The sequence below is a fragment of the Lissotriton vulgaris genome, chromosome 9 (genome assembly GCF_964263255.1).
Source record: "Lissotriton vulgaris chromosome 9, aLisVul1.2, whole genome shotgun sequence".
In the NCBI taxonomy this organism is placed as follows: domain Eukaryota; kingdom Metazoa; phylum Chordata; class Amphibia; order Caudata; family Salamandridae; genus Lissotriton; species Lissotriton vulgaris.
Window position 1 is genome coordinate 177471131 of NC_141697.1, and position 72089 is coordinate 177543219.

Below are 72089 nucleotides of genomic sequence, written 5' to 3' on the forward strand. Positions count from 1 at the left end.
AACGATAATTAAAAAACTGTTTTATTCTCATTCAAGGGATTTGCATACATTATCCAAAAAACCCTAAGCTCTCTACATGATTTAATAACAAACTATATTGCTTTTTGATTCATAATATTTCATTCAATGACACCTTAACCATTTCCATGCTCATGACGAGCTCAGCTCGTCATGATGCACGGTTGAGCTGTGCTGGTGACGAGCTGAGCTTGTCATGAAAGTATGGAAATAATCAAAAGTCAGCACAGGAGGGGAAAACACCTAGCAGCCAAGGTGTTAATACTCAGAAGAAAGGAGATTGTCAACATAATTCAAGACATATCATTATCTTTTGTACAGATTTCATTATTATTTTTTCATTCTTGATGGTATTGTCAGTTAACCAACAACATTGTTCGGTTATACATTGTAACACTCGATTCATCATATAGTGGATATGGTCTGTATAGAAACACAAAACAATCCAATTGCAATTAAGAAATAAAATTCTAATCCATTTAACCTGGTCACAATTAGTAGATTCGGCGGAAACTTTTACCTTTCTTAGAGATAAATGAAGCTCATGGAGTTTTAATGGGCCTCAAATTCAAGTAGATGGTAGCGATGAGTACAATCATCTGTTTTCAGAAAAGCAAAAATAAAAATGGTAGAACAAATATCAGGATAGACTAATGAATGCATTCATATCGATCCTTTAATTGAAGTGTAACTTGAATGCATTATTTGAAGATTAGGGCCAAACTATTGCTGATAAAAAGTTATTTTATTTTTATTAAAGTTGAGTGAAGGAATCAACATAACAAACAGATGTGACAAATATTGAAGATCCTTTGGACCAGAATGTAATTTATGGTCGACTAAACACACATGATAATGTCGAGAGGTAGCCATACCCTTGTTGCAGTAAATAGAAAATAAGGCCAAGAATATGATTTTTTTGAGAATCTAATGTGTTGATTCCTTCACTCAACTTTAATAAAAATAAAATAACTTTTTATCAGCAATAGTTTGGCCCTAATCTTCAAATAATGCATTCAAGTTACACTTCAATTAAAGGATCGATATGAATGCATTAATTAGTCTATCCTGATATTTGTTCTACCATGAACAAGGGTTACATATAATATATGCTCTATAAACAACTTATGGTTTATTTTTGCTTTTCTGAAAACAGATGATTGTACTCATCGCTACCATCTACTTGAATTTGAGGCCCATTAAAACTCCATGAGCTTCATTTATCTATAAGAAAGGTAAAAGTTTCCGGCGAATCTACTAATTGTGACCAGGTTAAATGGATTACAATTTTATTTCTTAATTGCAATTGGATTGTTTTGTGTTTCTATACAGACCATATCCACTATATGATGAATCGAGTGTTACAATGTATAACCGTACAATGTTGTTGGTTAACTGACAATACCATCAAGAATGAAAAAATAATAATGAAATCTGTACAACAGATAATGATGCCGCAATATGTCTTGAATTATGTTGACAATCTCCTTTCTTCTGAGTATTAAGGTGTCATTGAATGAAATATTATGAATCAAAAAGCAATATAGTTTGTTATTAAATCATGTAGAGAGCTTAGGGTTTTTTGGATAATATATGCAAATCCCTTGAATGGGAATAAAACAGTTTTTTAATTATTTTTTACTGTTTTTTAGGGTATTCATGATTTGATTTGTCTGTCCTGAGGATGGTCTCCATAACGCAAGTCTAGAGACCGAAACGTCGACTGCGCTTATTCCACTGCTTTTAATGATATAACTTGTAAATAGGTGGATAAGCTACAACAATTGCTGCAAATAGGCTGTTTTATTGATATTTTTTCCTATTGTAGCTTTTGCAACAAATGGTATACCCATGTATATTTTATTTTTGTTTTGTGAATAATTAAAACAAACAGAACTTTTCCATATACCCTGCTATTGCTCTCTCTTTTTATTACCGTTTGGTATTAGCTCTATTTGTTTAAAAACTTTGTCTGACACAAATTGTGCATCAGTGGTGTCAAATGCTTAGGACCACAAAATAATATATAATTTTGAATACTCTACAGTTCAACAAAACCCTTGACGGCACAATTACCCTTTCATACTAGGGCCCACAGCACTACCTTGGACACGTCCAATAGGGCCCTGAACTACGGTCTAGTTAACCTCACCACTAAGCGGCCAACCCAGTCCGACAGAATCGCTCCCACCCTTTCGGCCCCCTGCCCGCAAGGTCTTCCCTCTCTTAGGGACGATCGACCTAGCCCCCAACACTCTGACCGAACCGCTCACTTAAAACCGGCCCGTGGCCCACCACGTCTCACCCCCAAATCACCAGTACACCCTATCGGAATCGCTCCCTTGCAACTGGCCCCCTGCCTTCCTGAACCCACCTCTCTTAGAGATATTGATAATCTCCACCGCAGAGCCACTGAATAAACCCCAAGAATCCATAAGTCCATACTGGACCGAAAGCACCTCCTTCACATCACCGAACTTTCCTTCTCGAATCTCCAGCTCTCGCAGAACATGACCCTCATCCCCCCCGCCAAGCCACTCCTTCACCCTACTTCCACTATCCCTAAGAACCTCGCGCACCCGCAAGCAACCCTGCCCCCTCTCAGAGGAAGAAATCATTGCGCTCCTCCAGACCTACAAACCCACCCCTGGCATGCTTATCCCGCCATACCTCACGGAAAAAGAAGTGGCTGACCTCCTCATTAGCTACGAGTCTGCCTTGAGGGAAGAACACCCTAACCGCTCGGTGCCAACCAACCCCAACAGATCTGCCACCTTCCGGGTCAGAGGGGTGGTCAATAGCAACCTAGCTAAAGTTCCCATCTCTGCATCTACCCCTGACACTCACTCCTACCCTTCCTTAACCGGCCTCCTAATAAACTGCAGATCCGCAGTAAATCTGATGTCCCCGACTTCATCCTGAGACATAAATCAGACTTAGCGATCCTGACGGAATCTTGGCTCAGGGAATCCACTTCGCCCTACCTTGACCACTTAGTCCCACCAAATTACTGCATCATAAGGATGGACAGGCACTCAAAGAAAAAAGGGGGTGGCATTGCCTGCATCTACCGCTCTAACCTCCTGGTTACGGAACTGCCGGTAGTCCCTACAGACTCCTGCGAATACCTTTCACTCTCCGTCTCCAACAACACCTCTCAACTGTACAAACTTCACATATTTTACCACCCCCAGGCAAGAATGACACCTTCATGGACCTCCTCATGGAAATCATCACAGCCAAGGTCTCGCCAAACTCTAATGACATTTTCCTTGGCGACTTAAACTTACACTGGAACGATCCCAAGGACCCTCAGGTCAATGCCATCAGTGACTTCTTGGCCGACCTAGCCCTTACCCAAGCCTGTTCTCTCCATACGCACTTGAAAGGCGCCACCCTAGACTGGATCATTGCTAAGGAATCAGGGTCAAAATTATCTCTATTGACCCGTGTGATTGGTCAGACCACCAAGCCATCACCTTCCTCCTGCCCAGCTCTCACAAGGAATGAACACCTCAACCCGTGATTCCCAAACATTGGGTTAGAGACACCAAGAACCTCTATCACAGGAAACTAGCAGAACCTTGATCACGGGAAACTAGCAGCGCGTTGTGAGACCAACACCCTCCCCCCCCTCAGTGCACCTCGGTCGACAACCTAGTGGATCACTGTTCCTCAACTATATCAGAAATTCTCGATGACCTGGCACCACTGAAATTAAAAAGAACCCAGATCAAGGACAGGAATCCCTGGTTCAGCGGATCCCTCAACAAGGAGAGGAGATCCCTTTGACAGACTGAACGAAACTGGAAACAACACCCATCAGCAGCCCATCTAAAACTTCTCCGCTAGGCCAGAAATGCTTATAACAAGAAAATACTCAACTCTAATAAAGAATTCTTCAAAACCGAACTCGAGAGTGCCAAAAACCGACCTTGCAAGCTATTCGACTTGGTCAAACACCAATCCAACAAACTAGTGAAAACCTCCAAGGAAACACCCAAACCCCTAATATCAAGCGAGGAATTTTCTTCCTTCTTCTGTGACAAAATCTCTGCCCTAGGAAATGAACTTAAATCCGCAACTCACCGCCAAAATCAAAATCTACCAGATCCACCTTCTCTCCATGCGCTATCTTCCCAAACCTCACCCAAAAAACTAGCGCACTGGTCCAACTTTAAATTCTATGACAAACATTCTACCTCGAAAATTCTCGCCTCCTTAAACCCGAACAACCACTTCAATAATCCTCTCCCCTCTAACTGCCTAGCAGCCGCCTCGCAGGCTATCATTCCCTCCTGGACCTCAATAATCAACGCCTCCCTCCAACAGGGCTCAATTCCTGACTCACTCAAGGCTGGCCAAGTTGTCCTTATACTAAACAAGCATTTGCAATGCAATAGGTCTCGCATTGGGAATGTTTGAGCTATTGGTATTGTAAATTACAATTTTTTTATGTATGTGTTGGTTTTGAAAATAGCGAAATTAATAGATTTGTCATTTACAATGCCAATAGTTTTAACTTTCGCAAATGTGACACCTATAGCAATTGTAATGCAATATGTGTTGTATTTACGTGACTTACATGTATTGATATTACAAATAAAAATGGCTTTTAATTTTTTAATAATACTTAAATAAAAGGTATTGTAATTTATAATGGCAATAGCTTTTTCAAATAACTTTTGTGAAGATTATGTTCATTGTATTGTGACGAAAATCCAAGAACAGAAGTGAAATATTATCATATTTTTGTGACATTTGTAATAAAGCTTGAAACATTGAGAGAACATATTTGAACCAGTTGTGATGTGGCACTGAGTGGTTTTTGAAGTGTATGTTGCATTTAGTGCTGTGTAATGATGTGGCCTGTAATTATGTGGCACTGAGTGGGATTTGGAGTGTATGTGGCATTGAGTGCAGTGTAATTATGTGGCGTGTAATTATTTGGCGTGTAATTATGTGGCACTGAGTGGTATTTAGAGTATGCTGCATTGAGTGCTGTGTAATTATGTGGCATGTAATTATGTGGCACTGAGTGGGATTTGGAGGGTATGTGTGTGAGTGTGCAGAGTCTGTGAGGGTGCAGAGTGTGTGAGGGTGCAGAGTGTGTGAGGGTGAGTCTCCTGGGACTATAAACTATGGGAAAATAAATATTGGGAAACATTACATACGTGCGTGAGTTTGCAAGGCAATATATAAAATAAAGAAACACAGAGGTAAATGCCAGCTATAAAAAAATCCATTAAGTTGCGAGAGACAACTGTGATTTCATGTGAATAAAAAGAACAAGTCACTGCGAACACGATGGCTTCAGCGAAACCTAAAATCTGTGTAATCAAGGCTGACAAACACAGCTGATAAAACCAATTTCTTTAACGATGACTTGTGTTACATATTATGCAGAGAATTAACATTTTGTGTGGCCCTAATGGAAAGATTCAGCCATAGCAAGGTTAATGGCTGGTATAATCATGTCCCTGGTGTAGGCAGCGCATGACAATCAACAGAAACAAAAATTATGACTAAGCAATGGTCTTCCCTCAAGTCTTACGGAGCATGGCAGCCTGCACAGTTTGCACTACCCACCAACAATTTGCTATGCACGATGTGAATTAGTGCACATGGCTCATGGAAATTCTAGATTAAATATGCACTCAGTCAGAACTTATTTAAACCGGCCCATGGTTCCTTGTGTGCAACATAACAGAAATAAAGTTGGGCTCAAATCATCTAGAGGGTTTTGGTGGCCCTCAGTTGTCCATTGCCAATAAGCTCACACAAAATACCCTCACAATTGGCCACTAATTGGTATATTTAAACTTTCAGGTTCTCTCAAGAAGTTGAGAACTAACAAACAGCCATGATGCCATGACACATTTCCGGACCTCAATACAGTTTGATGCATTGTTTGCAAGGCAGCGTCGCGCAAAGTTCAATATTTACCTGCACCCCACTAATCTTGTTAATTGATGAAACAGATACACTTTTCAGAACTATGATTATCTGGAACGGTCCATTGAGCTGATTCCTCCCAGAAAATAGGCCAGTTTGTGACTTGTGGACTACGCTAAGATATGTAAATAGTTAGCAATATAGCATGGCTAAACAGAAAGTGTGCCATATTATAAAGGAAAATGCAGCTCGACCGAATTAAACAACATTATTATTACCTGGACGACTCTGTGTCTCCGACCCGGGGCACGCTATTACTTTGAAAAATGAGCTTGAGTTCCGGTTCTGCTGCAATAACTGCCAAAGTCGACCGCCTCACGGTTTCCTCTAGTACATTAACATACCACCACTACGGAAGCTGTCGGAAGCATTCCACATTTTTAATCGGGATGCGCACGTGCCCAGAAACGTTAAGAGCAGAGGCACGGCCGCCCACTTCACTGAAAGATCAATCCTTGATCACTCCAGCACTACCGCTTGTAATATAAGAAGTCTCTGAAGAATTTAAAAGCCGAAAGCGGCACCCGTCGTTTTCCTTGAAGTCCCCAAATTTCCATGAAATGTGCTGAAATCTGCCACGAGCTCTTCACGGGTGAAGTTGGCAAACCGCAGGTGAATCTTGGAGTTTCTTCAAGTTCCCGCCGGGCCGCCGCGCTGCCTGCGACGACCCGGAAGCGGTTGGGCAGCCGGCCAATCGCAGCGCGGCCCCAACCGGAAGTCCCGCCCCCATCGCGGCGCGAGAGAGAAGCCACTGTCCGAGGAGCCCCGAGGGCTCCTGATCGAGTCCCGGTCCCGAGATGGGGGACCGGGTGAAGAGCGGCCGGGCGCATGAAGAAGGCGGGACTCTCATGTGGTGAGAGTGCCCCGCAAAGCGCAACCGCCGCCCGAGAGGCACGCCGAGCACCGCCAGAACAGGTGAGTGTGTTGCTGAGGAGGAGGGGTGAGTGGGGGTGGGGTGTGCGCGTGTGTCTGTTGTAGTGTGTCTGTGCGTGCGTGTGTCTGTTAAAGGGGGGTGCGTGTGTGTGTATGCAGTGTGTGTATGTGCGCATGCGTGCGGGAGCCTTTGTGTGAATGCGAATATCAGGCAGGGCGACGCGACGTGCGCGCTCACGAGCTGCAATCTACAGGAGGACAGGCTCGTCACAGTCTGCTGTCCACATTCCCTGGAAAGCGACAACATTAGTTGTCTCCCTAGACAGCAAAGCTTCGCTTTGCTTACGTCTAGGCGAGACCTAAAAAAACTACCTTGGACACTGCTTCCGCTAAGAATTACAAACCCATATCCAACATCCCACTCCTTGCCAAAGTTCTAGAAAAATGTGTACAACAGCAGCTGAGCCTACACCTTAATAACTTCCACCTGCTAGATGACTACCAATCCGGTTTCAAGACCTGGACACAGCACGGAAACCACCCTCCTCCACATCGTGGATGACGCCCTTCATGCCCTCGATCAAGGCAAAAACTGTCTAGACCTATCTTCTGCCTTTGATACGATTAACAAAGAAATCCTCCTTGAACGACTCAAAATCAGGATGGGGTTAGATGGCACCGTTCTTGAATGGTTTAGATCCTTCCTAAAAAAACTGTCTACTAACCTTCCTAGACCTATCTTCTGCCTTTGATACGGTTAACAACGAAATCCTCCTTGAACGACTCAAAATCAGGATGGGGTTAGATGGCACCGTTCTTGAATGGTTTAGATCCTTCCTAAAAAAATGCTCTCGGAGAGTCCTTATCAACGGTAATCTTTTCGCCCCCTCTCCAGTCATGGTTGGAGTCACCCAAGGATCAACCCTCTCCCCTACCCTCCTCAATCTTTACCTCGAACCACTCACCGAGGTATTACGTTCCGCCAATATCTCCTACCTTATGTAGGCAGACGATACACAGATCTATATCAAAATCTCCTTCTCTGAGGACTTTCGCTCCCTGAATGAGGCACTAAAGCTGACAGTCCATTGGCTCATCGCCAACCAGCTTAAGCTCAAAGCAAATAACACTGAATTTCTACCAATCTCCCCACGCAAAACCAACCCTGACATCCAGGAATGGATCAAGAGAGTCACAGCACTAAATTGCCCTCCCACCATTGTTGACTCTGCAAAATTCCTAGGAATAACCCTTGACAGTAGCCTGAACATGCGCAGCCATATAAACTCAATGGCCAAGACGGCCAGGTTCCACCTAAGCTAGCTAAGAAACCTAAAACCCTTCCTTGAGGTTTCCGACCTCAAAACGGCAATCCAGGCTCTAGTAATTTCCAGACTAGAATATGGATGCTCCACTCTCGCAGGGCTACCCAAGAACTCCCTGGCCCCACTGAAAGCCTGCCTCAACACCACCGCCAGACTCCTAACTGGCTCAAAGAAATTTGACCACATTTCTCCCCACCTCAAAACTCTGAACTGGCTTCCCCTAGAGGCCAGAATCCAATTCAAACTGGCCTGCATTACTCACAAAGCTCTCTACTTCAATTCCCCTGCTTTTCTCGCCCATAAACTTGTGATATCAGGAGGAGTCAGAAACTCCCGATCTGCCAAAGACCTATTGCTGCAACCAGCCCGCTTCTGCAAGAAAAAAACCTACAATCGGGCCTTCTCTGGGGCCACTCCAAGAATCTGGAACTCCCTCCCACCCGCCATTAGAAGACTTCCGTCCTTGGCACACTTTAAAAAGGAAATCAAAACCTTCTTAATGGGCAAATACCTCGTCTGATGACTACATCGCAATCACCGTAGCAACTTGTTTCCACCATCCACCTTGACAGCATCCACTGCTCTGCGAAGGAAATCTTATACTGCACTCCTGGGCATCCCTCCCAAGAGTTGAGACTGCAGGCCTTCTTTTATAAGTTTCTTCCTATTGTTACATTTGCATCCTTCTTGTAGCCGGGACCTTAAACTGTGTGTTTTTTTCTTGTATAATGTATCCCCCATCTTATCCAATTGTTCCCTCCCTTCCTAACGCTTTGTATACCACCCTCAAACCTGTACAGCACTCTGATACCCTCACGGGTCTGGTTCGCGCTCTATAAAACCTTAAAATAAATGAATGAAACAAATGTGTCACACACAAGTAAACCAAAAAATGGCAGCTATGTAGCTTCAAGTTTATAAAACAGGTTAGTAGTGTGTACGCTAAATTTAGAGTGTGTCCAAGGGCAACACTCTAGCCCCAGGACTTGGTCAGGAGATGATGTCTGCCAATGCCAAAGGTGGGCAGCATAAGAGTAACAACCTCCACCTCACACTGCAGCTCCATGATGCCTCAAGGCGCAAAGCTGAGCTGAAACCGTTCGCTTAACTCCACAGCGCTCCAGTAAGAGGCAGACACGCTCATCAGATAGTCAACCCTAGGCTCTTCCGTCCCAGCGTGCAGTGCGCGGTGGCGCTTCCGGCGGAAGCTGAGGCTGTAGAAGTTTGCATTACAAAAACCACAGAAGAGTAGAATTAGTCATACAGCGGCAAATTTGTTCTGAACGTGTTTTTTCGGCACAAGCAACGGTTACACACCAAAAACTAATTAGACGCAGATTTTACATAGCAATGCATTTTAAAGCGAGAGACTCTATTTTGTGTTATAAATAGAGAAATTTACCGTCAACCAACATCGTAATATGGCGGCTATTTGCAAAAGTTAAGGGAAAGCTGACACGCTTTTCTAATGGTTAAAGCTGTGCGCAAAACTCAGCCTAATACATTGAATCGAATGTAGTTTAAAGCAACAGGAAGTTACTCCTCCTACTGTACGATGGACTGACGTCAAGGGGTTGATAATGTGACGCTTGACTCCGCCTCTTCCTTTTCGCGATCTGTGAAAGAACAAGATGGGTCACCAGCAGCTCTACTGGAGCCACCCGAGGAAGTTCGGACAGGGTTCCCGATCTTGGTTAGTCAGTAGTGGAGTTTTAAAACTGCGGGTTTCTTTTGGTGCACGTAGTCTCCTGTTTTCTTTGCCTTTTCAGGCTCTGTAGCGTCGGGGAATTGCTTCGGAAGGAGCAGTAGTATCCACCCGCGTGGGTCAACTTAATGGCGGCATCCCGCGAGGTTGGAGCGGACGTTCTCCGGTGCCGCTCGTCCGGGCAACAGAGGGAAATAACTGACCCTCCAAGCTCAGACTACATGCAGTACCGCTCTTCCACCCCCACCATTGCCCCCTTTCATTACCACATATACTATTTTCTGATTAAGTGTATTCTTCACATTCGTCAGTGTATCCTCACTATTCCATATCTCTTTATTCTAAGCATAATTAATGGCTACTTACCAATGTTGATCTTCGCTGTTCGATACATCATAGTTTCTACTAACCGGGCTGTCAAATACAAAAAGAGTTATTTATTCAAGGTTGCGACGTAAAATGGGCTTTTGCTTTGTGAGACCTGCAGTTATTTCCAAAAGGACGAGGTAAAAGCCCCTTTTAGATTTAGTTTAAGGTCCAATATTTTTGTACCGAAAAATTTAGTTTTCTGTGCATTTATTGTACAACGTAGTATGAAAGCATATTTGGCTGTTCGTATTTTGAACAATTGTTGCTTGTCATTTCTGGCACTGATTTGACGGCAGCGTGCATCTGAATCACTTCAGATAACCATAACACTACAGTAACTCTTAATACAGTAATAACTGTTTTTTCTTTTATAGCCGCGTGTGCTCGAACAAGCACGGACTGATTCGCAAGTATGGTTTGAACATGTGTCGCCAGTGTTTCAGGCAGTATGCCAAAGATATCGGCTTTGTAAAGGTAAGCTTATCGCACCACACAGTTAACTGTATTTAGTCCCCATTTGCAGTCATTGTTCGAAAATTGAAAGTATTGGACTTGCATTATAGTTGCAGAGATGTAGGTTCATTGTGTGCAATTCGTCGCATTGTGGCATATATATCTATATATATCCGTTTGTATTATGCTAAAAGCCAGTACGCGAGTTAAATATATAGGTATTCACAACTGCGACCTTTTTGCTTTTTTAAATGTACGGTGCTTGACAGAGTAGTACGTCACAGGACATGGTCTAAGCTCCCTTGAAATCATCCCTTCTATGCAATTTATAGCCATAATGGAAGGGTCATGGGAGAAGGTTTCTAAGGCCTATTAATTTTGATTTCTAACAACTTAAGTCACATGACGATTCATACACTTCTGCTGCTTCTGAACTATTTTTATTAGCAAGGTTAATGAAACTTGCCTACTGATCGCAGATTTAAACTTATGACGTGCTGATCAAAGCAAATGTCAGTAGCTATGTAATTCTAACTCTTAAGTTTGCTGGCTTGTAGGTCTGTTGATGATTGGCTGTCCTGGGTTAAGTGAGTGGTAGGGGACGATTGGGGGAGTGTAGTAGGTGGGCACAGGCAAACACGGAAATTCATATTTCTGGCTGCAGTTAATAGGCTAATTTAAAGTCATTGGAAGGTAGTTATAGATTGCAAGTAATTGAAAAGGGAGTGGCTGTGAACCGTATTGTTTGTAAATGAGTTACCAGGCAGGCCTAAAGTAAGAGCATATTGGTATCCCAATGTTTTAATTGAAGAAACCTATCCTTCTGCCACTGTCAAACTGGTTCTTTAGCGGTCCTTGTGACGAGTATTCCTGCTGTTTTTAGGTTGAGCCTAGGCAGTGCACAAGCGCTGCCTTCGAGACATCTTGCATTCGATCTGTGGGGTTACAGCCCTGCCACCAGCTTTTGATTGGCTTTTGTCAGTGTTCTTGAAAAAACAGTGCTTCTAAGTGGGTAATATTACCTGATTGTCCCACCTTTTCCTCATGGGAGTATCGCCGCACGACTTGCCCTGTTACACTTTTGCCATTGTATTTCTTGTCTTTTTAACTTTTTTTTTACGTTAAGACTGAGCACTTACCACATAGCACAGCACCTAATTCACGGCCCCCGCGCTTCAGTGTAATCAAGCCCTTCCCTCAAGTGTGTGTTGTGGCACGCGCTTCATGGGTGCCGTACTTCGTGCAGTGTTCCCTATTGTCTTTTGATTTATGCTTTTTGGGACCAAGCACTTCCTGCACAGCATCAGGCATTTTTAGGTCGATCCTTGGCAGTGCATACGCTGCTCTGTGAGCCATATGATGTGGAATAAAGGCAGGAAACCAGCGATGTCTTAAGTATATATTCTAGTTTATTCAGGAACATAAGTAAGAGTGTATAACTTCCTAGCTGACCAGACTCATAACTGCCAAGTTGGGAATCTCGCTGAGTGATGAAACCACTAAGAACATTGTATAAGTAAAGGACACAAAGGAAGGGTTAGAGAGAACATAAGATTAAGCATTATTACAACACCATACTGTATTGGCGTATCTCCGCCCGTATTGGTCAATGGCTTGTCACTCCATATTACCACCATATCTTCAGTTGTAACGGCACATGAGGATTAGCCCTTTTGTCTGTTACGCTGTACATCGTCTTTAGTCTGTCAGCGTTATTTTCTTTAATGAGTTTCTGTAAAGCAGGAGAGTCTCATGCGCAGTTGGGACCACCTCCTTGTTTAACTAGTAGCAAACATAGCTTTTCGGGGGCCATGGTTGACAGAAGGGGGCAACTCAGCGATGCCCTTAGGGAGGTCAAAGGTGTGTGATGTAAAGTTCGCTAGATCTGCCGTGTTTATTTTCTGCAAACAAAACAGGTGATGGACAGAATGTGGATCAATGTCACACATTCACCCCAGTCCAAAGATCTGGGCCCAAATCCATCGTTTTTTTGCACACCACCCTGGGTTAGACAATGGCGATATGCAAATCAGCTCTGACCCTGTGCCCCATGGGAACAGTCCAGTCCGAACTACAAAAGCCATGTCCTTCCCAGAACGGAATCAAGCATCCGAGGACCGGACCGGTTTCGAGGTAACACCTCTCATCAGCCCGGCTAGCTTGACTCCAGTGGTGTGGAGTGCCTGGGACCCACGTCTGAGCATCCCCAGCGCACTTATGGCGGCAATTGCAAACAAAACAGGTGTTGGACAGAATGTGGATCAATGTCACACATCCACCCCAGCCCAAAGATCTGTTTATTTTCTGAGCGAACATCTGTGTTGAACATTAATATACTTTAGGTTTGCTCCTCCACTCACTTGCTAAAAACCATGACTTCAACGAAGGAATCTTACTCTTTTACTAATTTGTTCCTCTGTGAAATGGATCAAAAAAAGGAAAACTCTTTGGCTGCAAATGTGTCTTTGGAAACACTCTCCCGCAAACGAGAACCTGACCGGAAGGTTTTGGAGCGCTTTACTGAGCAGTTCTCCAGTTCCAAAGTGGCAGCTCGCTGCACTTTGCTACTCAGCTCAGATTACATGTAAAGGGTGTGCTTTCACCCTAGCTCAGTGGTTTCCAAACTTTTTTGACCTGTGGCTCCCTTGACCTATCCGGCAGTTGGCCGTGGCTCCCCACCAGTTTTTTTACTGGTGGGTGGGGGGGGTATGTACTTCCTGTTGTCTTCCTTAAAGTAATAGCGACGCAATGAAGGTATTATAATGGTTGGAATGCTTGAATTATTAATCTCATCTTTCACTCACTCATCAATCCTTACATCCACCCTTTCACTCATCCATCCATCATTTCACTTATCAACTCATCCATCCACCCATTCACTTGCCCCTTATCTACCCTTTGATTCATCCATCCACACACCCATCCACCAATTTACTCTCCCATCAGCTGCCCTTTCACTCATCTATCCTTTCACCCATACATCCATCTATCTATTTACCTTCTCATCCATACTTTCACTCATCCATCCATGCTTTCTTTCACTATCTATCCATTCCACCCTTCCATTCATCCTTTCAGTAATCCATTCAGACATTCCTTCACTTATTTACTCACCCACCTTTTCACATTAGGAGCTGAGCCTTTGTCTGCAGAGTTGCAGGCAAAAGAGGCCTATCAAGAACTAACTGCAGCAAGGCCTTGGTGGAGGGTTCACTACGCCCCTGCACATAGGCAGACTGAAAACGTAGAAGTCATGAGTCACACATGATGTGAGGGGACTGTAACATGGTGTTGTTTCCAGGGCTTTAAGTGGTATGAAAAAACTGGGGGGTCTCTTCAAAGGGGGTGTCGGATGTACTTAAGAGCGTAGTTTAAAACACCTAGGCTAAATATCTGCTCTTAGCATAGTGTTGCGCCCGACTGGTATTATGTTATTTCTGTCATTGCATCCAGATATATAATACAGCAAGTATCATTACACCAACAACAATCCAGGACTATTGGCTTTGTCAATGGTTGCTAGTTCCTTAAAATAAAAAAGCAGCTACCATGGCTTTGTTGAATAAAATACTTCAGTTCTAAAATGACGAGACCGAGAAAGAACGATAACCCGTTCTTTTTAACTTGTTTTAAATGCTTCTTTAAATGAAGTGCTCTAACATTGCAGCTTAGGCGTTTTACCCTTTATCTAACCGAATGCCCTTCTGTACACTGACAAAACATTGGGTGGGACAAAATTTAGCCCCAAACCGATCGCACAGCTAAGTTTTGCCTCAAAGGCTAAAAAAAATAGTCCATATTTAATTCCAAATTTCTTCAGTTTTAACCATGTTCTCCAGTTTGTCTTTAGTCATTTTTAATCCTCAATCCACACGCGGGTGGTTCTGCCATTCTCCAAGTTTCTAATGCTGAAGCTGTGCCCAATCGGAACTCTTGCTAAAGCACGACAAATGCAGGAGTTAGTTGAAAGCAGTGTTTATTTAAAACAGACCCAATGCATTTCGGGCTATAAATCGCCCTTCGTCAGGGGACACGAAGTAAATAAAATGCATAACCATTACCATATTGCCCATCTCTTTATATTCTACATGCTTAACATCAATCATTATTCATTTTTGCAACAATATCTTCTGTATTCCCTACGAGCATCGTTCGTAACCACTGTCTATATTGTCCCTCCGATTTCATGGAAAACAGGTGTTCCTGCTAATCAATTAACTGTATTAAACCCTTCGTGCTTCTGTTCTGCCAAATAGCCAACCCCCCCATGTTTTTTCCAATTCTACCATCTCCCGTAGCCTACATGAAACACTTTCACCCAAACACTGCTTTTTTCAGTCCTCTTCTGGGAGGGGGAGCAGCGATATGATGGCCAAAATTGGAGACAAAAGGCATACGGACGGTACGTGAAATTTACGGACCGTTGGTCACCCTAGGCTGTGCGCGGCGCCCCTGGCACCTCATTATGGCGCACCAGGGTGCAGCGGCGCACAGTTTGGGAACCACTGCCCTAGCTTATCGTTGCTCTCGCTAAATTTTTCTCCCTCTGCATTGCTCTATAGTTTGTTTCCCTATGCCCTCGGTACCCCTTTCCCCACCGCACCATCACTGCTAACTTAGTGGTTGCCATGGCCTGCATACTACATTAGGAGTACATTCATGAGCACTGCATGTTTCTTATTAGAGCAGCTCCAGGAGCGCCGCATGTTTTAGTATAGTGGCTGTAGGAGCGCTGTGTATTTTCTACTTGGAGCAGCTACAGAAGCGCTGTGTTCTGCTTGGATCAGCTGTAGCAGCACTGCAGATTTGCTCTTAATGGCTGCAAGGGCACCATTCTTTAAGGGGTGAGGCAGCTGCAAGGGTGCCATTCCTGTCTAAATTAGCAGCTGCACAAGCGTCTCCTTTTTAGTTAAGTAGGTAGCTGGAATGTCTCAGCATATTATTGAACCGCATCAGTGGCCACAGTATTTATCCCTCACTATCTTAGTCCTAGGGTAATAATTATTCCTGGTGTTTAGGTGGGGGTAAATTATAAACTGGTTTTGAATTTTTCTTATTAGTATTACGTTATGCAAACCGGCCTCTTGAAATACTATCTTTAGAGTTCATCTCAGTTGCTCCTTTAAAAGCATGGAATGGCTGTCCTTTCATTGCTCATGCTTGTAGACCTTTTTTCAAATGGAATTAAGAAGGAATTACAAATAGACTGTTCCCTAGTTTAGGGGACACGTTTTAGTTATGCCTTGTATAAAGCGATTCTATATTACTGCCTAAATTGTCTAGTTTAGACTAGCGTTGTAACCTTGAGGGTGCAGTCCCATAAAATTCACCATGTATCTTCAGAAAGATTCCTTCACAGTATTCATGATGGAGGCCATAGACAGTTATCCTTTTGTGACAGAAACAGATCAGACTACTTTTTAAGAATGTAGTGCTATAATGTCCTATTGGTGTGAAAGCTTCTTTGTTGAAGAAATACGCATTTGAAGAGATTTTCATTAAATAACACAGAAGCCCATCTTTGGATCTGTGTGGCCGTTACCAGTGGCACATGAAGTAATTATAGATGTTAAGAAAAATTAGGCTGAACAGTGAAACCCCATAGGTCTCTGCACCTAACCTGCTATCTCTAATCTATGTGTAAGTGATATGGAATTACCCAAAAAGCAATTGTACACACTGAAAACACCCACTGTCACAGTGTAATCCCCATCAAAGAATGTAGCAATTTTTACTCATTAGCACATGTGCCCCAAATAACAAACTGGACAATAGATCATAGAAAAAACATGTCCACAAAGTAATAATCCAAATTTGTCATCCTTTATTCAATAAAGTCTTAAACAGTTTGAGATACAGCCGACACGTTTCGTCCATATCAGAAGGACTTCTTCAGAGCAAACGGATCTTGACTGTAATGTCTATCAAGGGAAGTAAGCCACCAATCAAGAATGTAAATGATGCTTCTGTATTTCAAGATACTATATTTAGAAATTATTTTTAGTGCCTTGGAATGGAAGCATTGGAAGGGTGGGAATGTATAACTCCCAATCTTATTATTCCTAATCCCAGGTAAGGGAATTAAAAGGTGTGCAAGTATAGTTGCATTGTTCTTTAACCGACCAGTGTCAGTCGGGGGTAGTCCTCACCGCACAGACCCGTGGCATCTAAAAATATTTTCTAAATATAATATCTTGAAATATGGAAGCATCTTTTACATTCTTGATTGATGGCTTACTTCACTAGATAGACATTACAGTGAAGATCTGTTTGCCCTGATGAAGTCCTGAGAAGGACGAAACGCATCAGCTATATCTCAATCATCCTGACTGTTTTAAAGACTACATTGAATAAAGGGAGACCATTTTGAAAGACTACTTTGTGGACATGTATTTTATATAATTTATTGTCCAGTTTGTGGTGCACCTGTGGTAATGAGTAAAAAATAATCCTAGATGTTGTGGCACGCTGGATAATGTGCTGTATTGCTAAATACTTATAAGGTCCGAAAGGCAAGGCCAATGCATGTAATCTTTAGTTCGTAAAACGCGGTCACTGAAATGCAGAGTATTTCCTTTCGGGCATTGGCTTTTGGGGAGGTAATATCGTTATACGAGATTTATAAAGCGCATGGCTGCTTAAGAATGGTTTTCACTGCGCCAAGCTCCTCCCGATAAATGTGTCAAACCTATTTGCTATCAGGAGATTTAGAACAGCCAGGTTTTTAGCAGTTTACGGAATATAGAACGAGCGACAAGCTCTGGGTGTCAGTGGAAGGGAGTTCCAGAGCTTAGGACCCGTATAGGTGAAAGCTCGATCTCCTTAACGGGACTTCCTTTCTCTGGAAATAGCCAACTCGAAATTGCTTGGCTGCAGAAAAATCTTGGGTGACTGAATACACCAGGGATCCCAGTAAATGGGTCCAGAGTTGGAAAGGCATTTGTGCATGTGGACTAGAGCTTTGAATTGCACACAGCGTTCAATTGGCAGCCAATGTAGGTCATGTAGTAGGCTAGCTGTGGAAGTTGCTGGAGATTGGCAGTTTCATTACTGCTGCTAAACATAGATTGGCTTATGAGAAGTTGTAGTGCCTGTTAATTTGTTCCGCTGTGGCACGCCCACCCGACATTTGATTATCATCTTATTGGGTGGTTTTATGCAGTCATTGTTCTTGGTCCGGTTTCCCAGACGCCACACCATTGGGAACTGGTTGCATTTATTATTACAGATGTTCAGCGGTAGTTACTGTGACTAACTTGCTTTTCTGCAGTTTGTGATTTCTGTGGCGATTTCTTCAACGGTTTCAGTGTAGTTCTGGTACTTAATAGTGCACAATTGCTGACATGTCTGTTGTGAAGCTTACTTCAATTTCCTAGTGCATTTAAGGAATATTAACACTGTTCAGAATTGCTCTTATCCAGAGTTTCCACGGTGCATTACCGTTTACAGTGATGCACACAAACAAAATGTAAGACAACTATTTTATTTTTACATCTTATCCTTATTGTGACATTTCTTTTATTTTAAATCTTATCCTCATTGTGTTCATTAAGATCTCTTAACTGTCAAGAATTGTACCACCACCTGCTTTACTCGCAGTATCTGGGGAACCTCTTATGGGAAGTGTTTTAAGCTACATTGAAGTACTAGAACGGGAGTAGTGATGCACTGAAGGTAACCGTACTTTATTAAGACTGTTTAAGAGGTTGTGGAATTTACCAGTGTTAATTGGGACTCACCAAATTGAAGGTGACCAGTATTCCTCTAAACAATTTCCCATTGTGTTTGGGAGAAAAACAAGCGTTATGGCGAAGTTCAAATTTAACTCTTGGAAGCAAGGTGTGGATGAGTCCATAGAAATGTACTCACTGAGATCTTTAGCCTTTACCTGCAACTTTGAGTACGTAACGAATAAGCAAGTTTTAAGAGACAAAATCTTAATGAGGACCACTACAAAAAAAGTCAGGACCGGTTATGAATAAGGCTCCATGTGTCCCGTTTTTACTTATTTTTTTTACAGATAAATACAGACAGAACCATTTATTTTCTTGTTTGTATTTTATTTTAAATGTTGATAAAAATGGAAATTGGGTGATTTTGGAGTGATTCTAAATACACTTTGCCAGGCCAATAACTGTGTGGATTGATAGGAAAGGGAGTTGAAAAAGAGGATTTTTAGTAAAAAGGTTTAAACAGCAGTGACTATGTACAAAGCTGGTACTGAAATGTGCATATTTTCATATAAGTGCATTGATTTATCTTCTGCAGGTGTTCATTGCACTGAAACATGGCAGGCATTCAAGCATGCCTGCATATTTATTGGTTAAATATGGAAATATACCAGTTTCAGCGTTACTTTTCCGCAAAAACCCATAATAAATATGAATAAATACAAATAAACTTAACAAATATGGATAAATACAGACTGTAAAGACAAAAAAATATACCATAAAACCGAGAGTCCTAGTTATGAACAAGCACAGACATGTCGCTCAATGCAGCCATCTTGATCTTTCTAAGTCTATTGAACATTCTGAGAAGTTTGTACTGGAAATATGGGGTAATTCTGACAGCAATGTGTATGTTGAGAATTATAGCGGAGATAAAACTAGCAAAACCACCATGCAAAAGAATGCTAAAGGAAAAGTGTAGCTTTGTTATAGGTGTGGTAGTTCATCCCATCTTGGCGATTCAAGATCTTGTACTGCTGCTGATAGTATATTCCAAGTGCAACAAGAAAGGACACTTTAATAGGGTATGTAGGTTTAATACTAGGCAAGTGAATTTAATGTGAAAGTGCAAATGAAGCCATAGATGGTGACACATATGGTCAGATTTCCAACACTTTTGGGAACTGATGGAAAGACAATTTCCATGGTTTGATATTTCCATTGGGGTGAATATTGTAATGCTTGTTAATTCATGTGCATGATACATCATTATAGGACAACCGATATCCAGTGAAGTGGCCAGACAAAACTTTATTACCTCCAGATTCCGCCTGCTGGGCACACAATGTAATTGTTTGGGCTTAATGGACATTTTACGTATGGTAAAAATATATGGCAAAGAGTGGACAATCCCTTTTGTCTTGGTCTCACCAAGAGGAACTGGGAATTTTTCTAGACATCGGAGCGAATCTGCCTGTTAGTCAATCGACAGACCAGTAAAAGTGGTGGCGGGCCCCCAGATGGATGGTTTTGTAAGAACACGTCAAAACATTCAGCAATGTTTTCAGTGGCCAATTTGGCAATATTGTGGGTTTAAACACTGCATTAAACTGTGAAAAGGCAGTGTCCACTAGACACGGGTTAGAAGTGTTCTATCTTACAGGGAGCGACTGAAAGATTTTAAAGGGTTTATACAACAATGGCATTATTGGGACCATTTAATCTTCTCCTTGGGCGTCCCAGGTTGTGAGCTGTTAAATTTTCTTGCAAGTTGATACTATATGTGGATTTGAGCAGCTTTTACAGTGTGATCTGGGTGGATGGCCCACCCTTTGCCCAACTTGCACAAATGGTCACAACGTCAAGTATCATGCATGTTTCCTCCACTCTGGATTTTGGCAGGTGCTTACCATCAAATTAAGCCGGAGGAGAAGTGAGCAAGGAACAGATGGTAGCATTCCTTGGACTGAGTTCTATGATAAATGTATAACTAACCATGCCCCTGAGGTGGACCAGTTCGGTGTTTACTCAAAAAGAATGCAACATTTGAATGGAGTGATGGGATCACTTCGGCGTTCACTAAGTTGAAGCAGATGATTGCTGATGCTCCTTGTCTCAAACCTTATGTAGGTGGGGGGGGTTGTAGTGGACGCGATTGGTCACGATATGGAAGGTGCCCTCATGCAAAGGTAGTGTGGTAAAGAATGGATTGTATCTTACACCTCAAGGGCTTGACAGGAGGCGGAGAAAAATTACTTTGTCATAGAGCGGGAGTTGTTGGTGTGTTTCAGGGTGGCTGAACACTTCAGAACATTTTTGTGGGGCACTACATTTGTAATTGAAACTAACTACAAACCATTGGTGCATAAGTAACCTGGTGGAGGCCTTACAATGACCATGGTTGGCCAGGTTAGCATCCAGACTGCAAGCATTCCAGTACAGTATAGAGCATGTGCCACGGAAGAACCACATACACGCTCCCTTCATGTCTAGATTACCCATACATAGTGAGTGATTAGTACTGCGAAAGATGAATGTGAAGTGGCATTCACTTTTAGTGATAACCATTTGATTGGTTTGTGGCATCAGTGATTAAAGAAGATGGATGGAAAGAGGAAATGCAAGCAAATGGAGAGTTAAACCGGGTGATGGAGTTAATTAATAAGGGTTGGCCTGAGGAACAAGTGATTCCTAGAGAATTGACAAGTTTTTCGTTATGGAAAGGGAAGAGTTAGCCATTGAAAATGAAATGGTTGTTAGGGGTGACAATGTTTTTTTTTCCCTTTAGGCTGAGGCTCAGTATCATTGTCATTGACAATGCCCTTGAAGGGCAGTTCATGTTCTAGGAGACGGGATAGGGGGAGTTTTTTGCCGGTAAGAAGAGGGCACCATGTTGGAACATCAAGTAAGGGTATTCTCGGAGTGTGCCTCTAGTGATAAAACAGCCAGTATGCATATTCCAGATTCTCATTCTGTTGGGTTTCCAGATGGACCCTGGCGGAAGCTTGCATTGGTTATAATTAGGGCTCCCGGTTTTATGGTATTTATTTTTTTCACATTTCCGTCTGTATTTATCCATATTTATTTTTTCGTTACTTTACCTGTATTTATCCACATTTATTTTTGACACAAGAAAAAAAGAATGCTAAAGCTAGTATTTTCTCACATTTATTTAAGTTGACGTGTACACTTGCACTAGGTTGTTATAGCTGTTTTTTTTTATGGAGTCTATGCTAAGTGCACTTTACTTATTGGGAGCAAATTTCTTCCCTTTCCTCTAAGAAAAGATGCGTGGATTCATGATTCTGATTAGGTCTCATTTACGCAGCTGTCTTGCAAAATGTCAACGCATTACTATCTCTTTTACACACATTTAATCAGCCATCGGAGAGTGTCTGCTCGAAGAATATCAGATCATTCTTAGTGTGCAGTAGAAGACGACCTACCCCACAAGGTATTGTAAATCACCAAAATATCTAAAGAATCCTGCTTCTTCATCTGTACAGAATAGTGCTTTGATATGGACACTATGGATAAAATGTAGAGCACAGGTGGTGCAACAGTCATTTCTGTTCACGTTTATATTTTTATTTAAGTAGCACTTAAATAAACATTAAATAGAAAAATGAAGACATGCTAACTGAGCCTTACTGCCCAACAGTGTACATAGTCACTGAGAGATGCAGCCAGGCTTTATGCTAATAGTTGTTGGAGGCTTTACTGTCCCCCCTGTGCCCTGCCACATCAACCTCCTTCACCCTCCCATACGACAACAAGCATTTGCAATGTAGTAGGTCTTGCATTTATGCAAGTTTAAGCTATTGGCATTGTAAATGACAATGCCTTTTATTTCTGTTTTAAAAACTAAAACAAAAATAAAAGGCTGTGTTATTTGCAATGTCAATAGCTCAAACTCGCGTATATGCGAGACCTATTGCATTGCAAATGCTTGTTTTTCTTTACATTGTAACTGGTGCTGATGTAAATAAACAAAAATAAATAAATAAATAAACCACTTCTGACAGATATCATTACTGATAGGAAGGTACGTATGAAAACTAAAGTTACACTCACTTTAATTGAGATATGCACTCCTTTTGAGAAACACACACTATCATCATTTAAGAAAGCATCAGCATGCAATGAGTGAACACTATATTTTGGCACCGACTGGCACGCTATTGGACCGCCACATTTAGCAACAAATACTAAATAGGGTGCATTAACCCTTTCGATGCTGAGGACGAGCTCAGCTCGTCATCACCCACGGGTGTCGTGTGCTGATGACGAGCTGAGCTCGTCATGAATAAAGGGAATCATCAATAGTCAGCACAGCGCAAAAATCCCCGCAGCAGCCATGTGGTTAATAAGAGTTTCGACCCGAGTCAGGAAGGAGAGTCCCGATTTGTTGCTGTTGTAAAAAAAGCCCTTTATTTTGGTTGTCTCCCGCCTGGCATTGCCTCGATTTCAATTGAGGTCAATGGGGAAAATACATTAACCCACTTTTTTTTTTTATCCCCCACTTTCATCTTGTATCTCTATTGTTGGCATGTACACAGGAATTCGGGGCAATGCTTTAACAGACACAAAACATTCTTTGCACACACTGAAGTTCAGTGCACAGAAGAAGCGCTGTTCAGGCCGCTTGTGGGAAGAGTAGGAAATAGACGGTGTTGGTAATTGCTTTGCTGCCATCAGGTTTAGCTGGAGGTGTGGGGGTTTCTATTGTGTACAGGCGCTTGCATATGAAAGGGGGCAGTGCGGGCCGAGGATGGAATCTATTGCCTTCTGAAAATCTACATTCTCTTGGAATTGGAGCTTCCTGACCGAGGAAATGAACACCCTTGAACAACACTCCGCCCCCCATGTAACAAGACATATTGATAGCAAGCAAACACGCCTCTGGAGCAATGCCAGCTTTCTCGGTGCTATGCGCATGCAGGCCAAGTAGCTGCCAAGCTTTTCATTGAAGTGCGTCATTAGTACACACAAGCTGCAAAGCGCCGACTTAATACTGTGATGACTCGTTTAATATGGAAGACCCTTTGAAATTGGCTGCTTGAATTGCTATTGCAGAAACTCTGATATCCATGAGCCTGTCGGTCTAAATTGTGCTTGAAGGGCATTCTGTAGACCAGTGCGGCCGCGAAAGTGAAAGCATTCACACAATTTTCTTTAAATCCCCCACTTTCATCTTGTTTCCATATTTTTAGCATGTACGCACGCAGGAATTCGGGGCACAGCTGTAACAGACACAAAACATTCCTTGCACACACTGAAGTTTAGTGCACAGAAGAAGCGCTGTTCAGGCCGCTTGTGGGAAGAGTAGGAAATAGACGGTGTTGGTAATGCTTTGCTGCCATTAGGTTTAGCTGGAGGTGTGGGGGTTTATATTGTGTACAGGTTCTTGCATATGAAAGGGGGCAGTGCAGGGCTCAGGATTGACATCGGCTGCTTGCACTGCTCCAACAATTACCTTGTGTGAACTACCGCTGTGAGTGGTGCTGGAGTGTCTCTGCAGCAGTTTCAGGGCAGCAGTTCCCGTTTCTTTTGGCCGCCGCTGTGCACCTCTGACTCTAATTTTACAGAGGAGCACAGAGGCAGTAGGACCATTTGTTTTGTTAGTATTTTCCCGTTTTTATATATAAATACAGGCAAAAAAAACGTTTTCTGTCTGTATTTATATGTAAAAATCCGTTTAAACGGAAAACCGGGAGCCTTAGTTATAATTGGGCCACTTGCAGTGTTGTCAAGACGGTTTTTTTTGTAATTGTCCTAGTTGATTCCTTTTCCAAGTGGCCAGAGATTAAAATGGGCAAGGTCACTTCTGAAAGTGTTGTGGAGTTTCTGGATGAAGTATTTTGCAGGGAAGGTATCCTTTAAGAAATTGTAACTGACAACGGGCCAGGTACATTAGTAACTACTCCCAGAACTAGTTAGAGGTTCAGGATTGTTCTTGAAAATTACCCGTGTTCTGTCCCTAAGCAAACGGTCAAGTCTAAAGGTTCAGCAGGGTGGTAAAATAAGCTATTCAGCTCTGTTGAAGGTGGTTTGGATTGGAGGAAGGCGTTGCAATCCATGTTGCTGGCTAACAGGACAGCCCCATATTCTAAGACTTATGTATCCCCTTTATAAACTGTTTCGCAGTGTAAGCTAGGTACAAGGCTGGTTTCATGGGGGTAGAGAGGAAAGAGTTGGTGAGGTAGCAGATACAGATTTTAGTAAGATCAGGAGGAAAGTAAGATCAGGAGGAAAGTGGAAACGTACAAACTGAAAATGAAGAATGTCTTGGAGATCTGGAGCGCATACTCCTAGAAAGTAGCACGTCACAATTTTTTTTTGTCTGTTTAAAGAAAGGGATAACTGAAATGAAATGAAAACGGAATTTCTATAGCGCATGGCTGCCCGGAAGCGTCCCAGGGCTGGGATTGCATTAACAACTGAGGGGAGAAGCAGAGGAGTATAAGGGAAGAGTTATTGCGGGAAAAGGTGGGTCTTAAGTAGCTTCCGGAATTTCATGTGGTTAGGTTCGGCACGTAGCTGGGTTGGCAGGGCGTTCCATAGGGTTGCAGCTGTTACCGAAAAGCGACGCCCTCCAGTGCGGGCTTTCTTGACTCTGTGGACAGTAGCCAGGTTACCTGTGGGTTAATATGGGAAGAGCATGGCCTTAAGCATCGGGGGCCCTTGATTTTGCATAGCTCTGTGGGTGGTACATAAGGCCTTGAATTTGACCCTTTCAAGGATCGGCAGCCAATGGAGTGCCTTTAGGGCAGGTTTGACTGATGCTCTGCGGGGGGTACCTGTCAGAATCCTTGCAGCGGCATTTTGTGTTCTCTGAAGAACATTGATAGTGGATTCTGGGGCCGCCAAGAAGAGAGCGTTGCTATGGTCTAATCTTGATAAGATTGGACCTTGAATGAGCATTTTTTGTGATTGTGCGGGGAGTAGTGGGAGAATCTTCCTGGTTGAACTAAGTAAGCCCACACAGGTACCGGCTGTTTTTTTTGCCTGCGTTTTCAAAGAAAGGTCTTGTTCCAGCCAGAAGCCTAGACTTTTACGTTCAGTCTTGGGTTGTGGAAGGGGTCCTAAGCATGATGGCCACATGGCGGTGGGGAGGGATGACATTTGATGTCCCAGCAGCATGAGCTCGGTTTTAGAGCCATTTAGTTTAAGCCTTGAGTTCGACATCCAGTCATGGATTCCTTCTAGACAGTCATGGAGGTTTTTGAGTTTGTCACCTTCTAAGGAGAATGATACAACCATTTGGGTGTCATCAGCGTATGTGACTGCTTTTATCCCAAAGGGAGTAACCACATACTCCAAGGGGGCCATGTATGTGTTAAAAAGTGTAGGGCTCAATGAAGAGCCCTGTGGAACCCCACACTGGAGGGGGGAAAAGGTCCGATCGCACATTCCCTTCACATACCTGAAAGGTTCTGTCCTTAAGGAAAGAAGAAAGCCAACAAAGTGCTGTGTCCCTCACTCCTAGGCTAAGTAGTCGCTGGATCAGGATCTTATGGTCCACCGTGTCAAATGCAGCGCTTAGATCCAGGAGGATCAGTAGAACCGATCCTCCTGAATCCAAGATGCATCTGGCTTCCTCGACCACTTTCAGAAGAGCGGTCTCGGTCCCCTGACCTGGGCGAAAACCTGTTTGCGAGGGGCGAAGGAGATTGTTGGATTCAAGGAAAGCAGACAATTGCTGGTTGACCACCTTCTCTGCGATCTTACTTATGCCTGGTAAGAGAGATTGGGCGAAGGTTGGAAAGATCTGAAGGATCATGGCCTGGTTTTTTCTGTAGAGCTTTGACTATTGCATGTTTCCAATTAGGGGGGACCACTCCTTGGCTAAGAGAAGCATTAATAAGGTTGGTGGCCAGGTGTGAGATGGTAGGTCCGACTTGTTTGAGGATGCGAATGGGGGCTGGGTCATTAGGTGAGCCACTTTTCATGTCAGAGAGCTTTCAGAAAGTCTTCATTGGACAGCTGGTTGAAACTATCCAGAGTCGGGCCGGTTGTGGACGGTAACAAGGCGGCAGGGGGCCACTGTGGACGAAGGCTTATTATCCTGTGGGTCATATCTATTCTAGTAACTTGAGTGTTCAGGACTGATGTGCGCGTGGAAGAAGGGAATGTGTGGAATTTTAATTGGGTTTTGGTGTGGAAGGGCGGGTCTCATAGTGGGGCAAATGGGGATGATTTCAGTAATGTTTCTCTATATGAGTAATCAGCAGTACAGTCAGGTAGGCATGGTGGTGTGTGAACCAAGATGACTCACGTCTATTGACACGCTTGCAAACACAACTATGTCCCTCTATGAGGGGTAGTAGGATGCACACCATGCCTACTAAAACCCAGGATTATATTTTGAAACCAAGTATTCTAGTATGTTCATAGTATCCAAGCATTATTTTGTTGCATATTTATTAGAGTACTAAATGGTATGTGTATATATGAAGAAATAATAAACCATATTGTTTATGAAGGGGAGATGTGTTGGGGTGTAACATGCACTGTGAGATTGTGCATGCTGTTAAGCTCCAGCTCTATTATAGTGCTTTAATTGTATATATTTAAGTTGTGTTGGGTAATCGGTCAGCACGAGCGTGGCTCTGTTTGGGGCACGCTCACAGGGTAACTGTGTATATTGGCACCTTTGTTAATTAACATTTTTTTTCTTTTTTTCCTAGTTGGACTAAATTAATAAAAATTCCGGCTGCATGGACGTCGAAGGAAAGAGCGACAAAGAAAGGAAAGCTATGGATATGCACAAATTGGACTATGCTCCCGCTGTTTGCCTAGCATTTTCCATATCCTACTTAAATGGCAGTCCAGATAAGGCTGCACTGTGGAAGAGTGTTTTTGCTCTGTGAACAGCTTGGAAATAAATGGTTGCAGTCTTGCGTTTTGTCTCATTCAATTTATTTACGATAACTTTCCGCACTTTAATTTGGGATGATAAGAGGTAATCACCATCAATCCTTTAAGTACTAGTGCTTATTTTACACTTTGTATTCACAAACCTGAGGTAATCACACAAAATCTGAGCACTCAAAGCGTGAGGGCAGAAGTGATAAATGGGTGACTGGCTCTGGCAGAGGACTGGAATTAAGCTTGGTATAGAAATGGCTGGAGACCATGCAAGCCTTTACAACAAAAATGTGCACGATTTCATTGCTCTTTTGTAACACTCATTGTACTGTCCTTTTTAAACGTTCACTCTGTGAGATCACTCAGAGCTCAATCTAAATTTTAAATGTTTTGTAAGCAGGCGTTTTTATACCCTGGTCACTATTTTTAGGTCTCGCTCCTAGCGGTGCACTGCGCAGCAGTGCTCACGCAACACTTTGCATGTGAAAAACTGGGAATGTGAGCTAACCTAGGAATCTCACAGGCTCGTGCGCGTGAGTTTCCTTTTGAGCTCCGCCATTGGCCTTTGCGTGCGTCTTATTCTAAAAGACTGCATGCAAATGGCCCGAGGTGCGCACATAGCTGTTGGTGTATATTACGCGCACCAAGTGCGTAATAGACACCAAGTGGGAGGAGCTATGATCGCGCGCCACTTGTTTTTTACTTTTGATATAATCGTGGCACCCGCGCTTTACTTATAACACAAAGTCAAACGTAGGTGCCGCGATTATACCAAATTTCTTTACTTTTGGTATAATCGCAGCACCCGCGCTTTACTTCATGTTAAAAGTAAAGCGCGGGTGCCGTGATTACACTCCACTAGAGGACATATGTTTTCAATCTGTCTGCCTAGTGTGCTTCTAACCCCCTGCGCTCCACGTTGCTCTCTTGAGTCTGTGGACTTCTTACCCTCCTGCTGCATGTTGCCCTCTTGCCTTTTGCTTCTCCTCACCCCTTCCATTATTTCCATCCACCCATGACCTCATTCTCTCACTGATTGCTTCTCCCCCCATTGCCAGCAATCTGTTGCTTGCGGTCTCCACCGACGCTTCAAATAAAAGGATGAAAAAAATGCTTTCCTCATTTGTACGTGTGCACATGCGTTGTGTGGCTTCCTACAAAAAGACACGACTGCAGCATTTTATGGTCTTTTAAAAAAAAATTCTTTAGCCACGATCCGCATCAGGATGCTACGCAGCATGGCTAAACAAGCTTTTGCAATGCAATAGTTCTCGCATTACTGAAAGTTTGAGCTATTGGCTTTGCAAATAATTATGCAATACCAATAACTCTAACTTTGTAATGCGAGACCTATAGCATTGTAAATGCTTGTTCTGCTTGTGAGTAATTGCCAAAACCTCTTGACTTTATAAATACAAGCTTTTATCTTCCTTGTTGGAGAAACCACCTCTATATACTTATTTCATGGGATATGCCTTATTCTTGATAGTATAAAATCAGATAATTGCTGGTATTTAGGTTCCTATCAAACTTAAAATTCAATGGATAAACTTTTAGTGAGATTAGTTGATGACTGCGCTCGGAAGCACCTAACAATGAATACTAGGGGGAGGGAATTGTTAATCTGGCCTCTACACTTAAGAGGAAACTCAAGGTGTTTGGAGAGAAAATAGTGTGTAGCACAGTACAATTGTGGATATAACTTTACCAGGCAACTTGGCTGGAAGAAGGATCTAAAAAAGCGAGCACCACTCCACTGTAGATCTCTAGGACCGTGCATAAATTTAAACTGATTCTTGCCAATCTATTAGGACAGGCCTTTAAATTTAGAGTGCTGGTTGCTTCACTGATGCTGAACCATAAGGTACGGTAACCTAATGCGTTGTAAATGGGATGAAACAACTTTATAAAAGCTATGGTAATACTGGGACCAGGTACCCCTACTATTGGCATTATACGTGGACCCTGGTTTTATTGGCATCTCCGAATTGGCTGAAGTAAAACCGGTGTTGAACTGTATGTCTGGTTAGAAATCCGAATGCAGCTGTATACTTAAAATCAGTAATCAAGATTGTAAGCTGTTGTTGAAGTAGTAACTAGCTTGCACATGTTAGAAGACTCTGAACCGCTTTCCAGTTGGGGAACTGACCCCAATAAATGCCTGCCCAATATATTGGAAATGGTGAAAGAACGAACTCTGATACTAAAGTTGGAGTTAATCGCCCAGATTTTAAACCCGTTTCATATTAAGAATGGGGACCCTCCAGACTAGAATACCTAGTGCTGTGTGCCAGGCTCACAAAAGTGCGCTGCATAGGAGAACTTTGGCCGGCGTGCAGCTTTTTTTTTTTAATGCACATACTCGTGCTTGTGTTGGCATATGCCTTGCGGGAGTGTGCAGTGGCATGCCACAAGTAAAAGTATGTGCATTGAAAGAGCAGACTGCTATCCCCAGCGTGAGTGTGCACCCCCACTCCTGCAGCCTGTACGGCTGTTTTTATTTTTAGGTCTCGTAGCGATACAGCGCGTCAGCGCTGTACTCGCCGAGATCTTTTGTCACGGACTGTGCTTCCCAGGAGACAGCTTCGGCCACGCGCTTTCTCTTCAAGGAGGCGATTTCCGCTGGCCACGCGCTCGCGAACGCGCTCAGCTGCTGTCTCCTGGGAAGCAGCAACACCACACTCGCATGCGCAGAAACAGCGACAGACTCACACACGAGCGCTCATGCACGCACACACCCACACATACAGAGAACCCACCCCCGCCGTCGCATACACACACACACGTGCACCGAGCATCCCTCCCCCACCCCTCCGCCGTCGCACACACAAGACACACACGCACACATACAGGCATCCTTCCCCGCAGACACACACGCACACATACAGGCATCCCCCCCTTCCCCGCTCACCGGTCAACGGCCCTCCGGACTTGCGCAGCCTTCGACCGCGGGGCTCTCCCTCGGTGCTCCTCCAGGCACTCCGTGGGCGCGGGCTTCACAAAACGGAAGTCCCGCCCCACGATAGGTTTTGTTTTGTCAGTCCCGCCCCACGATAGGTTTCGTTTTGCAGAGCTGATAAATTTTCTCTTAAAGAGCTCTGCCCCATGATAAACGGCGCCCAATACCTCCACTCTTTGATGTAATTTTCTGCCACAACAAACGGCACACAAGCCGACACATAACAAATATCAGAAATTATACGAATTTGAGCAGACGGGCAGAAAGCGGAGAATTCACCCACATCCCATCAGGACAGACGCAGGCACAGGCAGGTAGTGCCTCCGGGTACACAAGGGTAAAGCTGGTAGGGCATCTGCCTCCGGGACGGCCCAGTTCGAGCAGCTCAGCCTCTGAGAAGCCCTGGGTTCAAGCGTTTGATAACAACCACTGTTTACAACCAGCTATCTAGGCTGTCCGAGAGTGGGCTAATTGGTAGCGGGTGAGGGCAATATGGTGGCGATTACGGGCAATGGGAGGGGCACAAACAGACACAGGCAGAGGCTTTGAAGTTCGAATTAGGAGGGGGAGGGGTGCGACCCAGCAGACCAGGAGAAGGAAGAAACAAGAGGACACTGGAGAGTTTAATGTCATTCATAATATTAGCAGGCGTGGTGGCCTCTTAGGGGCCTTAACCCCCCACCGCCTCCCCCAATGCTGCTAGAGGACATTAGTTTCCACTGGAGGCACTGAATTCCGAGCTACGAGCTTCTTCGAGTCTCGGCTCCACCGTCTGGTTGTTTGATCCTGTGCACGTCGTGTTTACTTCCTGGCTTGCTTCAACGGCTCTCGCCTGCACAAAGTTCTAATACTTATGTGAATGTTTCCATTTAATAAATGCATTGATCTGGCCTGCGTATCTCTTTCACACGAGGACAGACAACACACTGGTCAAAGAACATGTGTTACTGGTTCCCCCAGGCGTGTCTAAGCGACACGAAAATGACAAAATGTGAACTGAACCCTTCACTCCAGCGCGTGCTTTACCGTCACACTTAATTATTGTAGTCCGTAAAATGCCCGTCACCGGCCTGTTTGAGTTCTATTTCCTGAGCTGTGCACGTCCACGTGCACCACAGGATCGCGGAACATGTCTGCACGCATGCCCTCGAGACACACAGGTCGCTCTTTACCGGTGCCCGCTCACTGTCTCCCTGGTGTACAACTTTAAGAAAATGCCCGTCTCTGCGCCTCGACAGCTCTGTTCCAGACTGTCTAATCTGCTTTACTCCTTCTAAAGGCGCTGGATGCAGAGTGCTCCAGATGTGAGCTCAAGGCATGACCGCACAAGTCATATGTGGCTCGAGGAGCGCTCCTGGTATCTAGCCCTGCTCCCTATCAGTGGCACCATACTCCAGATGTGCAATGAAAGCTGGGCCCCGTGCTCCTGAATGTTAGGACAGGGCAGCATACTCTCGATGCGACCTACCATACCGGACACCATGATCCAGGTGTGGCAGCTGCGACTGATGGTCCTATGCCAGATGGGCCTGGATAGCTTACCTCTACATGGGCGAGAGATGACCCCGAGGCCTAAAGGAAGAGCTCAACAGCCAACGTGTGAGCCAACAGGAAGAGCAGTCAGAAGACACGCTTCTCTTGCTTTTTTTTGTTATTGTGCACATTACAAACAGTTACGAACTAGATTTATATACCAATTGCAAATAAAAAAAAATAATGTAAAGCATTGTCATTTACAATGCCAATAACTCAAACTTGAATGCTGCGAGACCTATTGCATTGCAAATGCTTGTTTACTTTTAGCGCGCGGCTCGCCCTCGTCTTAGTGGCAATCTTTCAACCCTGTACGGAAAGCTCTTCTGTACTGAGACACGAGCCAATGTTGCAAGGCCGAATAGTGTTTTGCAGAGAGCAGTTTGTTGTCCTACTTGGCGTGAGGAACTTTTTGGCTGTTGTCCGTTAAAATGCATTCATATTAATTTCTCTGTATTTTCTAGTTGATTTGTGTGAATCCTAATGTTCAGCCCCATTTTTTTTCATCTTTTAGATATTCTTTTAATGCACCACCGTGTGAAGCTGTAAGAATGCAGTCTTCACTGCCAGCCCACATTCACAGCCCTTAGAATGCCACATGCTGAAAGCTCTGTCCTTTGAGCCCCTAGTGTGCGCGCGCCATGTCTTAATAAGGAGGAGGCTCCATTCCTGCTCTGCAGAGGGGGGTGGGTTGAAGGTGGAGTGCCTGCATCATTTCATGTCTTGTGGCAATTATGGCATGCATATGAAGGGAAATGCATTATGTTCGGGGGTAATTTACAATGCCTGCTTTCATTTCATGTGTCACAAATTGCTTATCAATCATGTGAAGGGGAAATGAGGCCTGAGCCAGGGACTTGATGAGAAGCCCCTAGCACACCTGTGACAGCATGTAACCATTTGAAGTTACCGTTTGCTGCTGGTCCGTTTTTAGGTCTCTCCTCTCAATGCGCATGCGCATTGAGCAGAGCGAGACTAAAGACGACTTAAACAGACTTTATCCAACTGGTACCCAACTGGCGATTTGCTGTGCCCGTGTGCTTTTAGGTCCATGCGCAAGCGCATTGACCTAAAATGCGCGTGCACATCTTCAATTCGCCATCTGTTCCCCAGCAGCTCTTCTCGCTCCACCCCACAAGCTTTGAAGTGAAGTGAAGCTTAGCTTCACTTCAAAGGCCCCGGCTGCTTCACACCCTCATCGCAGCTCTCCCCGCTCCGCCCCCTCACCTGCCCGCCGTGTCGCATTTCTCGTTCCCAAATTCAAGAGCATTTTCTAAAATAGATCGGGTCCGGGGTTGATATGCAGCAGCTCAGCAACAACCCTGAAAACGGCATTATTACTAACTGCCTGGTCAGACCACCCTGCACTGAACTCCCAGAGACTTCATGAAATGTGAGGTCGGGGTAAAGATCTCACCGCCACTGTCGCAACGACCAGAGCAGGTTTAGCTAGCACATTTAATATTCATAAATGTTAATTACATTTGACATTATACCAAATATAACACCATGTTCACTCTGCGTGCAGTGTGATTGAGCACTGACCTTTGGTTATGTGTCACACCAGTGCTGCACAGACCGTAAACTGTTGATGTTTCATAAGACCCAACGAATATATTAACAATTGCAGCAGCATCTTGAGCAGTTGAAATTCTCTCATGTTGAAAAGCCACAAATGATCTGCCAGCATGTGAAATGTTGCATCTGCTGGGTCGTTCTTCAGTGTTCATTCCTGGCTGTGGAAGGATTTCTGTCCTGTTCGCTGTACTTGGCAGTATTTGGTGTTGAGCGCTGTATTTATTTGCCTTTAGTCACAGCTGATATCGTGCGGGGAAAAAACGCGGATCCTGATGATAGCTGATGTGTGCTGCACTGCGAAAGAATCTTCTACGTTTGTGGGGAAACTTGCCTGTAGTCGCAACGATTGTGAGACCTAGGACCCACGTTTTTTTAGGTCTCGTGACCTACAATGCGTGCAAGCGCATTGAGGGAGCGAGAATTCAAGTAGCCAAAATCCTCGTCAAACCAAGGGCTTTCTGCTGCGGTTTTCTTGAAGTTCACGTGAATCACGTGAGCAAACAAGCACGCGCATTCACGGCCAGCACAGCACATTAAAGGCCTTCTCCTCCCCTAATTATTCATGGCCGGCCGTACTTTCAGTTCACACAGCACATCAAAGGGCTTCTCCTCCCCTAATTATTCATGGCCGGCCGCACTTTCAGTTTCCCTGCCTGTAATCCGCCTCAATTTCGTCCTTTCTCGCTTTCCCTGTTAGACCCTTCTGCTCTCCCTTCTAACCTCTCCTTGGTGTTTCAGTGTTTTTAATCCCCACTTCACGCAGGCTAATACAAACGTGCACACGAGGTGCAGGCCTGGGGATGAGCCGACCCAGCTGGTTTCAAGTCGTAGCCTTCAGCGAAACATCAGATTCCGAGACGCAGGGCAGCGCGGGCTCTGTCGATAGAATGCGCCACAGATATTAAATGCTTTACTGTTACATGGCACATTTTCTGCGCAATGGAAAGTGATGGTTTGTGGTAGCCTAAGGGGGCGAGCTTATTTATTTTTACCAGGCGCTGGAAGACCAATAGTGCCGTAACCCACATTTCTTTTTTTTTTTTTTTTTTTTTTTTTTTTTACACAGGACTTTAAGCCCGAAGGCCTTTCTAAATAAGTAATGATCAACAGATTGGCTGTGGGTTTTTTGTAAAGCATGTCTGTGTCAGCTTGCATGAGCGGGGGGATCTTCAAAGTGGAAGACGCTGCTTTTGCTGCCTGTCACAGAAGGGGCTGACTGGAAACGAGGTGTCTCAGAGTCAGGAAGGCAGCAGCACCGGTGAAGGCAAGGCAGACATCGAGAACGATAATATTTCAGCCTCCGTTTAGAAGATGTCTTCTGAAAACAGGGGCGATGCCAACCAGCGGTAATAACATTAGGGTGATGCTCTGGAAGGTTATTTAGAGATTTTTCGAGAGTCACTTGTGGTAACTCCACCACGATCTCTCATTTCCTCAGGTTTTCAAATCCGACCTTTAGCCCATGTTAAACAGTAATTACATTAGTGTCTTTTTTGCAGTAAGTGCACAAGAGGGATGAACAAGCACTGGCGTTGCCAATAGGTCTCGCAGTAGGAAAGTTGGAGCTATTGGTTTTGTAAATGACATTTTATATTTATATATTGTTATTGACAATGCCAATAACTATATATAAATATAAAATGTCATTTACAAAACCAATAGCTCCAACTTTCCTACTGCGAGACCTATTGGCAACGCCAGTGCTGATTACCTCTGTTCCGTTGAGAAAGAATCTGGGATGTCCTGTGGCCCAGCTAGCTGCACTTTAGTCCTAACATGTCTTAGTTATGATGGTTTTAACAAGCAAATTAATTCTGATGTGGATTTAATCTATTTATTTTGGTCTTTATTATGTTAAATCGTACGTATTTGATTATTGTACAGCTTTTTATTCTCTTTCTCTAAATGTATTTGTTGCAGAATATTTGTATAGTGTTATATATATATATATATATATTTTTTTACGTCCTAAATTTGGCAAAATAAAGAATAATTGACTGACCCCTATGCCTTAGAGGCACCGTTATTTGTCCTACGAATACAATCCACTAATTTCAAATTGGCAAGATATTGTCGCTGTACTAATTTTACTAGCAGTTGTTTCGGACAGGACCTACAGCACTGTCTGATTGCTAAATATTGCATTTGCTGGTGTCATACCACCAGCCTGGCTGGCGCGTCTGCTGTGGAATATGACCGAGCCAACATTCCTCTACCAGGCTTGGAACTCGTCCTCACTCGTACTCACACTACTTTGTGACACACACACTGAGCCCACACACTACTTTAGGCCACACACACTGCGCCCTCACACTACTTTAGCCCACACACACTGCACCTTCACACTACTTTAAGCCACACACACTGCGCCCTCTCACTACTTTAGCCCAAACACACTCCACCCTCACACTACTTTACTACCTCTCGGGCGACCTGTCGAAGGATCTGGAGTCCTTGCAGGTGTGGCTCTCAGACAGGCTTAACGATCTTGCCCCGGAACTGGCCCCCCGCCTTACTCCAAAACGGGTTTCCGCCCCCTGGTTCACCGCTGCACTGTCTGCTATGCGGCAGCAGTGCAAGGTGGCCGAAAGAGCTTGGCGGGTAAAATATGACCCGGAGGCTAAGTTGACTTATAAGAGTGCGGTTAAAGACTATCATCTGGATATTCGCCTGGGCAAGAAGGCCTACCTAGCAGGGAGGATAGAAGCTGCCTCCAACTCCTGCAAGGAGATTTTCTCTATAGTTAGAGAATTTATATCTCCACGGTCCAACATCTCTGAGGAGAGGCCCTCTGATTCCTGGGCCTCTGATCTGGCTAGTTTTTTTACTAGCAAGATCCAACTCATACAGGACTCTTTTCCATCGGCTGTACCCGCGGGGCTGATTAATTCTGAGGCCAACCGATCGCCCCCGGCCTCGCCAGGTGTGACGCTGGGCGAGTTCCCACCTATATCTGCGCCCGCTTCTTTAGCACTTATGGGCAACTTGAAATCGGGCTCGCCCTTGGACCCGTGCCCTGCTAAAATTCTGGCGAAATTGGCCGAGGTGATTAATCCGCTGGCTAACCCGCTACTGAATCTCTCGCTGAGCCAGGGAGTGGTTCCGCAGGCTTGGAAGCAGGCAATGGTCATCCCGCTGCTCAAGAAGCCTGGTCTGGATCCAAAGGCCCCAGTCAACTACCGGCCTATCTCCCTGCTGCCTGCTCTCACGAAAATTGTAGAAAAGCACGTGCAGACGGTGCTGTCCAATTTTCTAGAGACGAATGAGATTCTGCATGCCACCCAGTCGGGCTTTCGCCCAAATCTCAGCACGGAGACTGCGCTCCTCGAGGTCCCAGAAACCATCAAAGGGGTTCTGGACACTGGGGGTAAAGCCATGCTGGTGATGCTGGATTTGTCGGCGGCCTTCGACACCGTCCCCCATGATGGCCTGCTCACAAGACTCAGTGAGATTGGACTACGGGGGACGGTGTTCAGCTGGTTTTCGTCCTTTCTAGCTGGCCGCCGGCAAACGGTCTGGGCCTCGCCAGATTCCGCCGTGATGCTGCCTCTGGGAGTGGGGGTCCCTCAGGGCTCTATTTTGAGTCCGACCCTCTTTAATATCTTCATGACCCCTTTGGCGGCGTTGGCGGAGTCGTTTGGGGCCCGGATCGTATCCTATGCAGACGACACCCAGCTCCTCTTCTCGTGCAAGAGAGGAGGAGACTTTGATGGGGAGAGTATCCGGGATTGCCTTGGGGCTGTGTTCCAATGGTTCCAACTGAACAGCCTCAAGTGCAATTCCGATAAGTCCGAGGTACTCTTCTTTGGGTGTGACACGGAGCCAGACTGGCAGGCATGGTGGCCTACTGGTATGTTCCCCCCCACTTGTTCATCCCAAATGGCTAAGAACTTGGGGGTCAAGATGGACAAGGGGTTGTCGGGCACTTGCTTCGGCCTCCTTAGGATGCTGCGGAGGTTTCTTCCCCTCTTGTCGGAGGAGCACAGGAAGCTGACTGTGCAGGCCCTGATAGGCTCTAGGTTAGATTATTCAAACGTTCTGTACCTGGGTCTGCCAGAGTACCTGCTACAGCGGCTCCAAATTGTGCAGAATGCGGCGGCGAGAACGATTTTTGGCCAGAATAGACGTGCTAGTGCAGCGGGCTTACTGCAGACCCTGCATTGGCTCCCAATCCGCAAGCGGATTGCCTTCAAGGCTTTGACCTTGACATACAAGGCCCTTCATGCGACGGGAGCGAAGTACCTCCAAAAGAGACTTGCCTTCTACCAGCCGGCTTGTTCTCTGAGGTCAGAATCCCTGTTTTTAGCGACTGTCCCACGAGTGAAGAGAGCGCGCCGGGGAGGTCGCTCCTTTGGACTGCTGGTGCCACAGCTTTGGAATTCTCTGCCTCTTATACTTCGGGGAGCTACCAGCTTACTAGCTTTTAGAAAAGGCCTCAAAACCTGGCTGTTCACCCAGTAGGCCTTTTTGCTTCTGTTTTTTTTATCTGTGATATTTTCTCTTTTAATGTGTTATATTAGTAGACCGCAGCCCTCCTTTTTAAAAAGCGCCGGGACACTCTTTTTGAGTAGCCGTGCGCTCTACAAAAGCCATTATAACATAACATAACATAACTTTAGGCCACACACACTGTGCTCTCATGCACTGCGCCCACACCCTGCACCCTCACACATACTACACCCTCACACACTCAGTGCCACAATTATATGCTACATAATTACACTGCACTTAATGCAACATACACTCCAAACAATACCACTCAGAGCCACATAATTACATGCCACACAATTACACTCTACTGAATACAACATACACTCCACACAATACCACTCAGTGCCACATAATTAAATGCTAAATAATTACACTGCGCTCAACGCAACATACACTCAGAATACCACTCAGTGCCACACAATTACACTCTACTAAATGCAACACACACTCCACACAATACCGCATAATTATATGCTACATAATTACAATGCAACATACACTCCAAACAATAACACTCAGTGCCACATAATTAAATGCTACATAATTACACTGCGCTCAACGCAAAATACCCTCCAAATAGCACTCAGTGCCACATAATTACACTGCACTCAATGCAACATACACTACAACACCCACTCACTACAACATTTTATGCTACGTATTTAGACTGCGCTCAACACAACATACACTCAAAATACCACTCACTACCACAGTTACACACCACATAATTACACTGCACTCAATGCAACATACACTCCAAATACCAGTCAGTCATATAATTACATGGCACATAATTACCCTACACTCAATGCAACATACATTCCAAATACCACTCTGTGCCACATATTTATATGCTACATATTTACACTGCGCTCAACGCAGCATACACTCCTAATACCACTCAGTGCCACATAACTACACACCACATAATTACACTATCACCCTCACTCTATCTATTGCCCTCACTATACCACTCTACCACCCTCACTCTACCACCCTCACACCCTCACTCTGCCCAGTTCTCAGCAAAAATGCAATGTATCAATGGTTAAAGCTTTATTACAAAAGTACAAAAAATTAATATTACACTTTTAATCTTGATTTTAAAAAAATATAACATGCGCAACACAATCTTCTCTCAATTATGTTTTTTAAATGTAGTGCAATTATACATTACAAAAATTATGTAATAATTACATATAAAATGTATAAGCCATTAAGATTTGTCATATCAATACATGTAAGACAGGGGAATACTAAACATCTAGCTTTAATAATGCTATAGGTGTCACATTAGCAAATTCTATTAATATTGGCATTTACAATAACACAATTAATACATTTGCTATTATAAAAACATAAACATAACTTAAAAATTATTACATTTACAAGACCAATAGCTCCAACTTTTCTAATGCGAGACCTATTGCATTTCCAATGCTTGTTAAATCCTATTGTCATCTCTGGTGCAATGCAGACAGACATTACCTCCCTCGCAACACTCTTGGAAGCGTTTCCTATCCTTTAAACTGATATCAGGTATGTTAGTTGTCTAAGAAACTGATCATGTGAGCTATTGCAAGTGATTCCTCCCCCCCCCCCCCATATTAGTTTCATGTGAGCTATTGCAAGTGATTCCTCCCCCCCCCCATATTAGTTTCATGTGAGCTATTGCAAGTGATTCCTCCCCCCCCATATTAGTTTCATGTGAGCTATTGCAAGTGATCCCCCCCCACCCCTATTAGCTTCAGGGTATAACTTGTTGCAGACCAGATCCTTGTGTGAAGCCTGGATTAAAAATAGAAATGCTAAACTTCTCAATGTAACTTGTTCCTGATGGGCATCTTTATCCGGCACTAGCTTTGCATCCTACCTGCTATTGACTGCTTTTAAATCAATTTTCATTTTTGTCTCCAATACGAATTATCACACATAAGCATGCTACACCTGTGCCCTTTTACTTTTGCTCTACACATGAGTGTTATGTTAGATATTGTATTCCTCCTAATTAAAAAACATAATAATCTTATGACATCGATTCGAAATACTGCCCGTGCTCAGTTATTTCTCTTTTAAGTCTTATTATTCCAGATTTAAAATATAATTCTTCCGAAGACTATAAGAGGAGTACCCTTAATCATGCTTTATCATCCTCGTTGTGTGCTATACTGGTTGTTTACCGGCCTGACGAAGGACCCATGATTTGGAAAGTTGCTGGAATCATTTAAGACCAGCATTGGCTTCGCCAATGTCTCGCCTTTCGGACCTTATAAGCTTTTATCCATTGAGGTCACTTGATGTTGTTGCACCAAGGATATTGTGTAGTTCCTATTTTCCCAATAGGCCCTGCGCATTGGAATAACATAAACAGTAGTATAGATGTAGAAGTGCGGATCTTCCAGGTCTCCACTGACTATGCTAAACTTAATTGGGTTTGTTACCAACTAGCTCATAGGTCACTGGAAACTTTCTTGACTGAATGGGAAGTGATCAGCTTCCCTGGTACAGACAAGAAGGGATTCAGTTTTCCAACAACCGCATAAACATGACAACTTTGCTCCTTAGAATAAGAGTCAATCTCTAGAGTCATGTGAAACAATAGACAGTTATTTTACTCAGTCAGTTTTGTACAGATTACTTTCACCAATATGCAGAGAATAGAGAGACTGGCGTTTTCAATAAAAAGGTATTATTTATTGAACAGTCTTTCTTCTCATACAAGAGAAATGAATTGCCACAACTGCAAGACTAGTTATTATAAAAAGTGCGTACAGTAAAATGAGGATTGCGAAATACTGTAAAAGCATTGATATGGTTTCTTAGCCATACAATGGTTTAAAATGAATAAAACATATATACATTCATATATACATTAGGCTAACTTACTCAACTGGTGCTTCTAACTATGCCTACCCCAGTGTACCTGACCTAAGCCTAATACGTGGAAGGGAGTAAGTAGCAGTTTAAGTTAAGTTTGTTTTGCCAAGGTTTGCTTCAAGAATTCTCTCTAAGGGTTTAGTCAACACCATACCTCTGGAATAGAATGTTGGAGGTCTTGTATCTCCTTCCAGGACTCGATATCCCAGTCACTCGCAAGAGTAGGCTGGAAACGCCGGAGCTGGATTTTCTCGGCAGGAGAAAAGACAGCGTCTCTCTCAGCGCGTCGAGGAGGAGGGGCAGCGTCCGTGGGCAGCTTGTATCTGCTGGACTCTGTAAGGGACAGCTGTTCTGCTCCTACGTTCACCACACCATCGCTATCATCGATGTCGTTGAGGCAGCGTTTGCTTAAGGCAACGTTGGTAATATTTATACCTGAAAGGTGCCTTGTTTGACGTAAGTTTTTGGACATAAGACGTCAATAAAGATGTCACTAGGAAGTGATCGTCTCTCAGTGCTCATTAGAGTTCTATTACTAATCAAAACATAGCAAGCGGGGATTTCCCACGTTGCTGAGTTTTATCTTGTTGAAGAACTCGGAGTGTAATCTAGGAATCTTAGATAGTGGCTTCTGCTGTGTAATTTGCTCAAATGAGCTGCAGAGGAAGAGATTCTGAAATGTGGCTCTGATCGTGTGAGGCCAGAGACGAGTTTCTGAAATATCACTCTTGATCGTTTATGCCATTATAGGGGAATAAATGGATTATAGCCGTATAGGGGCATAAGGTCACAGTATTGATTGGGGTCCTAGATTAGAACGAGACACCCACTCCACGAATTTATGTCAATCAAATTACTAAAAACTATAGCAAAAGATGCATGTGTAACATTACCCACCCAAAATACATATATGCATTTGAAATGGCGTATCTGAAATACGTGGTAATTTTGGTACTGTACGTTTTTAAGCATAGAAATCATTCAAAATTATAGCATGCAATCCATGAACGATTTTGCGAAAAAATTACACATGAAATATCTCTTAATACAGGAAAGAAGGGCGAGATAATTTCATCACATATAAATGCATTTGTTATAAAATGTGCTAGAGGCTGATGTACAGTTATTATGTCTCTAGATTTACCTAAAAATAGAAGCTTCTGTTCTTTATGAATAGGTCTACTTTAAGCAAAGAATTTTTGTGCCAGAAAAAGGTAAATATTTTTAAAAAGTGTTCAATTCAAAAAAAATTCTTGTTGAACGGGGGAATAGAGTTCCAACGCTTTTCAGCCGTTTTTGTTGATCAAAACTGAAGGCCGAATTCAGAGTTCATGGGAACGCTGTGTGTCGGAATGCTTTTCAAAAGTTATTGTTTCTGTTGAGGGGAGAACATCATATCAGACAGGCTCTCAAAAAATTGGTCTACAAAATCAGGTGACAGTTCGACCAAGTTTGATAACGCTGTAACTTGGCAGGTGTGAGAGTGATTGCGATCATCAAAGTCTGGATCAGCAATGCTCACAGATGGTCGTACCTGGGTGGTGATGCTTTTATTTCTTGCTCCACCGTTACCACCTACTCGTAGCACAGGAGTCTCAACGAATGCCATCATCAGGATTGGTAGCCGCTGGGGACAACACAATGCGTGAGCCGTTATCGGACTTAGCAAAGTATCGATATCCATTGGTACTGCTGATGGAAGTGCAAGACAGATGTCCAACACGCACTCATCTCCGCATAGCATACATCGAAGCACAGGTAAGATGCAGGTCTGCCATATCGGTCTGAATGAAAGAAACCAGGTCATGTTCAGATCTCTCAGCCTGACCAATCCAAAGACTCTGTTTATTCCGTCCCGGTAGCGTATTGCTAGGATCATTTCTTCCATCCTTGTGGGAGTCATGTCTGAGTTTTGGCTTGCCATATCGGAGCAGGAGGGTCAAAAATAAAATCCCTGCTACAAGTCCCAAAATAAGGGGGATGCCGCCAAAGACTGAATGGACAAAATTGGGAATGATTCCCAGAATTGCTTTGAATGGTGTTAGCAGTCCTGTAAAAACCGTCTTAAATATACCTGGGATGCCTATGGCACTAGACATGTTAAGAATTTGGCTAAGCATTTCTGTGAAATGCACGGGGCAATTTGTTGATAAAAGGTCATGTTTCTCTGTAGCCGTCCTTGCAACTAGGAGATCATACGTCTCTTTTGATGACGTGATGGGCACTGTTGTCTGTAAAAGCACAGACTTCATTCTGCTTAAAGTATCAATTCGTATAGAAGAGAAATTCAGACGATGCCATAAGGGAGTCTCCAGGGCCGTTTGGAAACAATGCTTGCATACAACAAGTGACCTTGAAAGTTACGTGTAAGAGATATGCTTTCCCTGGCAAAAGGCCACAACAGCTGCGATCCGTTCTTAGAATGTAACTCCCGTTCGAGAGCTGCTTAAAGAAAGGCTCTATCTGCGTTGCAGGTGTGACATGTTGGTGGCATGAAAGGTTACTAGAATTTCCTTCACAGGCTCCGTGTAAATTAATACCCTGGCACAAAAGTATACCGCTTAGTGAATGTTTACAGTTTTCACCACTAAGAAATACATTTTTGTTGCTGTCACTATAGCATGTGTGTGTATGGTAATTTCCATGTTGACTTAATGTATCCTTTACCCAATCGTTCATACTGGCCAGTAGGTATGTATTCAAGGCAATTTTTAAATCGGAAAGTTATCGGAATTGTGATAATCCTGTGTATTATCCATTCAATGACAGGACTTTCTGACATTGTCAAAGGTAATCTCTCAAGTTTTTCGATGCTCAGGATTGCATAGTCTGCTCCTTTCTGTGCCAAGCTGATTTGTTTATCAGTAAGGTTAAAGATGGAAAACAATGACGTTGTGTTGATTAAACGCCAAGGCACATAGCCTGAACGAAGATTTTGCAGTGTCCAGCCTAACTGTACAATAGAACGCAATTGTGACTGGCCATGCTGTAACATTAGCAAGTCTTTGTCTATTATATCTATGGCAGATGATACAATACTGTCCAGTGAATATATTCTGGAGGACAGAGTCATTAACCCATTGTCCCCTACAGAAAGTGATTTTTCCAAATTAACACGATCAATTTCTCGTATTTTTTCAGCTGTTTGAATTTGTTATTTTCCAAGCCTCGTTGTAAGCCGCATATATACTGGTCGCTATGAAACGTTTTTGACGCTGTTTGCGTGGTCCCAGAATGAAATTGTGCAAATCAGCACCATCTTTAAGTAAAGATAAGTGTTGCTTAATTTCAGCCAGTGCCGATGATTCTAGCCATTCAAGGCACAGCTTCCCTACACTGTATGTTACTATCCCTGGATGTTGTCTCTGGGAGGATCTAGGGTCTTGTCTGGTCATTGTTAACCCCTGTGTTTTGTTCAGGAATCTATCTTGACAGTTGTTTGTGTCAGTAGGCCAGATTAACCACTTTTTCCAATCAGGATGTGTTCTGTTTAGATGTAAAATTTTTGATACGTCTATTTCAATATCTGTGGTTGCATTATCCGGTATTGGCTTTGGAATAGACGGTTTGGTAAGGTCTTTAATCTTAGCTAGGCCAAGACAGGTTGTTTGATGAACTGTTTCATTTAAAAACATTATTTGCTCTGGGATCATGCAGGCTCGAAATAATGCTTCTAGGCCTTGTACCTGCCAATCTTTTGTACCCCAGATTGTTTTTGTTTCAATGTTATTTTTCCAATAATCAAAACCAAATGTCATCATTTTTTCATAAAATGCTTCTGAATATATCAATTTAGTATTTGTCAGCATTGTTTTCAATCCTGTTTTATCTAACAGTTTATAATAAAACGTTTCTGTATCACTGGTGTTAAACCCTGAGAAGTATTGAAATTTCTCATAGAATGTTTTAGAACTGCTTTTAGGTGGAGTAGCACAATGTTCCCATTGGTTATACTTAAAAACGTTTCTAGGCTGTGCAGATTTATGCAAGTAATGATCACCATAGTGTGTGTAGCAGAACATCTGTTCATAACTAGACGAACCTTGTAAATAATCATGTTCTGTGAATCCTGCTGACATTACTAAATCAGACATCATATTATTAATACTTTCAAAGTCCCAATCATCAGAGAATGTACTAGGTTTTACAAAGTCGCTTAAGGAAACCTTGAATTGATGAGGATATTTCAGGATTTCGACCAGACCATATATTTCATAGTCATTTTTGTCCCATACTACCCCACCGGGTATTGGAATGGCTGTGACATTTACTGTTGACAGTTCTCTTTTCTTCACGTGGGATGATCTGTGTGGTTTGAGGACTAAGTTGATGTTCTGACTTGCTGTGTCCATTGAACTGTATTTTCCCTCAATGAATTTTCCCAAACAAAGTACCATGATGAGCCAAAGCAGGAGGAAAAATATACCTAGACCAAACCAGAACTCTAACCATGGAGAAACAAGGTAAATTTCCTTGAGTTGATGAAAGAGTTCCGTTGCTTTTTCTTTAAAAGTCTTTTTTATTTCTGGCATCACTTCGGGGTTGTTTTGATCTTCAGAAAAGTTGTCGACGTTGATGAAGTAGCCAGAGGCAGTTCTGTCAATTGCTGGGATTGTTCTTTCAATTTGTCTTTCGGTAGCACATTCTGATGCCACATCATTGTAGACTGGTGTTTCTTGACTAACTGTTTCAATCTGTGTTTCAAGAGGCACGAGTTCCATGGCATTATTGCGTAGTCCCTCTCTGTGCACTGCAGGCTTATCAAATGTGATTGGTCTTTCAGTTTGAACCTCTTGAATTGTTGCAAGTTTGGGTATTCTGTTGTTTCTCGGGAGTCCACTGGGCCTACTGTTGATTATAGGCCACATGCTTGTGGTTTTACCAGGTCGATTGATACAACTCTGTTCTTCTTTTTACCAGCAAGGGGCGGTAGTACTACTGATCTTGTTCCGTTGACTGCTAAGACAGGTACTGCTTTTCTGTAAGAAGGCCCAAATTCCTTCTTCACCGCTATTTTTATTCTGACTAGAACCCCAATCTTTGGAATCCAGACAGGCCTTGCTGGGGCTGGTGGTGCCTCGTCAGTGGTAGCTGGCTGTTGCTTTAGCTTTATGTTGCTTAAGGATTTTCTTGTTTCATTCAAGTCCTGTAAAACAGCCAAACGATCTTTGATGTCAAAGTCTGTTTTCTTATCTTCTACCACTGATACCTGACTATCTAAGTCCTGAATTCGCATTCTAGTTCCGAACAATAATTCGTATTGGCTGAAACCTTTTCAGAGAATTTCTTGGCAAATTGTTAAGACTTAACTGGACACTTATTAAATGTTTGACCCACCCAGCACCTGAACCTAATACCTTCGCTGTTATAGATTGCTTTATGTCCCGGTTTTTTCTTTCTACCACACTGTTCCCTTCGGGGTGTGACAGACAAGAATACCGCAACCCAACTCCCATGCTGGCCATGGCCTCCTTATAAGCTCAAGAGCTGAAAGCAGGACCCTGGTCAGAATGGAACATGGCAATTGCGTATGTGCCGATAAAGACTCGCAGATCTTTTATAACCGTTCTGGCGTCAGCCGAGCGCTGGGGCCACATTTTTTAAGTGGATTTTGTCTTAATGATTAATAGGACGCTGGATGGCATGTAGACAGCATTACGCTGTTTCTAATTGGTAGCCGGGCAACAGACTGGACCAGGTCACTACTGCGATCCCTGTCACAATTTGGACAGTTCTTTACATATATTTGATGTTGCACGCTCAACCCCGGCCACCAGTATACTAATTGTAATTCAGTCAGAGATTCCTTGATCTTTTTGTGCCTAGGACCCAATCCCATGTGTGCGTCTGCTATTAAAAATATTCTCCTGTTCATGTTTGGAATTACCCTATCCCCCACTCCAGGGATTCAAGCAAAAGGAACGGAGTTTGCATCAATTACGTATGCATAATTGAGTGGATAGTTCACGGGGAGTGCTGCACAGTCGCCTTTTACGGACGTTTTGACTGCCAGCATGGTTTCCCCGTCTATGTATTTTTCTGAACGCTTTTTTGTGGCTACGGAAGCCAGTTTAGTTGCTTCCGCTGTGGCTGTATTAGCCAATGAATTCCCTGCAACGTGAACGCCATCACGTTGATGACTCAGAGTGTGTATCACGTGAGTCTTTTGTGGTTCTTTCTGTAAAAGAGCTACCTGTTTCCAAAGCATTTTATGCTTTATTGTGGCACCTGTGTCATCTTTGTAATTATTTTCAATCCAGCTCTGTAACTTGTTATTGTAAGAGTTGACGCAAAAATGCGAATCGCACACGATTAGTGTCGGGAATTCACGTTCTGCATTTTCAAGCTCCATCTTTAAAGATCTGATTTCAGCTCTCTGAGCCGAACAGTTTCTTACTGATTCAGTTTTTGTTATTTTCGGTCTGAATTTACCGCACAGCCAACGACCTTTAACAATCGCGCAGGCTGCATCGTAGGATTTGCTCTCTACGTTCAAATGCTGTACAAATCTATCTGTATAGATTATACAGGCGTACTGTGGGAGAGGCAGAAGTTCGATTGGCAGAGGATATTCTTCTTCATAAGTCAATTCATTCAGTTTTTCGAATTGCGGGGCGAAATAGTATTTCACATCTTCCGCTCCAAGAGAATCTACACACTGTATCCATTTCGGATCCAGTGACACTGTAGGCAGGTTTACTGGGCTGAATAGCACCTCTAAAGTGGATTCCGCTGTGAGGATATTGATCCTTTTGCCATGTGCTAGTTCTCGTTCATTCGCTAATGCAGTTTCTACTGCTTTCGCAGTATTTTCTGTTGGACTGAATGTTTTTTCCGCTTGTGTGTACAAGTGAGATTTAATTGAAATTGGTACTTTTTCTCACTCATTAGAAGTCAGGTAAGTGAATCCGCATCTTCCTGGGATGACTCGGATTACAAGATTGCGTGTGTTGTCACGTGTCTAATTTTGTTTTTGCTAACATGTCTGTTTGCAGTGATCTCAAAATTTCTGTGTGTTTTTGAGTCCAGTTGATTTGTTTAAAATCAGGTTTAATTAATTCGTAGAGAGGTTTAACCCTCTCCGCATAATTTAGAATGTAAGTTCTACCGAAATTCAGGAAGCCTAGAATCGATTGTAAGTTCTTCAGCGTTTTTGGTGCTTGGAGTACAGCGCACTTCTCTAAGAAGTTGCCCGCTAGGCTTTTTCCTTCACTTGATCATTCGTATCCTAAAAATAATACTGTCAGATGGGCAATTCGAGACGATTTAAAGTTGTATTTGTAACCCTCTGCTGCGAACCCAAGTATAATGGTGTTCACTCTTTTCAAGTGAGTATCCAAGTCGTCGTCTTTGAGATAGATAATGCCTCATCATCATATATTTGTAGTAACTCTGTTACTCTGGCTGAGAATAGTCCTGGGCTGTTCTTGAATCCCTGTGGGAGCCTACAGAAATGTTTCTGAGACCCCATTACTGAGAAAGCGGTCAAGTATCTGCTTTCTGGTGCAATATTTTGACAAAAGAAACCATTATATATGTCTAATGTTTTATATTTTTTACGAACTATGTTATTCATTTGTGCAGTATAATGCGAATTCTGTACTGCAAATGTTTTGCAACATGAGTTAAGGTGTCTGTAGTCCAAAACTAGACGATATGAATTGTCTGGTTTGGAGACAGGAAACAAAGGATTGTTCATTTGAGAGGTGCATGTTTCAATCACCCCCTGATATTCAAGTTGATCTAAAATCTCCCTGACTTGTTTTTTAGCTTCTTGCTTAATGGGATACTGCCTTTGTGCAGTCGGTTGACTTTTTAACTGGATTTTGTGAGGAGGAGAGTCCTCATCCCATCCTACATGATTTTTATATAATGCTGGTGCCTGGGCCATGGCCCATTTCCTTGCATATGTATATATTCTGTGAATCGGAATATGATTCGAGAAGGCAGGCATAATCATTTCTTCGCCACGAGGGCACTCCCTGACAAACTCTGGGGTCCAATCTTTTTCAGCTAACAGAATGTCATGGCCTTTTGAGAGTTTATCCCAAAATAGACCCCTTATTTTCCTAGTCTTATCACCCTCTATACGCAGTGTTATTTCGTATATCTTATGGGGCTCGCTAACTCTGGTGTCTGCAGTTTCTACTTGAATGTATTAAAAAAAAAAAAAAAAAAAAAAATGTATTCATTTGTGTCCACTGTCTCCAGATGACTCATCAGGATCTTGCGGGCTATACTGATTTCTGCTGCACTGTCTAACATTGTCTGTGCCCACTCCCCGTTCTTCAACTGTGTCCTCAGTATTCTCGGCATGTTCGATTACTCTAATACTGGCTACCTTCTTTTTTGGAAATTGTAACTTTTTACTTTGAGCAGGTTCCTTGTCTTTGGACTTGGTGTTCTCTCCTGGGTCTGACCGTCCTCTTCTTTCCGATTTCTGCGAAAAAGATCAAGAGGGACGTGTATCAATACTTTGATAGCTATCAGGCTTTTTCAAATTATCCCTATTTCTAAGGTTATATCTTTTCTCAGAGGGCTCCCTCTGGGGAGACTGGTGTTCTCGAGTCGGGGTTCTTTACCTCCGTCGAGGAGACCTTCCTCTGGACTAGAAAACTTTTTCCTTGGGAGTGGATTGTTTATTTCCATCCCAGCTCATTTTAGGAGTGTTTGAATTATTTTTAATGAATAATTTTTCAGGATTTTCGAGCAGTTGGGGTTTAACTGGTTTCCCACCCAAGCTGTCTCTACCTAATTCTTCATAACACTTTTCTATAATTCTGGCAAGCTCAATTGACTGTTCTGTTATATCTGTTTCCTTCGTTCTAGAAGGGTGGTTCCTACAATGGTCATGAATTTAACTTAGCACTCTACATAGAATTATTTAAATAAGGTGACAGAATTATATGACAGTGTTTACTTCATCATAGTTTTTATTTTCATTTAATATAGTTCTTCATTTCTCTTTTTTGTAGAAAAAAGTATAATTCATCATAAATACATTTCTCCAGTGGATATTTTTTGTTTTTAAGAACCAATACAATTTATAACACACCAATTATTCAATATATATACAAAATTATAATGTACAATTAATTTTTAAGAAAGCCACCTTGTCACTAATAGGGTCTCAAGATGGATTCGAGACCCCTGCACATGACCGACCATGTGCAGGGGTCTCGAATCCATCTTGAGACCCTATTAGTGACATTGTTTGATCTTGTCAATTAATACTCAGTTTTTTCCCCCCCTTTTTTCCTTTTGGTAGTGTGGGTTGATTGTGGTATGTATGTATGTATGCTAGTGAATTGAGTTGAGTGTTTGATATCAGGTGGCTTTCTTAAAAAATAATTGTACATTATAATTTTGTATATATATTGAATAATTGGTGTGTTATAAATTGTATTGGTTCTTAAAAACAAAAAATATCCACTTGAGAAATGTATTTATGATGAATTATACTTTTTTCTACAAAAAAGAGAAATGAAGAACTATATTAAATGAAAATAAAAACTATGATGAAGTAAACACTGTCATATAATTCTGTCACCTTATTTAAATAATTCTATGTAGAGTGCTAAGTTAAATTCATGACCATTGTAGGAACCACCCTTCTAGAACGAATTTTCTCTTTCCCCTCGGTTCCGTGGTCAAAACTTATTCTTTGAGGGGGTCCCATCTTTCATGCTATATCTGTTTCCTTCAACTTCTGGCGGATCGCCACAGATGCTGCTTCTCCTTTTATGTTGGCTAGTAATATAGCCGAGACCTGTTTGAAGTCTTTCAGTAATTTCATACCAAGAGTTAAGGCAGGTTCTGGACCGTATTCATTTTGAATCTGTTTTAGCACATCTGGTATTACCGCCATAGACGGAACACCATGTGTTTTTGTGTAAATGGAAGCAAAGACTGTACCCCAAGTGTCACAGTCCTCCACGTGTGGTGCGACCCCCATTGGAAGGAAGATGGTCAGAATTCTGTGTTTCTCTATAGGGGTAGTATTCGGAAATACTGCCTCTATTTGAGTAATTTTCTGCGTTAACCAGAAAGGAATTTGTTCCCGTTTTATGGGTGTTTTACCAAGACATGATTATATGTTCTGTGGTGTAATTTTATTTGTGTTCCTCTGATGAGGGGTCAGCTGTGGAACGTTAACAGCTGTTTGGACCGTTGCAGTCCTCATTACATATTGGACTAATTGCCTATGTATTTTGATTAATGTTTTTAGCTGTATTAACAGCTCTTCTCTAGACGTTTTTGCAATGTCCGGATGTGGTGTGTAGCTGGCTAGAACCGGCCACGTTGCTCCTGGTCTACCTAGTGGACCGAGCCTGGTAATATGATCATTGTGTTTTAGGGCGCCTTTAAACCAGAGCAAATGCTCTTGGAATTTTAATGGAATTTCAATCTCCTCGAAAGGAGCGTACTCTTCCAGTGGATCCCCTACTATGTAGTAGTGGAACTCGTGTGTTGCGGCGTTTGCCGCTGGAAATTTTATCCAAGAATAGAATACCTCTGTCTGCCGATATTCGTGTGCCTCTATCACGAAGACGACTGTGCCACCTTGTGTGGTCAGTCCATTGTCTATAAGTTTTGACGTTATAGATTTTCTTAAATGTGCCGGAATGATTATTGCACCCGGTTCAGTAGTCCCTGTACCATCGGGACCCTGCTGAGTCGCATTTACTGCGGCATCAGTTCCGTTGTTTTCTACTGACATTTTATAAATGCAGGTTTTGCAGAGCAGGTCTCCAAGGAGACAAAGATTAGGTGCACAATATTTTGGAACACTGTATCCTTCAACGTTGAATAAACCAGAGCTTTACATAGGAATCTCTTCCTACTAAGGTCGGGCGGATTTTAACCTTTCACCCACTCCGGACGTCTATTGGAGTATTTACGGGAGAAAGGGGCCTGTGTGAAAAATGCACGACTGTGTTACTCTAACGTCTTGCGTTAGTTTTATCGCCTTACCAAACGTTGGGCGCCATGTAGTGTAGTTCCTATTTTCCCAATAGGCCCTGCGCATTGGAATAACATAAACAGTAGTATAGACGTAGAAGTGCGGATCTTCCAGGTCTCCACTGACTATGCTAAACTTAATTGGGTTTGTTACCAACTAGCTCAGAGGTCACTGGAAACTTTCTTGACTGAATAGGAAGTGATCAGCTTCCCTGGTACAGACAAGAAGGGATTCAGTTTTCCAACAACCGCATAAACATGACAACTTTGCTCCTTAGAATAAGAGTCAATCTCTAGAGTCGTGTGAAACAATACAGTTATTTTACTCAGTCAGTTTTGTACAGATTACTTTCACCAATATGCAGAGAATAGAGAGACTGGCGTTTTCAATAAAAAGGTATTATTTATTGAACAGTCTTTCTTCTCATACAAGAGAAATGAATTGCCACAATGGCAAGACTAGTTATTATAATATGTGCGTACAGTACAATGAGGATTGCGAAATACTGTAAAAGCATTGATATGGTTTCTTAGCCATACAATGGTTTAAAATGAATAAAACATATATACATTCATATATACATTAGGCTAACATACTCAACTGGTGCTTCTAACTATGCCTACCCCAGTGTACCTGACCTAAGCCTAATACGTGGAAGGGAGTAAGTAGCAGTTTAAGTTAAGTTTGTTTTGCCAAGGTTTGCTTCAAGAATTCTCTCTAAGGGTTTAGTCAACACCATACCTCTGGAATAGAATGTTGGAGGTCCTGTATCTCCTTCCAGGACTCGATATCCCAGTCACTCGCAAGAGTAGGCTGGAAACGCCGGAGCTGGATTTTCTCGGCAGGAGAAAAGACAGCGTCTCTCTCAGCGCGTCGAGGAGGAGGAGGGGCAGCGTCCGTGGGCAGCTTGTATCTGCTGGGCTCTGTAAGGGACAGCTGTTCTGCTCCTACGTTCACCACACCATCGCTATCATCGATGTCGTTGAGGCAGCGTTTGCTTAAGGCAACGTTGGTAATATTTATACCTGAAAGGTGCCTTGTTTGACGTACGTTTTTGGACATAAGACGTCAATAAAGATGTCACTAGGAAGTGATCGTCTCTCAGTGCTCATTAGAGTTCTATTACTAATCACAACATAGCAAGCAGGGATTTCCCAGGTTGCTGAGTTTTATCTTGTTGAAGAACTCTGAGTGTAATCTAGGAATCTTAGATAGTGGCTTTTGCTGTGTCATTTGCTCTAATGAGCTGCAGAGGAAGCTGCAGAGGAAGAGATTCTGAAATATGGCTCTGATCGTGTGAGGCCAGAGACGAGTTTCTGAAATATCACTCTTGATCGTTTATGCCATTATAGGGGAATAAATGGATTATAGCCGTATAGGGGCATAAGGTCACAGTATTGATCGGGGTCCTAGATTAGAACGCTGGATAACTAAAAACGTATAAGGTCCCAAAGGCGAGACCTATTGGCTATGCCAATGCTTGTTTTGTAAGAGCTAGTAAATGTTGGCCTCTACCACTATTGATGTCCCATGGGTTCCTTATCATAGGACCGATTTATAAAGATGTTCTGTCCTCTACTGTATTAGAAATATGGCCACTAGTCTCAAATGTATTGTGACAATGAAAGTCACAATAGCATAGTGTTTTTTTCTATCTAATTCTTTTTATTTGATTTTATGTAATAATGTAAACCGGTTTCATCACAGCTCTGGCATACTAAACATGCTACTGATCAATCTATGGCAACATCTAAAAAACCAAGTATCCCCAATATCCAACTAACTCCCCACCCCCAAAAATGCAAGAATAAACCTCAACCGTCTCCCCTGGTGTCTGCCAAACGTGAGAAACAAAACAGGCTCTGGTTTAACTCCCATCACTAACAAGACTGGTTTCTATATACCAACATACAGGGATGGAGGGCACCTAAAGTTAAAGGAGGATAATATTCCCCAAAAATTAATAGGAAGTGCTTCACAGACAGGCTGGTACTAGATGTCCCTGTGGAGTTGTAAAAGGGCCTCTATGCTACATAAGGTACTGCACCCTTAATGCAATTGTAAAGAGATTGCAGTTCAGCAAACATTTCCTCACGTTCTTTGCACTATGACCAGTATCTGTTAAATTAATTCATATGAAGGGACAAACTGTCAGATTGATCACATTCGAACTGCCCATAGATATGGATTAAATATGGCAGCAGTCCTTGGTCACTCTAGTATTTTATTGTGCGATTTTATATTGAATGTTGTAAATGTATGGTTTTGTTTCTATGAGACATACAGCAGAGGCCTGGAGGCAGTTTTTTTTTTCTTTTTCTCTTAGGCATAGTTGCCTAAGAAGGATCGCCTTTTGTTTGCTACGGCGGGGAAACAGCACAGGAGGTGTAGATGAGACTCGTTTATATCACACAGACTACATGCCCCTCCAGTATTTTGGTTTGCCCAATCTTGGCTGAAATCTGTAATTGGCAGTGCCAGCATTTGCATGTACATAATCTCTTTTCTTACTTCAGGGTTCAGTGGGGCGGCAAGGTGAGTCTGCTGTTTATTTAGGTTTTATTAGTCATTCAATAGACTAAGGCAAGCTAATGTTTTTTTGTGTTTCCCGGTCTTGCTGGAAGGAAGGTAGTTGGAATTGTTAGATTTTGCCATGCGTTGTATGAGATATGAGGCAAGGAGAGTGCTGGTTTGTTGAATTCAGTGGAAGCCAGAGCTCTCATAAGTTGCGTGTTTCATGGAGAGCCAGATTTTTCGGATATATCTCTGAGGCAGCTCGTAAAGGATTCCCCCGGCGTTTTTAAGATTTGTATGTAGTATTTTAAGTAGTCTGCCTCGAAGTTTAATGAAGGTTTGACCAGTCCAAGCTCCAACCGGAGTCCCTGGAAACTTGTTTTGGGAGTTGAAAGATTTTTTCTTAGTATGTTTGATTTTATATTGTAAGGCTATTGTAAGGCATATATCCACTGGATATACGCCTTTGCACCAGCTATCTAAGCTTTCGGAAAAAATTAAACTTCACTCTTCTAAACTCCCACTGCTTCACCGGTTTGCGTCCTAAGTGTGGAGATACCCCATGTGGGGTGATTCAGGCGCTTTACAAATGACATAAATAAATAAATGTTTGCTGGCTCCAATAAAGGTTATAGGTCATGTGGGAAGCGGACCACAGGTTAACTACGTGTTTGGGCCTTATGGTTGTCTCTTGCTCCAAATGCGTTGGCCTCAAGAAGTTGTATAATTAGTAACGTGGCCTACTAATGCACCCAGGGCTAGTGGCATTTAAGTGTTTAAGACTTGTACATGTCAATGGATTGACTTACATTTTGACTCCTGATTTTGCAATAGAAAAATTATTTTGTTCTTTGCTCATCTAAGCCGAAAACTTCTGATCACATGGCTTTTTAGTTGGGACTGTGTAAACTGGCCATGTCTGTTCCTCTATGGCTGTGTTTACCAATCTGTGACTGGGATGTCTCACTGACCTGGCACTGTATTAATTTTATCTGATATCTTTCACTCTTGCATTATCTTGATATGTCCGTGTTTCTGCCAGAAATCAAATATCTTGATAGACCATGGTCCCTTCCCCCATGCAGACTCTGGAGCTCTGGTTCTTGAGGGGAGCTTTTATGAAGTGAATAAAATCTTACTATGGACTGAAGGCACATATGGGCTCCTGTACTTAAACCTAAATCGCGACTTGGTTGCCAGGGGTAGTTGTACTGATCTTATATGCACACCTGGTGTCATGAGTGTGATTTAGTAGCTGTCACTAGATGAGCTAGCCAATTTCCTTCTTTTGTTACACGCTTAGCTTTCCCTTGCAGTATACTATGACAACGTAGAGGTGGGCAAACCACAGAAGCCACGAACCAGGTGCTTGGCTCATCTTGAAGTCCGATTCGATCTTCCGGCCCAAAACTAGCAGGGTTCATGCATTATTACATAGGATAGTGCCTTAAATAGTGAGGTCAGGGTGTTTGCTTTAATAAACTAATGTTTCTCCATGTATAAGGGGAATCTAGGCCACCCATAGAACTGATGTCTTGGTTCACCGATGGCAGTGTCAGGACGTGGGAGGGGTATGAATGGTCTCCCTTTTAATATGACTCAATGCTGACCTATTCCGATGTACTAAGCTGTAACGCTTCTGTAGGAAGCTGGCTCTGTATATACTATACCAAAATTAGGTATAGTGTGCAGAGTCCAGTGGAATCCCAAAGGTAGGCAGAGGTAAACATAGATAGCACTGTACTCTATTTGTGTTAGTGTGGGCGAGCAGTAAGGCTTTATCAGAGGGGGTAGTGTTAGGCATTTGTTGTACACACTCGGGCAGCAGATGTCACGCACTCTGACTGAACTCAGACCAGAATATTCTTTCGTTAATTATTTTCTAGAACTAAGCAAGCCTGGTACAAGTGTGTGTAAATGGTGGTTTTCAAGGCAGGTTGAACAATTTTTTTTAAAATAGATTTTTATGAATTTTCAAAAACAAGCGGAAATAAAGCAGCATTACGGACTCAAATATTTGACAGCATATTAATTCGCCAGCTGCATGTCCCCTTCCCTCCCCCCCCTGGGCCCCCGCCACCAGTGTGCCCTAGTTTCCTGCATCATACACATTAAAGGAACATCTAAGTCTCCTGAGGCAGGAAATTCAACATCAGTAGTGCAATACAGGTAATATATTTTAATTGGATGGACCACAGAGCATGTTCAGGTCTATTCTCCATTGCCTTCTCTTGATCTTCCAAAATCAAACCCTCGGAGTCAGTCTCCGGTGCCTCTAACAGTGCAACTAGTGCCTCCCACGCTCTCGCTACCGCCAACGCTTTTTCATTAGTAGTTCGTAGAGCCTGTTGTAGTCTAAGCGTACCATCGCTCAGTGCCCATTTGAGAAATACCGTCCTCCATCTCCCCCCATTAGGCCCTTTCACTGCTTTCCAGTGCATTGTGATCTTCCTCTTAGCCAGTACTCGGCCCAAGTCTATAAATTTGCTCGTCACTTTAGTTTCTGAGGTATGCGGGAACCAATGCAATAAGCAAACGCCCTGATCCGGTTCTATATTGCGATCAGTTATTCCATTCAGCAAATCTAGCACTTCCTCCCAGTAAGTTCCCAACCCGGTACATCCCCACATATGCTGAAAATCAGCACCCTCAAACTACACCTCGAGCACTGAGCAGTAGCCGCAGTAAAGTATTGATTAATCTTAGCTGGTGTTAAGAACGCTCTTACAGTATATAAAATTGTACCATTTGAAATCTAGCATGCCTTGTGCTTTTCCAGGCCTGCATAACCAGCTGGGTCCATGTTTTCTCAGGGATTTCCCTGCCTAGATCCACTTCCCATTTCCCCTGTAACACGCGCAGCGGGTCTAGTGCTTCAGTCGACATGCGCTTATAGAGGCAAGTGATAGCTTTAAAGGTTCCTGCAGCCATGGCCACATATTTGCATGCCATGGAGGTCTGTGGTTCCGACAATCCCATCCGCCAGTTTTGTTGCATTGCGGTGACTAGCGCTGAATGCAGCAGGCATTCCCTCCCCCCCCCCCCCCCTACCTCCCCCCACCTGCCTTTGAGGGATGTCATATTCATTCTGTAGAGCCTGAAAGGACAAAAGGGTTCTGTTTTCATAGGTCTCCCAACACCTGAATTCCCTGTACCTCCCATTCCGTTAAAGCCGTCCAGGCCCCCGACATGCGGGAGGTCCGTACACATACCCATCGGAATGTCCGGAGCATATGGGTGAGCAAACCCAGCTCGGCCATGGCTCTGGTTCTAGCACAATCTCTGTCTGCTCTTCATTATTAAGTGGTTCGAGGCACATCTTCTGTTTAAGCACTATAAAGGACAAGATATAGCGTGGAACCCACTGTCCTACAGGACCGTCGGGGCCCTGGAACTCCCAAGCCACAGCATGAGTAAGCGACTGGAGCTGCGCTGCTAAATAATACCACTCAAAATACGGCACTGCCATTCTCTCATGGGCTCTCGGACGCATCATAGTAGCCATCGTGACTCGCTGTCTGCCAGCCCCCCAGATAAGCCCCCCGGCATGGATCGAAGCTGTCTGAACACGGAGCTTGCCACCCAGACTGGTAGTCGGAAATACAATAAGAGAGGAAGCACCACAATCTTCAGGAGCACCACCTGTCCTGCTACTGACCGCGGCAACGTACCCCGAAATGCAAAGCTACCATTTAGTCCTCTCATGGCCCGAACCAAATTACAGTCTAGCAAATCCTCGGGGGAGTGATAGATATGAGGGCCTAAGTAAGGCAAACCTAGAGGCTCCCAGCGAATGCCTGCCACCTGTGGAGGGTTCACCTCAAACTGAGTTGTCAGAAACAAGCAAGTTTTGGCCCAGTTCACCCCAGCCAGAGTACCGTCCGAACGCATCATGCAATTTCCACACACCCTCCAAGGCTGTTCCCGTGTTTGCAAGAAAGATTAGTAGGTCGTCCACATATGGAGAAATAACCTGCATATCCCTGCAAGTAACAATACAGGTTAATGCCTCCCCAACCTTTCATGGGAGGCCAAAGGCTTGATGGCCAAGGCAAACAACAACGGAGAGAGCAGGCATCCCTGCTTCGTACCCCGCACTACCAGACAAGAGGAGGAATTAGTCACACCAGTCCGCCCTCGAGCCATTGCTGATTTATAAAGGATCTCTGTCCACCCTGTAAAGGATTCCCCAAGCCTGAACGCATGAAGAACCTGGAACAAGTATGGCCATTCCAGACTGTCAAACGCCTACTTGATAGCTATGGAAAGTACCGCTGCCATGGGTGGTCTCGCTATGATCTTCCCCCCAGTATTTGGAGAAGGCGCCTCAGGTTAGTCGCTGTGGTGCGTTTCGGGATAAAGCCCGCCTGGTCGTTATGGACCAGTTGTGCCATATAATGAAGGAGCTGTGTCGCAAGAATCCTACTCAATATCTTAGTCAGTTGTTAACATCGATAATGGGCGATAGGATGACCTGGCCAAGGGATCTTTCCCCGATTTCAACAATGGAAAGATGATAGCTTCTCGAGTAGAAGCGGGCAGCCTTCCTAGATCTTGGGCCTCGTGATAAACCACCATCAACTTGGAGGCCAAGATGTCAACATATGTCACGTAAAATTCTATCGGTAGGCCTACGGCCCCCAGGGTTTTCTTGCATGCCATATGTTTTATCGCACTACGGATTATGCCCACTTATCTACCGCCCCAGTGTGTCTGCCTGGTCCTCCTCGAGACGTGGTAGATGCACCTCTGCTAAGAAATCCTCCAACTCCTCACCTGTTGCTTGCAGCTTACTCTCATATAGTTCTGCATAATAGTCCAAGAACATCCTATTAATCCCCTTTTGGGAATACTCCGGTACTCCCTCAGGGGAGGTCAAGGCCAGGATGGGCGTACCCCTCTGAGCCGGGTTGGCCAACCAGGCCAAGAGGGTGCCCGCCTTATCCCTCTCCGCATGTGCCCGCACCAAAATACGCTTTGTGATTGAAGCAACGTAGCCTCTTCACTTGCGTCGCCACTCCTTCTCTCACGGCCAAAACATCGGCCTGCACCCACGATTTTTCAGGGCGGGCTTTTTCCACCTGACGCAGATGCAGTTCCTCCCTCTATATCCTGCAAACGCGTCTTCTGCACACAAACCGTTTTAGGGATTACATAAGGCCCGCACCACCACCACCTTAAATGCATCCCACTCCAGGGCCAAGGTTGAAGCTGTACCCTCCTTTTTGAGGAAATACGGCTTTATACCCTCCAGCGCCTCTGCACGAAATACTGGGTCCTCCAGGGCCTCAGGGGGTAATCGCCAGGTAGGAATTGCAGGCCTCCCTCGGGACCAGTGCAACGCCAGTAACCGTGGATTATGATCAGATATCGTCCTCGCCTGTTACTCACTATGTCTTACCATCGCATGAACGTCCAGGGTGTGCAATATGGCATCCTATCGTACAGGCAAGTCATGGAGGGTGGAAAAATACGAATAATCCGCTCTCCCATATGGTTGCTTGTGCCGCGTGTATCAGCCCCCACTCAGCTTGCCAATCCTGTGGTGGGTGCGACCTATCCATTTCTGTATCTAGGATAGAGTTAAATTCACCTCCCAGTATCATTGGACCAGTGAAGTAAGGTGCCAATTTCCCTGACAATCTAGCAAAATAGGTTGCCTGTTCCGCATTAGGGGCGTACACACTGCATAATGTCACATCCCTCCCGTCCAGCTGCCCCAAGACGGCCACAAACTTCCCCTCCGAGTCCACTATCTGCTGGATTGGCTGGAAGGGAACCCATGCTCTAACTCAAATCTGGACACCCGTAGCAAAAGCAGAATACGTGGTATAAAACAGCTGCCCCCTCCACTTGCGCTGTAATGCCTGGCCTTCAGCTCAATCTACATGGGTTTCTTGGAGAAAGGCAATTTGCACTCAGTTATAAGCATGAACCCTGTGGCACCTCCACATCGTATGCATCCCCGAACATTCCACGTAATACATTTTAATTCAAGTGATGTCCCCATTGTGTTGACTGTTACTCTTCCACAACTCCACTCCCTGCATTGGCACACCAGTGGCGCTAACTTCCCCAAACTCACCCAACCACCCCTCCCCAGAACTGGCTCTAAACAGCTAGCACCCATCCAAACTATCCACTAAGAGTCCCTCTGGTTGCTACCAGGGATCCACTCAGAGCGAAACAAAGTGGGGATCCCTGGCGCCGAAATGACCTGGTCTGCGGCCTCAGAGTTGAAATACCAAACCCCACTTTGAAAGAGACTTCAACTGCTCAGTATGAACACCTCCCTGTTAAAGTCAGCACATAGACTGCCCCCCCCCCCCCCCCCTGAGCCGCAACATCCGGATCAGCCAACCATTCTAGCTGGTCCATCAATTACTGCACAAGGTCAGGCATCAGCGATCTCGTCTGCAGTCCCTGGTGTGACATATGGCAGCGGAACATTCCCTGTATCTGTCTTGTCAGAATCTGTACCAGCTGACCCTTTTTCGGATTCGGTTGCACCCAGCAGCACGTTCCGCTCGTCTGAGATATCTCGGTCACAGTCTGCAGCGCAGCTGATCTCTCTTTCTGAGACGTGGAAGGCTTGTGGGCCCCCGTATGCCGGCGTCTTGTACGGCGTGGCTGCGGCGCCTCTATTGTCTGTCCCATACCACCTCCCGCTTTGCCTGACCCTGCACGGTAGGATTCCAATCAGCTCCATGCCTCCTCCAGATTGTTATGAAAGAACGTCTTGCCATCCAGCATCACTCGCAGACGAGCCACGAACATTGGAGTATTGGATACCTTCATCTTGGAGGGCCTTCTTGACCGCCAGAAACGAGGCACACTGCCGCTCGAAGGTGTAATCCAGGAAGAGCGACACATTGCAATTATCCACTCTATATGGGAGTGCGGTGCGAGCCTTATGTAGGAGATCCCTGTCCCTATAGTGGAGTAGATGGGCCACCACTGGCCTGGGCGGTCTTCCAGGCGCCAACGGTCTGACAGGGACCCTATGCGTGCTCTCCAGTGTATAAAAAGGTGTCGGGCCCTCCGGAGCAACTTCAGTGCCCAGCCAATGCTCCAGGTAGTCCACCATGTTGCTCCCCTCCACACCTTCCGGAAGGCCCACCACCCGTATGTTGTTTCATATGTTACGCCCTTCGGCACTCCTCTCCAGTACCTGTAACCTGCGAGTGACCTCCCCATCTGTACGTCCAATGCTTTCTGGGAGGGTTCTAGGACCTCCAAAGTGGTCTCGGCCTGCTTTACCCGATCAACCAGCTTTGCGTGATCTGCCTGCAGGGGACCCAACCCCAGCGACACCTGGGCAATGTCCTGCTGGAGTGCTTCCCTCGTGTCTGTAATAGCGTGGATAAATTGGTCCACCTGTTGCTGCTTCAACCCTTCCTGGTGTGAGTCGGCCACGTTCGGTGTCCTCTGCTCCACAGAGCCATCCTCCAGTTCCGGGTGAGCACCCCCCTGCCGGCCTCTTGGTTTACCCACGATGGTCAGGCTAACAGGTCCCAGCCTCGGCCCCACCACTCTCTCCACAGGTCTATGTATCCCATCGGTGGCCTTCTGTTTCCCACTCTCGCCGGAGTCTCTGCGCGAAGTGTACAGTTGCGGGGCGTCCTCATCTCTATCCCTAGAATAGGGTGGCTGCCACTCAGTCCCCAAATTATATAGAGCACTCCTCTGGTGTCTCGGCGATGGGCGTGGCTCCACTCAGTCATACGCCCAACTATTCCCCTGGTTCCCCAGGGGATCGCTCTCCCGAGTCCACTGTTCTATAGGTTGGGTCCTGGATTAACAGTTGTAGCCAGCCACATCTCGATTCTTGAGTCTTAACTGCGTACACTATGCCGCCTGGTCATACGCTATCTTCCAGAATCCCCAGCTGGCATCCTGTGTGGTTCCGCCTTCGTGTTCTGCTCGCGATGTCACTCTGAGTGCTTTGCCCACTTGTGACATCAGTAGTAAACTGGTACCACCATGCAGGAGTGGAATCCGCCTCGGCACAGCCACTGCGGAAGGCCAATTCAGACGGCGGATGCAGAAAGTCCCCGCACTGCTCTACGGCTGCTGTCTCCATCTGCCTGCTGCCCTAACTTGCTGTGCTGGTTCCACAGGCTCTTATAGTAATGTCCCGGGGGCCTCCTCTTTGCCTGCTAACATCCAGCCCGTTACTCTATAGCGAGCTCACATGAGGGCCACATCACCACCACTGTTGCCTCTGGCCCAGGTGGTGTCTGTGCCAGGGGCCACTCAGTCCCCAGTCACGCTGTGCTGTACAAGTCCCAAGATGAAAGCTCCATGTAGTCCTCAGCCAACCCGCCTGCTCCACCGCTCCCAGCTCCTGGCAGGTGAGTCTCACTACAAGGCGCCTGGTCCTTCTCTGCTGTGTACCGGAGCCCTGCTCCATCTCCTTTACCTCCACGGCCAATCTGACTGCTCTGCATGCCACCGAAGGATGGGGCGGAAGGGGGGGGGGGGGGGGTGTTTAGGCTTCGCGCTCCTCTTCAGTCGCCGCTGCCCCAGGATCACTGTCGCAGTCAAAATCCCTGGTCCGCTCCAGAAGTCACTCCACCGGCCTGCCGATACTCTGTGGTCCGATATACCGCTCCGCTGTTCGGCCTGCTCTGTGTCGCGCTCCGGTGCAGATCAGCCCTTCGCATTCATACTCTGCACCATTTTGAGCAGCTGGGGTCTTGCTCCCTTATGTCCTCTGGTTCCCAGCAACAATGGTGATTCTGCCGAAGATTGGCGAGGTCACCACCAGGACGGCACGGCACGCACACCAGCAGGTATGCTTTTTAAGGGGCGATACTGGCTCCCAGCAGGATAAATGTTGAGGTTGGCGCGGAGCTCTCAACTTACGTGAAACCATCCACAGCGGCACCTAAGCCATGCCCCCCCCGAGGCAGGTTGAACAATACAAGCAAGCTGAATGAAAACGTCTTTGTTACAGGTTTGTAAATATTTTCAAAACAGTTTAAATTACTGTTGGATTACTTCATGAATTACTTTTTCTACTCCGTGTGATAGGCCTAGATATCACACTGCAACATTTCCTAGAGAAAAGGTAAGTAAAGCAATTTTAGGTCATTTGCAGTTTTTCAAGTTCTTATACAAAACCAACTCCACACTTAGAACAAGCATTGGTATAGCCAACAGGTCTAACCTTTGGGATCTTTAAAGTGTTTAACCATGTAGGTCATTATCCTGGGTGCGGTGCCCCAAGGGACTGAAGAGCTATACAATTATTACACACTGGTCATGCTGTGTTGCAATGCAATACATTTCGCATTTGCTAGAGTTAGGGCTATTGATGTAGTAAATATTTTTTACTTATAGATTTTTGGAGTAGATGTTTGTGATGGCAATTGTGTGTTTTACAATGAATCTAAAAGGAAGTGCATTGATCGTCAGATCTGGTGTATGGGGCATGTTAGTAGCTATGTGCGCTATGTGAAAATATTGTTGAAGAGATTCTGTGGTCCTGTGCACGTTCCAAAAGTGATAGAGAATCTACTCCACTGAGTATCCAAACGTTAAAGCAAAAGGAACGACTGGGGGGGGGGGGGGGGGGGGGGGGGGACCTGTGTGTCGTATCAACGAACTGCTGTGACGGCACACTCATATTTTGGTTCCAAACCTCAAAAGATTATAGGGATAATACATGCAATTTTGCTATTGTGAAAACCATGCATGGGGCATGTGGACCGCTATGTGAGCCAAGTGAATATGGTAGAAATACCAGTTAGTGATGAACACTGGTTGAAGTGATTCAGTGGTTAAAAAAAAAACACCCATTGTGCAAACCAAAAATGAAAAAAAATTAAAATAGGAACAACTGGTTGACGGTGCCTTATATAAACAAACTGCAGAGGCGGCGCGCTCGTATTTTGCTTTCCCCCAAACCTCAAATGATTACAAGGACGACACTGCAGTACATGTAAGTCCACTACTGTGAGAACTATGTAACCACTGTCCGAACGTTAGCTCAAGTAATTCCATGATCCCTTGTGGGTCAAAAATGTGATGAAAGTAACCCATCGTGAAAAGCTGAAAAATAAATACGGAGAGAGAGTGTGTGAAAGAAAGCGATGGCAGAAGATAAAGGCAGGCAGTGAGACGGGAGACAAAGAGAGGAAGCAAAGAGACAGAATGAAACTGGACATGGTGAGAGAAACGGAGACTGAGGGAGAAAAGGCAGATATAAACTGATGGAGAAGACGGAAAAGGGAAGCAAGAGAAAAGTGGGCAGATAGCAAGATGGAGGCAGAGTGTGGGTGGTCTCCTCACACCTGCACGTGCTGTGGCTGGTGCTCCCTGCAGTCGACCAGCACCAACAGTTCTCACCACAGAGCCCTGCGCACCAACGCGTCTGCGTAGCACGGAAAAACAATTGTTCAGGGAAATGTCAATTGAAAACCAAAGAGCCCCTGTGCGTGCCGCTGTTTAAAACAAGCCCTGCAGTGGTGTGTGTGTGCGCACGCGCACAGTCTACTCTTTTTGCAAGCACATACTTGGGTTTGTGGCGCGCCCCTGCTCGCTCCTGCAAGGTGGATGTTGCCACAAGCACGAGAATGTGCTTCCAAGAAGAGCAGAACGACGGCTAAAGGTCCTCCTAAGCAGCGCATGTGCGCTGCGTAGGCGAGCGCTAACAATTTTCAAGGAAAAACAGTCCGTGTATTCCTATGGAGAGAAATTAAGTTAATGATTTGCATGCAAATACTTGTTTGTGAGAGTTGGTATTCTGGGGTAAGAACCAGGGTCAAGGATGCATTCTTGAAACACCTTCAGCAGCACTAGGGCGGCTGGGCGCAGAGTGCTGAGGCCTAATGTTATCAAATGGGGGATAGGGGTCCTCTAGTTTGTGGCTGCTCACGAGCAGTCCACAAGGATGTGGGAGCAAAGCTCCTGGTGTTAAGCACAGGGCAAAGGGGGGATCAGAGTTGGCACCCAAAGTATACCTGCAGCAGCTGCTGTTTTCAATGAGGATTCTCCAGTTGCAACAAAGACTGCAGGCTCTGGGACAGAGATCTTCTGGAGGTGACCACCGGTTCCAGAGGTAAGTTGGGATGCTGGGACACAGTCGGTTGGGCCACCCAAGTCCGTAGTACGTCTGTTGCAGGCATCAGTTTTTTCTTACCAGCTCTGGGGGAGGTGAGGGAGGGGGGTCCTCCAGAAAGAGGTTGCAGGCTTTGCTTGGAGATTTGAGGCAGGTCAGATCACCAGATCTCAGATCAAGATCGTCGGGGAGACCACCTTGTGGTGTTGGGCCACTCTTAACTCGGCCTGTGTGCGTCCGGTGCAGACTCACGGTTTTGGCCAGAGTCTGTGGGTGAGCAAATCCGGTGCTGACGGGAGACAAAGTCTTGGAAGGCAGGTCATGTTATTGAGGTTGCTGAACGCACCGGTATTTTGCTGGAGCAAATTTGAGGTGGGGAGAGGCTGTTGGGGCTGGATCCAAGTCAGTAGGTGTCGTCCTCTTAGTTTCAGCACAGCTTCTTCGGTCTTTCTCTTCTTGCTAATTCTTGTCTTAGGAGGCATGGTTCAGGGTTGCCCCATAATGCTAGATTTAGGGGTGTTATAGTTAAGTAAAGGCTGGGACCAATGGGTCCCTTCCTGGTGGCAAGGGGTACACCTCCTATTATGCCACCCTCTGGTTGGCTGGGTCCACCCATCTGCAAGATGGCGGGCCTGAGTTGTGCTTCACCTTGCCTACCCCACGTGAGTGGTGCGGTTGGCAAAGGTGGGCCCACCATCCCTTCCTCACTTGGTTTTCCCACTGATTCTTCCACCCAAAGTGGTGGTCAGAATTGGTGGTGGCATTTGCTGGAAGCAGCAAAGGCTTGGGTTAGCTCACGGAGGCGGCAAACCTTTTGAAGCTTCCCCTTCGTGGACCCTGCCCATCCTGGGGGAAGAGGCTTTCCACCTCATCCCAGGATGTGCATTGTTTCACACCCCCGAGAGCAGGAGGTTTTCGACCCAGGGGTCCAGAAACATGTTTGGTGGTGCCAGCTGGTGAGCCTGGACACTAGTTTTAGGTTGTTTTTCAGGGGGCATCTCGAAGATTTCCTCTGTTGCCAGTGTGGGATTTTATGAAAAATGCACTCAGTGTGGGTTTAATGTGCTGAGAAGTTTGATATCAAACTTCCCAGTTTTAAGTAAAGCCATTCTGAGACTGTGGCGTTCGTGATAACAAACTCCCAGAACCATATACTCTTAATGGCATTACTGCACTTACAATGTCTAAGAATTGACTTGGACACTGTAGGGGTACAGGGTTAATGCACCCGTACCCCCACCACTAGTATAGTGCACCCAGCTAGAGGGGTGGCTGACATATGCCAGTGCAGCGGGTTGTAGCCATTGCTCACAGGGATGTGTGCCTTGTCGACTCTTCACTTTGTTTTGCACCAAAACACGTAGCCTGCATGGCAGTGTGTGTGCAAAGGTACAGGGCCCCTAAGGGTGGCACAGTAAGTGCTGCAGCCCTTAGGGCAGAGGTCTACAAACTTTTTTAGGTTGAGCCCCCCCAGCTGAATTTTTTTAGATGCTGGGCCCCCCCACCACCTGACAGAAATTTCTGGAATCTGGTACACTACATGACCAACTGCCACGCACATATTACGGGCCATATCCGGCAAATAATGTTCAACACAATAAGAGTGTTTAGTAAACTGCAGGTTTGTGAGTAGGTGTGGTGAAATGACAGAGGCGTATTACACAGCCCAAAACATAAATTTCCAAGATAAAATGTGCGCAAATTCTTTTTACTAGGATGCTTTGTTTTACACAGGACATAGATTAATAATAACACCACCAACATGAATGTGACGGGTGTGCCGGTGTTTAGCCACATTTAGACTATCAATCTGTGGGTGCATTTTTGCTCCTGCCATCCTCAGGTTGTGCTCAACATCCAGTCTTGAACGATACTTAGTCTTTAATACCGCAAGTGCTGAGAACCCAATCTCACAAACTCCTTAATAAATAAATAAATAAATTGTAAGATGTAACCCACTATAAGGAACACATTATGGGTGTTGGATTAAGTGGAACTTAAAATATGGAATCTGACTTTGCTTATGGGGGCTTTGCATTCAAGTAGCAGTTGGATATCACGCAAAATGTCATATGCATGATGTATAGATCCCACACATGAGCACACATAGAATACAGAATAGTAACACATAGGCAAGGGAGTAGCCAGACAATTTAAATACCTCCTACTCTGAACTACAGCTCTCATGGCACCAAGAAAGCAAAGTAAGTCATCACAACCCTCCCCATTTATCATGTGCATCTATTAATTCTTTCACCATTCATTCTGTCCTTCCATCTGTGTCCCATCCATATCCAAACCTTTTCAAACATTTGTAAACCTATCCATCATCTATCCTCCCATCCATCATTTCACTCATCCATCTCTCCATCCACCCTTTCACTCATCCATCCACCCTTTCACCCAATCCATCCTTTCACTAATCCATCCACTCTTCCACCCATCCACTCGTCCATTCAATCATTTACCCTTTCACCCAAGCTATCCTTTCACTCATCCATCCACTCTTCCACCATTCACTCATCCATCCAACCATTCACCCATCCAGCCATCCTTTCACTTACTCATCCATCCACCCAGTCACTCATCCGTCCACCCATTCAACCTTTCACTCATCCATCCATCCTTTCTTCCTGCTCTCCACCCTCCCTTTCACTCATGTATGCATTCTTTGACTCATCCATCCTAATGTTCTTCTTTTCACTCATCCATGCACACATTTGCCCATCCATTCTGCCAATCATTCATCCAAGTTTTCACTCGTCCATCTATCCATCCTCCCTTTCTCTCTCCATTCCCCTTTTACTTAGCCACCCATCCTTCTATCCACCCTTCACCAATCCATCCACTCATCCATTTACTCATCCACTCATGAATCCATCTATTGACCACTCATCCACCCTTATACTCTTCTATCCATCATTTTGCCCATCTACCCTCCTCACTCACTCATCCATCCTTACATCCACCCTTTCACTTATCCATCCATCTATCTATACATTCATTCACCCTTTCACTTATCATGACATCAATCCATACATCATTTCCCTCATCCATCCACCGATTGACTCGTCCATCATCCACCCTTTCATTGATCCATCCACCTTTTCACTGATCCATCCACCCTTTTACCCATACATCCACCATTTCACCCATATATCCACCATTCCACCCATACATCCACCATTCCACCCATACATCTATTTATGTACCCTTTCTCTCATCCATCCTTCCATTCATTCACTCATCTATCTATCCTTTCCCCATCATTCCGTTGACCCCTTCACTCATCCATTCATACTTTCACTAATCCATCCAGCTATGGCTTCCTTGTATAACACGTTTTGTTTGCAAAATGTCTGTAATACACATTAAATATGAATGAAACACTATTTACAACATTTTGTTTAAAAATTACTCAAGGTCATGAGGGCAAGACTCTATAGAACAGAGCTGGCTCTTTCAACCTCCCCGCCCTCCCTTCACTCCCACTCCCTTTGAAAGGCTGGGGCCCTGGGCCAGAGCCCACTTTGCCCATGCCTTAAAACTTCTCTGGGTGAAAATTGCAAAAAACACAGTTGATGGATTGAATGCAGAACAATGTCTTACATTCACCCCAGTACAAAGATCTGGGCCTAAATCCATCGTTTTTTTGCACTCCACACCACCCTAGGTCAGACACTGGCTATATGCCAATCAGCCTTGACCCTGTGCCTCATGGGAACAGTCCAGCCCGAACTACCAAGCCATGTCTTTCCTAGACCGGAATCAAGCATCCAAGGACCGGTTTCTGGCTATCAGCCTTCTTCAGCCTGGATAGCTTGACTCCAGTGATGTGGAGAGCCTGGGGCTCACGTCTGAGCATACCCAGTACACTCGGGGTGAAAATTGCAAAAAACACAGTTGATGGATTGAATGCAGAACAATGTCTTACATTCACCCCAGTACAAAGATCTGGGCCTAAATCCATCGTTTTATTGCACTCCACACCACCCTAGGTCAGACACTGGCTATATGCAAATCAGCCTTGACCCTGTGCCTCATGGGAACAGTCCAGCCCGAACTACCAAGCCATGTCTTTCCTAGACCGGAATCAAGCATCCAAGGACCGGTTTCTGGCTATCAGCCTGGATAGCTTGACTCCAGTGATGTGGGGAGCCTGGGGCTCACGTCTGAGCATACCCAGTACACTCTGGGTGAAAATTGCAATTTGGGCCCAGATCTTTGGACTGGGTTGAATGTGTGACATTGATCCACATTCGGTCCATCACTTGTTTTGTTTTCAAATTCCGCCCTAAGTGCGCTGGGGATGCTCAGACGTGGGTCCCAGGCACTCCACACCCCTGGAGTCAAGCTAGCCGGGCTGATGAGAGGTGTTACCTCGAAACCGGTCCGGTCCTCGGATGCTTGATTCCGTTCTTGGTAGAACCTGTATGCAGGTCTGCCCAGGCTTCAGCAATAATGATGCATCGTATGTGAAGTGGCTGTATTCATGTTTACCAAACATCCAGGTTCAAAAATCATGCTTTTTTATAAATATTACAAGGCTACATAGTCTTTTTCTGTCCCTTCCCTCAAGCACCCGTATGACTTGCTACTAAGCAGGCCTCTATAAATTGAAAAAGGCTACTACAGTTTGAGATAACCTAATCTTGACATTCGATGCATGTTAACTCCATATTTACAATGCCTCACTTTCGCACATGCGTCTTGTCCTTATAGGCTCCAAGGTACCACGTGTAAGTGACTTTGCTAATGTTGGAAGTGAGCTTTTCAACATGTCAAACACATTTACTCATGGAGAAGCGGACTGAATCTTTTGACTAAGGCAGTTAGGGCTACTGTGGCAGTCCTAAAAGCATGATTTCAAAATCATTTGTGTGAGCAGTGTAACTGCACACACTACAACTCACATGTGACATTTGTTTCCTACAGGTTGATTAGCAGTCTTCTAGGGCCCAGAGGAAAATATGGCAACAAAATCCAATTGGGAAAAAAACAGGGAGAAATATACACACGCACTTTCTTACCATCTACTGTCTTGAAGTTTACTAAATCATTTATTTACTTCTACAGTAATTCATTCAATAGCTGTCTCGGAGATCTAATTTTCAGCCAGTTTATTGGTACTGAATTCACGAAGCCCAGAAGAACGGAAATTGTGCATTCTTTGGTGGGGTCTAAGACTTTAAGCTGCAGGTCACCCAATGCAACACCGTGGCCCATCTTGGTTGAAGATGATGTGGGTCTCGAGTTCCCAAACTGAAAAATGCGTTTTATTTTTTTTAACAATTCAAGCTGGCCATTTCTTGGATGGGTTTCCAAGGTATCTAGCAGAAAATCGACACCACTCCCTGTAGAGTGACTAAGGTACCTGGGATTGTATTATACACTGTGCCCTGGGAGCGCAACAGGCGTGTGCGCATTTTTGCACATCCTTGGGGCACAATGGTATTGTAGGAGGGGCTGCAGACATTTGTGCGTCCCCTTCTGTTATACTGAGGGGGCTGGAACTACATGTGTTCCAGGTGCTATCATGAGAAGTAGTTCCCTCGTTTGCTTGGGGGTGCTCCCCATGCATATGAGGCAATCATTTTGCCTTTGCGCCCGCGCCCCATTATGGATGCAGGCGTAGAGGCAAATATCCTGTGAGGAGAAGCACTGAAAGTTTCCCACAAAAACGTTGAGTGCTCTGTGTGCCTTATAAAGGCAGCTCTGTTTAGGGTAGAAAGCAGGATACCCAGTCATTCCAATGCAGGTGGGTGCAGTCACTCACTGCACCAGCTTGCTAGGGAATTGCTCTGCCTTCTCCAATGAGCCGGCAGCATGCTGCCTGCCCTGTGAACCATGGAGAGGCTTTAAAACAGCTGCCCTGTATTGCACTTGAATGCGCTGCCCCAAGGGCAGCAAATTTCCTCTGAGAGCGCACTGTCCCTGTTTGCACGTGGTGCACCTTTTGAATGGTGAGCCATGGCGTAAACAGGGAAAGTGTTCCGCATACATAATATGGCCCCTGGAAGTAAAACCCAGGTGCAGAACCTTAGCAGGGTTCATGGTGGCCCTGGGCAGGGAGCGTAGGTAGGGGGCCCCGGAAGAGGGGGTCCGGGCGGGGAGGAGCACGGAGGACAGTGAAGATGGGGGGGGGTCAGGGTGTTTGGAAGTGGAACAGAGCCGGAGGCCGCCAAATCCCTGCCAGTGCCGCCACGCAAATATGTATCCATCCTCAGAGGATTATTATATTAAGGATATATATTCACGTGGTGGCCCCTGGGGTTTGGTGGCCCTGTGCAGGTGCACAGCTCGCACATGCCTAAGGCCGCCCCCTGACCTTAGAGTTGCCCCAAAAGCTCCTTTTGGCCTAAAAGCATTAAGTGTTTGCAGACAATAAAAGATCCTGCTCCATTATTAGTCCCATTGAGGTACAATGGGGTTTCTCACTTTTGTAATAGTGTTTTGAACCAGTTATGAGTAAGAAACGTCCCAGTTTTCAGAAATATTGTGGTTGGAGGCTACTATATACATCGATTACTGTGTCTCGTTTCTAAGAGTAACCCGTAATGCAGTGTCTGGAAAATAGCTATATGAGTGGTTGTTTGCATAACCATAATGCCCTAAGCACAGATTACCCTGTGATGCCCCTGCCTTCATTTCAGTTGTCCTTTATTCTTACAGACATCTCACTGATCTTAGAACTAAGTGGACGGAGGCAACTGATGCTGCATTAACTGATACAGCATGGACAAGTATCCTAGAGCACCCCAAGGGGGTATCCTGCAACGCCAAATTTAAATTCATGCACTATATGGTACTACACAGATCCTATTTAACCCCGAAAAGACTACATCACGTGTTCCCAGATGCCCAGCACTA

The 72089-nt window shown here is 44.4% G+C and overlaps 1 protein-coding gene across 1 annotated transcript; it reads left to right on the forward strand.

Annotated features, from left to right (window-relative positions):
- Window positions 1-9350: 9350 nt before the first annotated feature.
- LOC147689799 (small ribosomal subunit protein uS14) lies at window positions 9351-27271 on the forward strand. Its single transcript, XM_086937282.1, has 3 exons — window positions 9351-9864; window positions 10620-10719; window positions 27059-27271. The coding sequence occupies exons 1-3, from the start codon at window positions 9803-9805 to the stop codon at window positions 27065-27067; spliced, it is 171 nt and encodes a 56-aa protein (XP_086793408.1). The 5' UTR covers window positions 9351-9802; the 3' UTR covers window positions 27068-27271.
- Window positions 27272-72089: the final 44818 nt, after the last annotated feature.

What these genes read in the sequence shown, in the direction of transcription:
- LOC147689799 (XM_086937282.1), top strand. Translation starts at nt 9,803, where the DNA reads ATGGGTCACCAGCAGCTCTACTGGAGCCACCCGAGGAAGTTCGGACAG. An exon ending in GGACAGGGTTCCCGATCTTG is followed by an intron (nt 9,865 to 10,619) that starts GTTAGTCAGTAG and finishes TTTCTTTTATAG; the next exon opens with CCGCGTGTGCTCGAACAAGC.